The sequence below is a fragment of the Micromys minutus genome (assembly GCF_963924665.1).
Source record: "Micromys minutus genome assembly, chromosome: 8".
Taxonomy (NCBI): Eukaryota; Metazoa; Chordata; class Mammalia; order Rodentia; family Muridae; genus Micromys; species Micromys minutus.
The window spans coordinates 38,697,909-38,769,997 of record NC_137977.1 but is presented as its reverse complement, the minus strand read 5'-3'; the positions used below and the strand labels follow the sequence as shown (position 1 = coordinate 38,769,997).

The 72,089-nt window shown below is 40.8% G+C and overlaps 1 protein-coding gene across 1 annotated transcript; it reads right to left on the bottom strand.

Moving 5' to 3' along the window:
- Positions 1 to 16,815: 16,815 nt before the first annotated feature.
- Positions 16,816 to 43,055, bottom strand: LOC308423788 (zinc finger protein 474-like; the record flags this gene model as incomplete). The annotated part of the gene is made up of 3 exons (XM_080920554.1): positions 41,972 to 43,055; positions 19,925 to 20,105; positions 16,816 to 16,967 (listed from the first exon to the last, which is right to left on the bottom strand). Exons 1-3 carry the CDS (start codon positions 42,968 to 42,970, stop codon positions 16,816 to 16,818), a joined length of 1,332 nt encoding a protein of 443 aa, XP_080776680.1. The 5' UTR covers positions 42,971 to 43,055.
- Positions 43,056 to 72,089: the final 29,034 nt, after the last annotated feature.

The following is a 72,089-nucleotide window of genomic DNA, read 5'->3' as shown; positions in this document are numbered from 1 at the left end:
AAACTAATGAACATTCATATTTGCATGGTTAGAATTTTTTTATTACAGAATGATCAATGGGTAAATCATGTGCTCTCAAGTAAGGAGATCTGAGTGATCCAAGGGAACCACATGGTAAAGCCAGAACTAAGCCAGCTTGGACAAACTGTCCTCTCTCCTCTACTGGCTCACACAGAAGGAAAGACAGACAGAAAGACAGAGAGAAAAAGAATGAGTGAATGAAGGGGAGGAAAGGAGGAAAGAGGGGGAGGAATATAATAAAAAATAATTTAAATGACTGACTTGGACCCTGAAGTCTCTCAGACACTGAGCCACCAACCAGGCAGCACACACTAGCTGAGGCCCCGACACAGATACGTAGAGGACTGCCGGTTCTGGACTCAGTGGGAGAAGAAGCCCCAGGGAATGGGGAGGTCTGGTGAGGTGGGAGTTCGGGGGGGGGGGTTAGGGACATCCTCTTGGGGGAGGAGGTATGAGATAGCGAGTGGTTGGGTGGCAGAACAGGGGGAGGGATGAAGACTGGACTGTTAAAAAAAAGGATTAAGGAATTAAAAAACCGAAAAAATGAAAAAGCATATTTCATAACAGTAAAAAAGGAATTTAACTTTGTGTCAGAGCCATTTCACTAGCCTGTTCCCCACTTGCCTGGGTTGCTCTTGTTTTTTAATCTATTGAGATTCCCTTTCTTCCTCTCTCAGTTCCTGCGGACATCAGGGAGCACTCTGCATCTGAATATGCATAAATTCTCTTTCATAAATTAGCAATTAAATACAATATTTCTTGGTTGAAGCAGTAATGGGATTGATTTGCATACGTTACAGAGTGGATGAGGAAGGGACTGGAGGAATTATCTCTTTGTTTTGCCTTGAGGGCAAAGATCACATCTTTCTAGTCTACTTTGCAGTGTATGGAAAGGGCTGTGCATCTTCAAAATAGACGGAACTCTCAGAAAATGTGCTTAAGCATGTACTCTGTGCCAAAACTTGTTCTTGCTCCCAAGGTTTCCATGGCAAGACAAAGGCTCTGAAAGCATCCTCGTTTTGAGAGCGAGAAACTCTTCATCTTGTTGGCCATCACAGCAGCAAAACTCAGAAACTCAGATCCTCAGAGCCCATAATTTCCTTCATAGTTGTGATGTGGTGCGGGATAGGAAGGGGCCCATCATTTCAATGACTTTACACACCGTTCTCTCACCCTCTTCATGCCCGGCTGTGGGAAGGAGTTTAGCACAAACTGGTTCAGGTCCCAATTCAGTTCTCTACTATGTTTGTTATATGTTTGTGGCTAGGTCAGACACATGGGCCAATGTTAACTGTTAGGAATCCTGGGAACTATATGAAAATAAATAAATAAATAAATAAATAAATAAGCAGGAACATTAGTGTTCTTTTTTCAATAATACTTAATCTTAGTCAAGCATTTCTTTACAAGCATGTTCCGCGCACTGCGCACTGACTGCCTTGTGAGGCATGCGCCGCCACTCATTGACTTTATGGATCCAGAAAGTGAGCCACGGAAACGAATCATTTCTTAAAGAAACTACATATGATTCTAGACAAGGCTAGGGTTTTATTTTTTCTTTTAATCTCAGGCTTTACATGTCAAAGTTTCTTTTGTTTACAGCCACTGTCTATTAAAAATAATATGAAAAGAATACTAAAACCCCTAAATAGGACAAATGCCTGCCTCCTCTCAGGCCAAATCAAGAGAAACATCCTGTAGGGTAATCTTTTTCTTTATTCTGAATGACCCTGAAATAGCACTCCATCCTGTGGGGGCACTCCCTCCCTCCATATCTGTTTCCCAAGCAGCATCTCAGTCCTCCCTCACTCTGCTTTGAATAAAAACACTTGATATATATATATATATATATATATATTTAATATATATATATTAAATAATAAACATTAGTAGCTTAAACATTTCCATGAGCTCCCTTTGAAATAATAAGATGAACCTAACTAATAAAAAGAAAGGTACTTTTGATTAAAATTTTACTGTTCTGCTCAACCAAAATCATCTTTTCAATGACTATCCCGTACCGGTGGCGAAATAGTCACATTGCTCATGCAAAGGTGTTGAGACACTTGGGAAAGTTCAGCGCTCCCGGGCTTACATTATGTATCACATTCTTCCTATCCAAACGTGGCTCTTCTCACCTTTATGTCTATGAGAACCAGGGGACCACAGAAAATTCAAATTATGTTTGCCTTACTGATGGGGTAAGTGGCTGACCGACTGGGAAGTCTGGGCACAGCACGTGGCTGGAAGGAAAGAACCTCTGTTGCCACCTGCTGGACTCTACTGCCATCAGACCATCTGCAGAACCATCTCGGGTCCAAATTTATGCCTCGGGCTTCTTTTGTCAACTAACTTTAGCTTGCTGACGTTTGTCAACGATTCAGTTTCAATTTGGATGGAAAAACAAGGATGGGAAAGAAACAAAAGAGTTTAGCCTTCAGCATCCACTACCCTTTCAACTCACCCTACGTCATAAACAAGGATAATAGCTAACCACTTCTCCAGGATGCTTAGTGGGCCAAGTGTTTTTCATTAACGTTAAGTGAAAACACTTCCCAGGATGCAATTTTAAGGCAATGATGTATTATTAATCATATGCTATGATTAGTCTTGGACAGTGAATAAGTGAACTGACTAAAACATTTTTAAAGGGCTGTCTTTATTTTACAGAGAGATGTTGTTGAGGGTGTTAGTTTCCTTTTTATTTTATATATTTTTAGATGTGAGGTACATACGAACTACATACTGATTAACAATTATGTTTACTATTAATTTCATACGCCTTTTATTCCTTGATGTTCATATGAAGCAGATAGTGATGAGGCTACCTTCATGCTCTAAGGTAAAATTTCCAAGCATTTTCTGAAGCATCTAAAAGAATAAATATTTCAACAACATGCAACATAGGTTCGAAACATGAACATTAGGCTCTGAATATTTGGAAATTGTCTGAATGTGAAGTTTTTACTGTCTTCAAACTCCCACTCATGTACTCAACACCGCGGCTAAAACAAATTAGCATGTTTGTGTAGAGAGTGGTTAGGATTGAAACATGTATGATTTTAAACACAAATCCCATGCTGTGTCTCCAAGAGGAAGGGGTTCCTATTGTAAAAAAGCTGGAAACTTCTAGAGCAGTTGACCAGTTGGAGTCAACAGATGCCAACACCCCAGCAGAATTGTTTATATCATTTGACAAATTTGACTCTAAATTTTTCCTGGAAGAAGAAATGCCAACAAACACTCAGGAAAGCATTTAAAATAGAGCTCACCCTTTACCGCAAAGCATCAAGATACATTTTAAGGCCATGACCAGGTATGTGATGTGATGCCACAGATATAGACTAGAAGAGAGTAGAACATTCCAGATGGAGCCATTTACGGAGAGGGTAACTGAAATAGTAATTGTAACCTTTACTGGGTATTAAAATTCTAGTTCTACTGTGTGATCATTAAAAGCCTGTGTGAATTAAAAATTAAATTGTCAGAAGGAAACGTAAGCAACTCTACAGACTGAAGATAGAGGCCATGGAGCTCTTGCGACCAGTCAACACACTCCTGAGAAAGAAAGCAAGAATGTAGCATTTTACTCCCACTGAAATGTACACTGGCACATGACCTCTATGTAGGCAAGGTGTTTTCACACAGTGTGCCTACAGTGGGATTTAAGGAGGGTCCCGAAAGTTCCCTTTATTCCTCTTCCACACTTTCCACTAGAGTTTAGAAATAAAGCAACTGAGAGAAAACAGTCTGAGCCCAAGTGAGGGCCTCCATGCTGTCAGATGGGCCCCTTTGCTCTTCCCTCCTTCCTCATCCCATGTCCACAGAGCAGAACACCATCTCGAAACCCCTCCGTCTTGCCATAGAAGGACATTTTAATGGGAAATGCTAAACTATTGTTGACTAGCAGGCTGACAGTATGTCACTCTCCAAAAGTATACTTTAAGCATAACCAGAAATCCAACATTCTCAGAACAGCATGGTTACTCTCACCTACTCACAGATGTAAAAAAAACATCCCCTAGTTTTAGGTACCTCAAACTCAACATGCCCCAGCCTTGCTGCGTGTCTCTCCATTGTCCAGTCAACATTTTTCCTCAATAACCGTGCGTTGGGAACACTAACAACATGCTTATACTCAAGGAAACAAAGCAAGAGGTTGGGGGAGAATACTAATTCTCGTTTCCCAATGCCTAAAAGCAGGCACACTCAGAGAAAATACTTTTGCTTGAATTGCTGTGATCTTTCGGCTCAGAGTAACTAGACAGTCACAGTTTATGTTGTGTGTACATTTTGTTAGGAATCTGGCCAAAGCATTGCTTCTTATGAAGCCAAATTGAAATCTATACCCTAAATATTTATGGTTATTTATCCAGAAAGTTGGCAGGGAAGGAAGAGATGAGAGGGTCACATGTCATGACTTCAGGAGTAAATGCAAGTCTCTTTTATTGTTTGCTAGCACAAATTAAGTAAACAAATAAATAACAAAAGGAGAAAGAACCAATCTTGGCCTGGCACTGCTGTGCCCGAGCTACAGTGATTTATGCTCGTGCCTTGTAAATGCTGCCCAGTGATTTGTGTTGATTGCTTCCAAATGCTGCCCTCTTCTGGACAGAAGGTGCCAGAGGGCTTATGAGAAAGACTGTGTGGATACCTGCCTTTGAAAATAGAAAGGGAAATACAGGGACAAATAGAGGAGCAGAGACTGCATCACCTGGAGATCCATCCCACATGAAGCCACCAAACCCACGTACTATTGCAGATGCCAAGAAGTGCTTACTGGCAGGAGCCTGGTATAAATGACTTCCCAGAGGCTCTCCCAGAGCCATACTGATACAGAGAAGGATGCTTGCAGCTAACCATCTGACTGAGCACAGAGACCCCAATGGAGGAGATATAGAAAGGACTAAAGGCTCTGAAAGGGTTTGCAAACCTATGGTGAAAACAACAATATCGACCAACCAAATCCTTCAGAGCTTCCAGGGACTAAAACACCAACCTGTGAGCACACATGCAACCATGGCTCCAGTTGCATATGTAGTAGAGGACAGCATTGCTTGGCATCAATGGGAGGAGAGGCCTTTGGTCCAGTGAAGGCTCATTTTCCCCATGTAGGGAAATGCCAAGGCACTGAGGTGGGAGTGGGTAGTTGGGGTGGGAGCATCTTAATGGAAGCAAGAGGAGAGGGAGGGGATGGAATGGGGGAAAGGGATAACATTCGAAATGTAAATACAGAGAATATTCAATAAAAATGATAAAAAGGAATGGAAAATACCCAAAAATAAAAAAGAAACATTACAACAAAAAAAGAAAAAAAGAAAGAAAGAAAGAAAGAAAGAAAGAAAGAAAGAAAGAAAGAAAGAAAATAGAAAGGGGTAGGCATAATTTGTGAGGGGTTAAAAAATAAAAAAGACAGAAATAAAACCAGAAAGGGGAGCCTTTCTGTCCCTTCTCTTACACATTTTCTTCCGTAGCCATCCTGTTAAATACCATCCTGAAAGGAAAATGACAAGGCGTTGCCCTGGCCCGCAGGACAGTCAATGGGAACCCGGGATCACCTAGGAGAGAGTGGGGGAACAAGAGGCAGAAAGAAGGCCAGCAAGTCAAGTGGTCTGATCAAGCTGACAAATTTTTATTTTTTTATTTTTTACATGCTAGTTTTATACAGGTAGAAGAAGGAAATAAGGCATGGGAAAGTGGGGAATGGAACTAAGGGAACTTTCAAGCTAAAGGACTTTTCACAATACCCTTTGTGGAGAATTATATGGGGAGGAGGACGACCCAGGTGCAGGAGGGAATGTTCTGCCAAGCAGGATCTGTTGCCTGGGTGACCTTTCTACTCTGCAAGTTACCTGACCAAAGTGAGATCACCTCATTTCTGGATAAAGACCTTTACTGTGGGAAATAGAAACCTAGGCTGAGATCTATGTAAAATGGTGTTACTCAGGCTAAGGGAATATTTAATTCTGTCAGCTCCTGGCAAGGTATACCATCTGTCCAACTTGCATTTGAACCCACAGGAAGCTGAGTTCTTGAAAGACATGAAGCTACAACTAATATTCCCACTGCCAAGGTCACTCTACCTTGTACATGAGTTTCATAATCCTGGCCCCAGCTGTCCCAATGTACTGTTGGTCTCACCGACAACCACGATACTCAGCATGCCTACTGGTAGACTCCACAGAGCCTTTTCTGTCGCCCCGTTAGATAAGGATTTTCTTTCCTAGTTGCTAGGAGGGGTGTGGATTTTCTTTATCTCCTTCTGGATCTAAGTACTCCTACTATCTGAAAAGGCCCGATTTTGTACTAGTAGTTGGATAGAACTGAATTCAAAAGTGATTTCAACAAACATAGTAGACAGAGCAAATAAGTTTGGTTTAGTTTCCTCCTTGTTTCTGTGACAGAAACCATTTAAGGGGACAAATATATTTTGGTTCACAGTTTCTGGGAACATTAGTTCATTACAGCAGGGAAGGTGTGGTAGCTGGGTATCTCTGTCTGTAATAGAGATTTACACCATGGCTTGTTGTACCTTGCTGAACCATGAACTAGAAGCAGGTGTCACCTCCAGGTTCCAACCCCGAGACACATTTCAGTTAGCTAGGCCACAGTCCCAACTTGCCAATGCAGTGCCACTAGCTGGAGGCCAAGTGTTCAAACATTAGGTGATTTTCTGTCCTATTTCTCCTTTTTTGTCTTTCTTATACATTGGGTATATTTGTGCACTGTGCTTGCATGTGTACATGTATTCACATGTATGTCATCACATGTGTAGGTAAACGCGTATGCATACAGACATACATGTGGAGGCCTGAAAATAATGTCAGGTGTTTTTCTCACATCCTCTTCACTTTACTGAGGCAAGGTATCTCACCAGACTTGGAACTTGCTGATCTCTCCTAGGTTAGCTAGTGAGTTTGCCCCAGGGAGCTCCTGTCTCTGCCTCTTAAGGTTTGATATTACAGGTGGCCACTATGGTGCCTGCCTTTTATAAAGATCCTGGGGCTCCGCACTCTGATTCTCACACCTGAGCTGCAAATGACTTGTACACTGGGGCCATCTGCCCTGCCCCATTCACAGCTCTGCTAGGGGAAAATGACTCAAGATCTGAACCCTCGTGGTTGAGATCTGGATCCAAGCCCTCTCTCATGAGTGTGAAGACTGGCACAAACCCTTTACCCACCTTGGCTGTTGCTGCTTTTATGATGCCCACACATTGCTACTTCATGCAGCATGAACGTGTTGATGTTTCCAAGCCTGTTTGTCCTTGTGTTGACCTTGTCTTCTTTCTAGAAAGGGATGCTTTCTTCTTGTTCCTGAACCAATATGTCACAGATTGTGCTGTAAGCTTTTGCTACTATGGTGCACGTCAGTACCCTGGACCACCTTTTCACAAAACAGAGGAACATTTGCTGTGGACTTGAAGAATAGATGGAAGTCAGATCAGAATGCAGGAAAGCAAAGTCGAAAACGTGGCAACCGAATGGTCATCTTCTCTTATTACAATGAAAGTTTCTTACGCCTCAGTCTGTGCTGCTGACAAGAGCCTGTGGTCCCAGGGTCTTCTCATAGGACTACAGGTCCTGGAGAGTTAGCTTGGAGTAAAAACAATCCAGTTCACGTGTTGGCATCTATGTCTTGTCACGTGCTGGCCAAAGGATGAGAAATCCATTTGTTTCATGATAATTACTCAAAACTAGAGCTCTTCCTGCCGTAAATGTGAATATCTGCATCCGTTTTCAGAATGGCCTCTAGTTTTTGCCCAGTGAGAGGAAACTCGGAGTGAAACTTTGCATATTAAAACTACCTGTAAGTAAAATGTCTTTAAGCAAGTAACAAAAACGTTTCTTTCCTCTAAGAACTGACAGATGTTAGGATCCTTATGTATGAAAACAGCAGCCAACTTTAAGCCTTACCATTTTCTTACTAGTTATCTACCTCTCTGCCAAGAACAGTATCATGTTGCCGCCCTCCTCCTCCTCCACCTCCTCCTCCTCCTCCCCCTCCTCCTCCTCCTCCTCCTCCTCCTCCTCCTCCTCCTCCTCCCCCTCCTCTTTCTTCTCTTCCTCTTAAATAAATAGTGTTAATTTACATGTAAATACATGGAAGAGATGACTACCTGCTCCCCCAGATCTCTGTTCATCTTTTTCTACTGTTGTCTCAATTAGAACATGATTCCCTGTCTCCTTGCTCTTAAATGCAGTCGTTTGACTGAGGTTTTGTTGTTGTTGTATTGTGTTACTTGTCTGTTTGTTGGACAGTGAATAGAAAGGGTTAGTATTCTCTCAGACCTGGCTTGAAACATTTTTGACTTTTCTTTTTTGGATGAACTGAGGGAAGAGGTCTTTACCTCCAGCTAACTTCTGAGACCACCTAGTTGAAAACAACAAAAGATATTCCTCAGCCTGAAAGAGACACACCTCAATAAAATGCTTGCTTGCTCAGTGATCTGTTTAGAACAGGAAATAAGCCTGGGTCTTATTTTAAGCCATTAGTCTGTTTTGGGTTTGTTTGTTACACCAAATACCTTATAAAGATACAGGCTGTAAATGGATTTCCCAACAGTCAGACAAGCCTTGACTCTGGTGTCTGCAGAGGTCTGCGTTCTAGGAGAAAGGTAAACATTTGCATTGTTTAAAATCCTGACTTAATTACTTTAGATAAAGACCTCTTTCCTTCCTTCTTTCTTTCCTTTTGTTTTTTCTCCTCCTATATCTACCTATCTTAGTCGGGGTTTATATGCCTGCACAAAACATCATGACCAAGAAGCAAGTTGGAGAGGAAAAGGTTTATTTAGCTTACATTTCCTCATTGCTTGTCATCACCAAAGAAAGTCAGGATACGAACTCACACAAGATGGGAACTTGGAGGCAGGAGCTAATGCAGAGGCCATGGAGGGGTGCTGCTTACTGGATTGTTTCCTGTAGCTTGCTCAGCTTGCTTTCTTATAGAACCTAGGATTACCATCCCAGGGATGGTTTCACCCACAATGGCCTAGGCCCTCCCCATTGATTGATCACTAATTGAGAAAATCCCTTACAGTTGGATCTCATGGAGGCATTTCCTCAACAGAGGCTTCGTTTTCTTGTGATAATTCCAGCTTATGTCATGTTGACATACAAAACTATCCAGTACACAACCTCATCTCCTTCTTCATTTTTTTTTTTGGGGGGGGGGACAAGATCTCCCACTACAGCCTGGGAACTCACTATAAAGTTCAGGCTGGCCTCGATAACAATAGCTCTGCCTTTTCAGCATCCTGAATGCTAGCTGCAACTGCAAGAGCGCACCATGATGCCCAGCTCAACACCCAATACTACCATGAATGTTTCTTTAAAGTAACTCTATCACATTGATCAAATAATACACTCAACTGATTCTCTGAGAACTGCTTTGTGAAGGTGTTTCTTCAAATCAACACAAGCCGAGAACCAGGTAGTAAAGTGTGAAGAACTGAGTAGGGAAGATGGATGATTTTATGTCTTTTAGATAAACTATCCACCACCTCCACACTCCAGGGTTAAAGCTTAGATCTCCAGCAGGTGGCATTATTGTGGAAGGTTTTTTGGACTATTTGGAGTTTCTGGGAGTGGTAACTAGCTGGAGAACGTATGTTGGCAGGGGTAAACCTTGAGGGTACCCTATCCCTAGACCCCTTTTTTGCCATTTTCTCTGACTTCCGGATGCCTTGTTGTAGAGTATACTGCTCTACCATGCTTCCCTCTTCACAATGGACTGAAATCCCTGAAACTGTTAGTGGAAATAAATCCTTCCTCCTTTGTACTGTTGGGGGATATATGTCATAGCAATGAGAAATGTCGCTAGTATAAAAAACTGGCACCACAGAAGTGGGGTTATTGCTGCAGCCATCTGATAATGTGGCTTAAAGAAGCTTTTGAAACTCAATTTAGAAAGAAATTGGAAGCATTTGAAGAATGAGGATGGAGAAGACCAGGAGTTCCATAAACAGCACAATGGGCAATTCTGACAGGAACTTGAAGATCATACTGCTGATAAAAATATGGAATAAAGGCTTCTTCTGATATATATAGTGGCTGATAACAATGATCAATTTATCAAGATTTAAGAAACTCCATCATCTAGGAAACATACTAATAGGCAATTCTCTTCCTTGGGTGAGATATTCATTTAGTTCCTTGTTGCTTTGGCAAACACCATTACAAAAGACAACTTGAATAAGATAGGATGTATTTGGCTTAGAGATCTTAATTTCAGTCCATCCTTAAGAGCTGCTAGGGCAGGAACTCAAGCAAATACAGAGGCAGGAAATGTGGAGAGAAGCAGCTTCCTGAATTGTTTTCCCTTGCTTCTCAGTTTGCTTTCTTGTAACCCGGGGCAGCATACCCACAGCAAGTCCTGCCATGTCAATCACTAATCAAGAAAATGCCCCAGAGATTGATTTGACAGAAGCAATTCCTCAACTGAGTTTTTCTTCCTGCCAGATGACTCTAGTTTATGTCAAAATTACATAATTAACTAGCACAGGTTAAATTAGGTGCCAATCATAAAAATGATCAACACTATATTACAGACTTAGCTTCTAGATTACATCAAAAAGGAGAAAGCTAGTTGACTACAGGTACCTACTATTCTGTTTTCTCACTATGAAAGCAAGGTAACCATCTTCCTCAAGTTCCTTCCATCATGACTTTTTTGCCATAATGGACCATCCCTTCAAACTGTAAGCCAAGATAAGTCTGTCCTCTCCTAAGTTCCTTTTATTGAAGTATTTTATCACAGTAACAGGAAAAACTGTAGATAATACAACTTATATTTCCCTGTAACCTTGAATGAATCCAAATTTAATAGTAATAGGCTAACTGGGCAGAAGACATCTCAACACAGCTGAGCTTAGGAAGCAACATCTCAATGACTTCAGGAAGTCCCTGAAACTGATCACATCTTACACACACACACACACACACACACACACACACACACACACACACACATACACAGACACACACACACACACACAAACTCAAGTGCATACATACATAGGGAATACTTATTGCTGGGTGCTTTTAAGTTGGTTTATAGCAAGAATTGGGAGCAAAAAGCAGAGCAAAGACGTTTGAACAATATGAAGCATAGCCAGTAAAACAAACAAACAAAAACTTTTCTAAAGCTGTTGGGATGGTTGTGACTGTTAAAGAGATTAATATCATTAGAAGGAATGGTCCAGTAAAATAAATGGTCCATCTAGTAAAGGCATATATCACCAAACCTAATAATCTGGGTACAATCCCTGGGCACCATGTGGTAAAAACAGAAAATAATCCCCCTACAAGCTGTCCTGACCTCTACACATGTACCATGCAAGGCTGTCATGTGACTGTCTCATGGCTTTATTTTTGCAGTGGCATGCACAAATATCTATTTTTTTATTTTTCTATCATCCAAGATAAAAAAATTAAAAACAAATCTAATTATGGATGCCACTAAAATCCAGCTTGGTGAACCAATGAGGTTTACTGGGTTACTTACCATATTGTATGAGTTAATTCTGCAAGCAGAAATGGCCTCAGCTTCACTGCATCACCAAAATTCCACTCTAACATGGGTGGCAACTCATGAAAGTTGGAAACCTGTAAAGCCTGCAGGCAGCTCAACAGTCTCAAGAGTGTTCATCATATATATATGCTTCATGCTCTCATCTGTGTGTTTGTGTATGTGTGTGTGTGTGTGTGTGTGTGTGTGTGTGTGTGATATGCTGTAGTGAATTTGGTTAGTTTCAGGGACTTCCTGAGATCATTTCCTAAAGTTAACAAGTATTCTTACAAGATGGAATGTGTTACTTCCTCTTAGAATATCCTGTTGTTTTACCTCCCTGTAAACATCCTATCCTGTGTCTTAAGGAGCTTCCCTCTAAGATGGACAAATTTAGTCTAGGAGAAAATTGCTATACAATTTCTCTCTCTCTCTCTCTCTCTCTCTCTCTCTCTGTGTGTGTGTGTGTGTGTGTGTGTGTGTGTGTGTGTGTCTGTGTGTGTCTGTCTATCTCTCCACACATGCATGGTGGGGGAGGGGTAAAGGATATAGTTTTAAAAGGCAAGCACTTTGCACTGGAACAATAGAAAAGATGCCCTAAGAACATCTTAGGAATTGGTTAGAAAGCACTCGTCACAGGCTTCAGGAACAAAAGTAAAAATTTATTTGAAAGATATTTCCCTGAGAAGAGAGAGCTACTGTGTACCCTTTACACAGAGTCTATTACATCTCTCTCCCTCTCTCTCTCTCTCTCTCTCTCTCTGTGTGTGTGTGTGTGTGTGTGTGTGTGTGTGATGTGTCTGCTGTTGGCAGACTGTAAGATACTGGTTTTTCACCTGTGCAGAAGGCTGGAGTTATAGGGCCTTAGAAGTTTTGACACACGTTTTAAAAGGACTGACAACCCCAGTGTTGCAGTAAATATTAAAATAGAAATCTGGCTCATCTCTTTATCAGCCTTGCAGTTTTACTGTGGGGACACCACTTCTTGGATGGACTCTGTCACTCGGTCCAAGCTGCCCCTTCGGTCTCACTCCATCGCCATCACTGCCTCCGTCCTGGGTGGAATTACCGCTCTGCCCAGTACAAACAAAACTCTAAGGCCCGATAGCTTTTCATATAGGTTTATATACCAAACTCTCAATCCACAAACCCTCTACATAATAAGATTATATAAAATGGACAAAGATATAACTGTCCTTCTATATCAGATAAAAGACCTACAAAATCCTTAAAATGTTCATAGCTATCTGGATCCAGCTCATCCTTCCGGATGTCTGTCTTGATCCTTTTCTCCACCCCCCTTCTCTATTGCTCTCCTCTGACAGTCTCCACCTTCCCTTCCCCTGCCCAATCACCATGCCTCACCTTTATTTTATTAATTAAAATGAGAAGAGGCTTCTAATGAATTCACCTGAGTAGTGACTAGGCAGCCCTTCTTGGGGAAGCAGAATTATCAAAATACACACAGCTGCAGGACAATCTACAACACCCCAGCGATATGCTAGGGTGAGGATTCCTGTAGGCTGCCCCCCAAAAAGCTGTGAGGTTGAAATCTAACCTGTACTGGAGACCCCAGCTTGTTGCAGATGTCAGTAATGTGGACTATCCATTAGGGAAAGCCACAGGCAATGAGTGAGCTTCCTGGAGAAATAATGTGTGCTGAGCAAGTCAAGTCCATCAAACAAGGCTGTATAAGGTCTCTCGGAGTCCACTCGTGATACTGCCCGCCCCCAATGCCACACACAGAGCTCTAGGATTTGTTTGTCATGCTGGTTTTCAGCCCTGCTTTGGTTCCGCCTTCTTTGCCATGCCCCCCACTCCTTCCATTGGAAATGGAAATGTTTTCTCTGTGCCAAAGGTACTTTTTGTTTGGATTTTTAAATGGAGCTTACAGGTGACAGTTTGCCTTGAGACTCAGAAGGGACTTTGATTCTGGGATTTTGAATAACAGAGAAACCGTTAAGATGCTAGCTAATGAGATGATCATGAGAGCCTTTGGAGACAGAAGGGGAAGACTGTTGCAATTTGAATATAAAGTAGCCCCCATAGCCTTGTTAAAGTGTAGGCTCCCTGCTAGTGAAGCTATGCCTTAGTGTGATTGCAGAACCAAGTCTACCTGGATGTAGAGAAGGAGAGATTTAATTCTACTTTGGTCTTTGAGGGTATCTAGTTGAGTATCTTCCTAACACAATTTTAAAGAATAACCCAGTACCGTCCTATATCAGACTTTCCCCTAATTTTGCCTCTGCTAGAAGCCTGATTGCTTTTTATTTGTGATATTTCTTCCAAGTTCAGGAAAAACCTTATTTTTCATCTCTTGATAAGAAGAGAGAGTGGGGCCAACTATTTGTACAGGCCAGATATCGAATCTGTTTGTAAGATAAGTGATAAGGAAAGATGGCCTGCTGCCAGACTAGGGGAGGGACCTCTCAGAGCAGCGGAAGGAAAGGGCTGCGCTTCCTGCCTTGACACAATATGGGCTTCAAGCCATTCTAATTGGTGTTAGACGCAAGTGAAAGAGAAAAATTAATACCAGGAGGAGACAAGAACAGAAAGTCCAAGGCCTGCCTTCAGGAAGCAGAACAGATTGGAATTCTCTCTTCCTTACTCTTAGCTTCAAAGAAATTCGGAAAGCAGCTTCTTTTTTCTACAAAGAAACCCATGGTCCTCAAACTAAAAGAGATTCAACAGAGAGTCACTTTGAAACATCATCTGGAAATACTTGTTACAAAAAATACTGTGATGTAGCTGCCTAAAGAGCCCCCACAATGGATATAAAATGTTTAAGTGCTTATACATAGTAGCAATGCCCATTACTACAACACCCTTGCCATTCACTTGTCACTTTCATGTAGATTCAATGGGTAAAGGAGCATCCTCATAACCTCCCCGAGGATAATTCAAATAAAGTATGCATGGCCTCAGGTAACAGTGAACAGGCATTGCATTAGTGTTGGTGTTTTTAATGGCATTAGAGTCTATACCAACAGCTACTTGGGTTAATGGAGAGTTCTAGATAGCTTCATCTATTATTATCATGTAGGGGATTACTATGGAAGCTATAAGGTTCAAGTTTATGAGTTGTGGAAGTGGCAACTATTGTTCAACAATTTTCTTTTGAGAACTGTATAGATCTTCAACAGATGTGAACTGGCTGGGGTGAGAGCTGGTGAGCTCATGCCTACACGTGGCAAGGTTTTGATTACTCGCCTTCATAATGGACCAGAACTTGAGGGTGATGTCATTACAACCGAGCATTCTTTCTCCATGTTCAATTCCATGGAACATTCGAGGACCAGCTGGTGTGAAACCCCATGTGGAATTCGCACAGTAAATTCCCTGATCGATTTTTCCAGCCCAGTTTCAGTTCTGCTAGGATGCGATAATTCTTGGAAGATTCTCATTTCCAAACACTTCAGAAACCTGGAGGCTTGTTTCATATAGGTGCTGTTATTTGGCTGTGCCCACGAATCTCCTTGCTTTGCTTAGTTGCAAGTCCTTTCAAAGCAGGACCGGAATGTGTGCTCTAAGTCTCCACTGCACTTATTCTCAGAATATCAGCAAAATACTAAAGTATCTTCCAAAACTGTAACATGGCCTACTTCCAAATTTTGTTTTCACCCCAGCCTAAGATAAATCTAGATGAGCAGGAGAATGTCACGGGTGCCAGGATTCTTGTTTGCCTTAGTTACTAGATATTGTGGGAGGAAGGTTACCGTTGCCAGAGCACATATGTCTGAGGGCATAATCGTATTAATGCTGATATCTGTCATAAACAGCTACAGATTATAGCTAAGCCTGAACGCTCAACTAGTTCTAAGTTTGTTTCTTTATTTTGTTGCTTCCCTTAATCTTCATGTGACCCCAAGCTAGCTGTTTAGTCTAGGTTTGGGTTCTCTCATTTGCAAAATAAATACAACCCCACCTATTTATAGAGATGATATAAGATGTACATACGTTGCTGTATACAAAGCTCCTTAGTACAGCTTCTGGTCCTCCTTCCCCTGCCCCTCCATGCACTCAACTATGCTACACTTCCATGTTAACCATTTAGGTGAAATGAAAGGGTGGAGCTACCATTGAATGGGGTCACAAGATTCTTGTTTCAGAGTTATTTCCAGGCTTTAAAAAAAAAAAAACTCTTGGTTCCTTTGACAAACAGAAAAGAAAAAAGAGTGATTGGCACAATTGCCCAACCCCAAATATTAAGCAGAATGTGGGACCAAAATATAAGGTTGACTGACTTTGCTGTGATTTATGACTGGCTGCACGTTGTAAGCTGCTGGAGGCAAGGGCTGTAGGAACCCAGTGCATCTTCGTGGTCTTGGAACTCAGCCCAATCCTAAACAAAGATTCCAAGTAGAATGCTGAGCGCCTAGGCCAAGCCAATGCTGCCCAGGGGAGCAGAGTTTCCTTGGGCAGAGCACTTCTCTGGCCCCAGGCCTCCTTCCAGGAGAGCCCTTCCTGGATTAAAACACATTCAAAGTCTCAAAATTACAAAGCTCCTTCACAACCCACTTATAGTGCAAGGGCCTGGGCGGGGAGGCATAGAACTTCCTGGCAGGCTTTTAGAAAAAAAGAAAGAGTCTATGAAACCTAAAGAGGACATAAAGAGCCCTTGCTAGACCTGACAGGAGGAAGGAGCTAGCCTCGGCCCATTTTGATGAATTGTGTTACAGAGGTCTCCTGACGCGTGAGGCTGCTCGCTATTGGCCAGGCAACATCTCTGCAGCAATTCTAGCTGTTAGAAACTGCACTAAACACAGTTCTCAATACTATTCACATCTTCAGCCCGTTTAAGTTAATTCATCCTGTCAGATGATTCTGCAAGGAAACGAAACATCTCAGCCATTTTAAAAGCATCCATGGGTCAGAAAGGAAAGGATTAGGACAGAAGAAGTCTGTGCCCCCTACAACCTAGACTTGCCTCCAATGTCCTTTGTAAGCCTCTGCTCTCCAGGCAGAAGCCTCACCCTGAGACACAGAACCTCGTTGAGGAACCACCATGAGAGAAATCTGGCAACAATTGCCTGAGAAATGTCCTTTGGACGAAACGCCCAGGGCTGATAAGAAGCAGCCTCCTAGAAATTCTTCCCAACACAAAGTGTGACATGGTCTCCTAATAGCTGGAAAACCTGGCCACCTTCACACAAAGCTGGTCCCTCCGGGCTAGGCCAGTGCTCCTGAAACTCCAGTTTTCCTGGCTTCCCCTCCCTGCCATCTCTTCGCCCTCATTTTGGAAGGCATTCACTCCTTATAACACTCAAGGCTGAGGAAAGGGCTTTACTTGGCGGCTTTGGATTTACAAGATCGCTGGTGAACAATTAGTCTGTCTGGCAGGAAGGTCCGCCCGCAAGTGTTGCAGGGAACCAATTGGCTCTGGGCACTTGTCCAAGCAGCTTCATTTAAGGCGTCAAGATCGTAGAACCCTTTGGCTGCAAAGAGGAAGGAAAGAGGAAAGGGGAAGATACAGTATAGTATATTAATATACTATTAATATAATAAATATAAATATTATATGTATGTATGTAAAAAGGAAGGTAAAATGAATTAGTTTACGATCTTGGAAACCATATTCTACTATTTATGTAAAACAATCCCAGGAAATACCTTTTGACTGGTGTTTTCAAGCAAATCATGTGACTTTGCCAGAACTTAATAAATAAATAGTAAATGGTGTTGAGCATTCTTTCAGCTATGAACTGGAGGCTTTTTTTTTTTTTTTTTTTTGCTTTGAACATTAAAAATGGAAAGATATAGTTTCTTGTTGTGATATGCATTCCTCACTAATTATTAACATCTTTGCTTACACATTTTTATCTGACAAATATAACTTTTGGCCTCTGCCTGTTGGTTATAAGTATGAAGCTTACAGTGGGAAAAGAGCTTGTTTGTGTTTTCCTTTTATGCACTACTTCCCTGGAATGTTTTCAGAGACCCAAACTGACAACTGAGAGTGAATGTGAGATGAATTATACTCTAAAAAAAAAAATCATCTTCTCATGGCCATAACCACACTTCCTTAATTAAAGTGAAGAATGCAAACAAAATAAGCTGAGGGGAAGAAGCACCCTTAATCAAACAAAGAGAGGGCTGAGAGATGTGTAATCTTCTTTGGCGGTACACGGGAGAGAGGAAGCATATGGCTTTATTTAGAGGAACAATGTGGGGTTTAACTTTAATAAGCCTTATTTAAATAGAATGACTTTAGTACATTAAATTGACTACGTCCCAAAATCTCTGAAAATAGGTCTCTCAAACATGGCCAAGAACTCAGAACAGATCTGTTTTTATCATTGGCCAGTGTACGTTACTCCATTAAACACTAGGCTGTGTTCATGATGTTTGTCTTTATGGTTCACACAACCACAACAATCCTTTAGATTCTTAGTATGCCTGCTTTCAATGGAGATTTCAGCCTTGTGCAGCCTGGTATTTCTCCTAAATAAAGCAAGTCTCACTATTATACAGATTATGAAATGTGTTTAAAGATTTGCTTTTATTTTTAAGTGTGTGTGTGTGTGTGTGTGTGTGTGTGTGTGTGTGTGTATGTATGTGTATATGAATACATATGCCTTTTGGGGGCCAGAGATGTTGGATGTGTTATGGCTGGAGTTATAAGCAATTGTGAGCTGCCAGATGTGGGTGCAGGGAAATGAACTCAGGTCCCTCCCCTGCAGAAGCAATCTGTGTACTTAATGACTGAGCCATCTCTCCAGCACATGAATGTGCATTTTGAGTGCTTTGAAAAATAGAGATAAGAACAGCATTGGCCTTTTCATTGCAGTGCTTCCGCATAGGGCTTTGACTGTGGATGCAGGAAAAGGAGTATTATACTGAGTGTGGGGGAGGAGATGCCAGTTTTATTTACCTAGAGGAAAAAGGCACCTTCAGAGATAAAAGTAGCCCAATGCTAAGAGGAAAACTGCAGGCAAGAGACATGACAGGATCTACCCATTCGCTCAGCCAACAGTGGCAAACACTCCCTCCCCACACGCCCCAGGGATTGCCCATTATCCTTTCCCCTTCTTCACGCCATATGATGATAAAGATCAAACAGAAAAGATGGTACAGAGAATTAGGGAAGATCATTTTGTGTGCCAAGTCAGAAGAGTCAAATGCTATGGTTTCAATGGGTGGAGAGTTCAGTTTTATTTTATTTTATGTGTATGGGTGTTTTGCCTGCATATATGTATGTGTACCGCACGTGGGCATTATGCTAAAACAGGTCAGAAGAGGGTGTTGGATCTCCAAGAACTGAACTTATGGATGGTTGCGAGCTGCCATGTGGATGGTGCAAACAAAGCTCTGGTCCTCTGCCAGGATCAGTTCAGTGCTCTTTAGCTCTGAGTCATCTCTCCAGCCCCAGTATATCCTTTCTGGATTTACTTTTCAGCCTTCAAGCTCCTCCTTGCCAAAGACTATGAATAGCTGGCTTTCAATAGTACCTAGAACTGATAGCAACCTAAATTTCACTCAGTGGGTTGTCATGTCTTCTTAGATCATACTGGCCAATGACAACAGCCTGCACCATAGCTAGGACGACACAGGAAGAAGACATTGAAAAATACTTCTCTTAAAATCAATGTCCCTTAAAGAAAGAGGAAATCTAATGAAAAAAGTCATCAATGATAGATAGATAATTGGGACTGAGTTTGCATGATAATTATATAAATATATATCTACCTATATCATGCTACATGTATTTTTTTCTTTTCTTAACTCTCTTTGTACTCTGAGGAAACACAGTGCACTGTGAACACTCACAGGAGAAAGTACAGCTCCTCTTTCACTTGAAGTGAATAGCACCTTATAATACTTATTGCAAAAATAAAATAAATAAAATTTTAAAATGAAAATTTGAGCATTCCATCCAGATGTCTAACTTTCTGGTTCCCTTTGCATTCATTCAAAATTATAACTCTCTTGGGCTGAGTTTCTCAATGACAACAGCAGCTGGATGGGGGAATCTCCCCTCTTTGTTCAGACTAGAAACACTTTTTTCAGTTTTGTAACCTGACTAGTTGACCTGGTAGGCATTTTTTTTTTTTTTTTTTTTTTTTTTTTTTTTTGAAATTCGGTACTCAAGACACATTTATAAATGAAACAATTCTGTGAATATTCCCAAAAGTTTTAATGCTATCATGCATGGTGATATACAAATATCATTTAGGAAATAAAAAATTTCCATGGGTCTCTTACACTAGGTGTTGCCAGGACTTAACATCTCTGTGTCTCAGTATCTGAAGGCACCACTGAACAGATATCCCAGAATGTCTTTTAAAAATCAAACTTGACTTCATTTAAGATATTTGGTGCTGCTGATTTCAGGTGTTTGAATTAGTAAGGAAAAGAACTCTCTGAACTCACTCTCCCCGCCCCTTCTACTTACCAGTGATAGCTCTGACTTCTGGCTTTTTCGGTTCTGGTCTCCTTTGCTCCTTAGGCAACATGTTGTTCTCATTATGCCACTTTTTCAGACACTGTGGCTCATGGATGCTAATAGATCTGGTCCCATACTCACGGCCACAGATGTAACAAATGACTGTTGGTGGACGCCTTATCATCGTGGGCTGAAAACAATATAACTAATTAGATAAAGTGGAAGTATGGAAATCTCATTGGAAAGTTACAGTAAAATCAAGCTCTATGGACGGTTAACATTGTTAATTCCAATGATCAGGGTAAGAGAGACAGCTTAGTGGTTAAGAGTACTGCCCTTGCAGAGGACCTTAATTCAGTTCCCAGCAAGTCACAATTGCCTATAACTTCTTCTAAATTCCAAAGGCATGTGCAAGGCATACGGGGTGGGGGGGAGGAGAGAGAGAGAGAGAGGGAGGGAGGGAGGGATGGAGGGAGGGGGAGAGGGAGTGGAAGAGGGAGAGAGGAGAACAGAAGAGAACAGAAGAGAGAAGAGAAGGGAGAGGAGGAGAAAGAGGAGGAGGAGGAGAAGGAGAAGAAGAAGAAAACTCCAACTAGGTCTGGTGAGTTTAACTTTTTTGGCGATTAAGAGATCAAACTATGCTGTTACACGAGTGGATATGACGTGGGAGGGGAATAAAAAAGTATTGTCTGAAATGTATGTTCATTGTTTATAAGATTGATCTTCTAATCCTTACACCTGAGTGTAGTGCTGGGAAATGCAATAGGAAAGAAGGCTAGAATTCTCTCAGTAATGTCAAGCTCTAATGTGCCAATATGTCTGAAAATGAAGGTGCCATCAGAGAGCAGGAAACAGGCCTGTCCACACTCTCTCCTCAGCTTCTTTCTACTTCAAGTACCTGCACCTTCTTTCTGAGTCTAGAGTAAGATCCACCACTGGCAAAGACCACCAATCAAGTTGGTAGATCAATACCCAGAATTTTGTCTACAATCTTCATTGCCAATAGATTGGATTAAGAATCACCTGGGAGACACACCTCTCAGCAAGTGTTTGAGACAATTTTCAAAGAGGTGTGACCTATGTGGGAAGACAGCCTATAGTGGGTAGTATCTGGAATCCCATGTGACACCATAATGGGCCTCTGACTGGGAGATGAGAGGACTTGAGTAGAGGAGGCTTGATGGAAATGCCAGTGAACCTGAATTAGACCCCTGGAACCCATGCAAAAGAAGAATAAACTCCTGCAAGTTGTCTTCTGACCTCCGCATGCACACTGTGGTAGTCCATGAACATCTGAATGCACACACACACACACACACTCCAACAAAAAATGACTAAACAAAGAAACAAAGAAACATCTAGAAGATGAAACATAGAGCTGCAAGAATTGGTGTTTCCCCTGCTTATTTTACTGTTGCTTTGGCCCGGTCTTTGCTGCTATGTTACTTTCTTCCTTTTGGAATGGGAATGCGTGTTCTGTCTGTGTGTAGTAGAAATTTGTGGCATTTTTATTATATGGGAACTTACATTTAAGGGATTGTCTTGAGGCTCTGATGGACTTTGACCTTGGCTTTTGGATGGCAGGGAGACTGCTGTGATTCTTTATGAACTTTGTTATAGGAAAAGTAGGAACCTTTGAGACTGGGTGTGGAAGGATAAATCTTAAAAGTGACAGTGCCAAATTGGCAAAGGGTATGATGGTCAGTTGTCATTGTTAACTTGTTCAGATTAGAAATCACCTAGAAGATACACCCTGAGTGTGTCCTTGAAGAAGTTTCCAGTTGCTGCTGTGGTAAATGTGCCCTCAAACCTTAGCCAAAATCAACTCTCGATTAAATTGCTTCTTGTCAGGTATCTAATCAAAACAATAACAAGCGTAGCTAATGTAGATGAGGGTCGGTGGATAAATAAATCACCGAGGCTCATGTCATACAGTGTTTCAGAAGTCTCTAGTGAAACCGTTAATACAAGCTTCCTTCTTTTCCATATTCTCTTTCCACGGAACCTCTGCAGAAAGGAAAGGGGAGGCCACAAAATAACGACCTCACATTTTTTAATTTTAAAAACACAAAAATTAACCCACTATAAAACAATGTCAATTCAGAATTTTAATCCAGTAAAAATGGTCTTCAAAACTTAAGATTAAATAAAGATATTTTGGCCAGAAGAACAATTAATGGATCCACTGCTGATCGATATATTGAGCCAAAATTTTTAAGAGAAGTTTTAAATCATGAAAAGAAATATCAGCAAATAGCCTTGTTCTGTAAGAAGCAATGGGGGAATACTATAAAACACAAATAGGTCAGTCAGTAAAACAAGCTTTGAAGTAGTCACAGTTTGGCTATAAGGAATACTGTCTCTTGGATAATGGGCATTTTAAGTCAAAAGTATCCAAGGCAGAGTTTATAGTGTATCTCTACAGAACAAGTGATAGTTATCCACAACACAGTGAGCAAAACCAAAATAGATAATTATTAATTTGTTTATATTTTCTTGAAATAGTTTTAAAATATAAACATTGTAAGTCAAAGGCAATTATTTTAACTTATGCAGTAACCACTAGTGCATAGAGATATGCAAGAGGTAAAACTAAAGTTGACAGGTGAGATGGGCAACCAAACATCAAATAAACTGACCCCCAAAGAAGGAAGGACAATGAAGAGAAACAAAAACACCAACCAACCCAAACGTGGATATTGAGAGGATTAATAAAGGAAGGCAGCTAAAAATAAAGCCAGCTGTGCTGATGACTGGCCAGGGGCAGTGATTTTATTACCCAGTGCCTACCTGCTGCCTCTTGCAGTATACCTCAAACAACCCTGACTTTTAAAATCAATAATTGTAGTGAATACAAATTGTCTAAGCCACACAATGAAAAGACATGATGCTGGACACGATGGCTTATACCCAATCTTCGTAAACGTGAAACTGAAGTTGTGAGTTCAATGCTAGCCCAAGCTACATAATGTGTTCTAGTCCAGCCTGGGCTAAAGAGCTGAACTCCATCTCAAAAAACCAGAAGAATACAAATTAAAAGTAATATAAGTGAAAGAGAACACATTTCCACACTAGATTAAAAGGACAACATCCAACTTTGTGTTTTATGACAAGAAACACATTATATGAGCACCAATCATGCAAATACACTTCAAATAAAAGAATGGGACAAATATTCCATGTGTCTAGTTAGAGAAAATAAAAAGCTGGCATATCATAGGTTCAGTGTAGACAGCTTGAGTCATATAGTTAAGAGGCTGTGGGGACATGGGTAGCCATGACAGCCAAGCTGAGATTTGGATTTTACTGTGAGAGGTGCCAATAACTAAGCCATAACTGTGTGTCAAGGATGTTAACCTGGTGGTTTGTGGATAGCAGGCCAACAAGACTATGACATTCATACATGGCTATTCTGTAGATAGGGCATAATGGAACCAAATATGGCAATACTTTATTCTGGAAGATGGCATCCAGGGTCAGAATGGGAGAAATGAGAAAAAAAAAAAGGAAATAAAAGAAAGAGAAAAACATTGATTGTGTTCTAGACTCAAGGAGACTAATGTTGTTCTAGAATTTAACCTCAGCAAACCTAGGAAACATAGGCTTGCTATTGGATGTTAATGGTTTTTAGAACTTTTCATGCAGAAAAAAAGTTTCAATAGGAAAATGCCAGATAAAGGGATTAGAGTATGGAGAAGAAATGCAGGTAGAATGCCCATAATAAGAATATTGAAAATACAAAACGATAGGTTAAAAAAATGCAGAGAAAGTTCCAAAATTTTCAGTTTAAAGACTGAGGCATGGAGAGAAAAGTTCCATTTAGAATTTTGGAAACACTCCTTCCTAGTCCAGCAAGGTGGAGTCATCACTTTGTAAAAGGTGAAAAACAAAACCATAATTGGACAGGTGAACAAAGGACATCAGATTCACTACTAGGTCACATGTCAGTGACAGATAAGCATTCTGCCCCGATGGGACAGGAGAGGTAAAGAAAAGTCTAAAGTGTGTTGATTTCTACCACCCGCAAAGCACAGAAAGCTCAGCTGCTAGACGTTCACAATGGGAGCCAGGAGATGGGGGTGCTTTCAGAAAGGCTTGAAGGAAATGGAAGCTGAGTGGAGGCAGGAAAGTTTCCATGACAGGAAAAAGTGGGGTTATAAAGTGGGGTCTTCCTCCACCGTCAGTGAGAGGTAGACTGAGGGTGGATTGGAGATACTGAGTGCAGAGGAGAGAGAAAGAGGAGGAAGAGTATGTGGATCAAGTCAGAGGAAGGTAGTGGTAGGAAAATCGGGGCTCATAGAGCTCACAGAGAGGAACTCCATCTACTGAGCATCGTGATCTTCGGGGTGAAGAGATGCAGGTTTTTGACACAGCAAGGACTAAAATGATAGGACTGGGTATTGTGGAATGTAACTGTGATTTAGTTAGGAAAACTACTCACCAACTAAAGCAAAAATGACCCAATTAAACAGAGTTCCAACAGATTCCAGCGGCATTAAAGGCCCCTTTCCTCACATAGTCTTCAGGGGCTGGGAGACATGAAGACACACACACACACACACACACACACACACACACATACACACACACACACAAATGAATGGCATGTTATCCTTTGGGGGAAATAAAACACAATGATAAAATGTGCATGTTTTTGGAATCAGTCTGCTTTTAAGCACAGCTTTTGGGCAGTCTCTTAACAAAAAAGAAAATCACAATAAAAAAATAAAACAAAACAAAAGAAACCATTATAATTTCTGATTTCCAGGAGCAAAAATATATCCTAAAAGATGAAACAGCAAATTAAGAGGTCAATTAAAACAGCAACTGGAGTGAGTCCATTAGATTTTATCTGAGGTATAATATTTTTATTGAGTGCTAAACTAAACCAATAGACTACATTCACCACGGTGAGCAACTGCTTGTTTCTCGTGTTTTCCTGTATCATTGTATAGCCCATGCAAAGGGACTTGGAAAACCAGAAATTCATGACATAAAGGAAGTCTAGAACATAAGCCATAATTTCTGAGACACCTCGAGGTTTCCTACTCTCTCCTTTGGCATTTATTCACTTGGGAGGTTAATTAAATGCAGGGCATTCCATCCAAAACTAAGACGTGCATTTTACTTTGAGAAGAATGTAGTCATTAAGATTCCATATGGAATCTGGATTGCAAGCCAAGCCCAATACTGAACCAAGCAGAATGAGCAAAACAAATGGCTTAGTTCTGAAGTGTAGACGCTCACATCAAATTGTCATAGGCTTCTTTCGCAAGGGAGTGAGCAGGGTGGCCCAGAGGCCAGAAGACACCCTGAGAAGTACAAAGAATGTGGGAGAAATGACTACAGTAAATGGGAAGGAGTTCCCTGTAACTTTTTTGAGAGCTTCCCCTATGCTGTATATTTGGGATTGAACTTCAGCTGACCTGAGATATGCTTCATATTCTTAGGTTTAGCATCTTCATACTAAGGAATGCTCTAAGGAGGTGTAGGAAACCCATCTGTTGCTGAGGAGAGAATGCTCCCTAGTGGGTCTGAAGAGAGATAAGATGACTTGATTTATTTATTTTTTATTAACTTCACTATTGTCAGTCTAAAATTTCGTGGAACCATCTGTGGCTTATGGTCAAGGCCATTACCCTGATTACTAGGGATTTAGTAGTTGAGTTCTTTCTTCAGTGTTTGCAGGCAGAGATGGATTTGTGTGTGCACACTGTGTGTGTGTGTGTGTGTGTGTGTGTGTGGTGGGCTTTGGGTGATGGAGAACAAGAACAGAAAGAAAAGACTCTACCCTGATAGAGCCAACAAGTGCCCCCTCTTGCCCAGTGGGCAGCAAGCAGCATTGGATAACAGCATAACAGAGCAAGGCAGGGGCACTGAAGGTTGTCCTTAGAGGTCACAGGAGGACAGCAAGCCCTGTTCATGTGGAGCTGGCCGGGGCCAGTCAACCGCTGGATTGTGAAATCAAAGGAAGGCAAGGAAAAACCCAAGTCTGAACTCTGTACAGAACGAAGCACTGGAGTTAGTTTTCTCATCGAGATTTCAGATAATACTTGTGGAGCTGACATGTTAAAAGTGAATCTCTAGTTGGGCGTGAGCACTGTTCAGCTGTGAAGCACTTTATGAAAGTGAGAAATAGCACGTAGGCAAACTAGTCCATCAGAGCTTACCCCTCCTCTGCTCTAGTCCTTTCTGGTTGGTGGGGAAACCAATTCAGACAGAATACATAGATGCTTTAGGGAAAATGTGTGTGTGGGGGGGGTATGAGGGTGTGTGTGCGTGTTTTAACTTGAATCTGCTAACTTTTCATGAGTTTTAAATCATTTTTTTCTGGCTACTGGTAAAATTCTACTATCATTTTCCATGTAGTATCTTTCACTTTTTGGTCATTTTCCCCTCTGTTGGGAGCACCTGGCATTTGACAGTTTATGTTGGTCAAATGTGGTTAACACAAGAGGCAAGTGAACATTTAGAAATTTCTCTTACCAGTGTAGATATAGCTTGCCACCCATCCATTGCATTACTGTTTACATAAAACTTAATAGTTTTGACAGCACTATGAGGATGAGAGGGTAAAGGTTAGAATAGGGAGGGAGGTCTTGGTGGAAAAGCTTAAGAAAATTATTGACCAAAGTGGGATAAATAAGATAATTTCAGAGAAGCTATAAAGTATGATTTAACCAGTCTTGCTGCCTTGGCATAGCTCAGTCTAAAGGAGACCATGGTGAAATGTGTACCTTGATAAACAAGAGCTTCTGAAAGATGGTCTTGAAGGACACATTGGTCAGAAAGAAAGAAATGAGAGCAATGTTACGTGAGTGTCAATGGAAGAGACCCTGAAAGCCAAAATTGAAGTCACTAGGAGTAATTTTCAGTAAAGAATGAAATTATGCCACCAGTTAAATTCTTTTGTTGTTGGTGTTGTTATTGTTTGGTTTGTCTTCTTTTATTGGATATTCTCTGTATCTATGATTTAAGATGTTATTCCACTTCCCACCCTCATTCCCATCCCCATCCCCCTCCCCCTGAACTTGTTTCCATGAAGAGACTCCCTCTTCCAAACACTCTTTCCACCTCAGTGCCTTGGCATTCCCCTACACTGGGGAAACAAACCTTCACCGGACCAAAGGCCTCTTCTCTCACTGATGTCAGATAATGCTATCCTCTGCTACATATGCAACTGGAGCCATGGGTCTTTTTATGTGTATTCATTGGTTGGTATTTTAGTCCCTGGGAGCTCTGGAGGACCTGTTAAATTCTTACTCTAGCTTTATAGTAAACACTAAGTGTACTTTTACAGTGAGAAAGGATGGGGTACAGTATTACAGAATATTTAAGATTGCATGACTCAAGTATATGGCTTTAAAATTGTTTGTGTGGGCATATGCATGTGTGTGTGCATGTGTATGTTACCTCTGTGAGTCATGTGCTGCATGCATGTACCATACTAGTGTGTGTGGGAGTCAAACAACAGCTTATGGCCATTGATTCTCTCTTTCCATCAAGTGAGTCCCAAAGATTAAACTCAAGTTGTCAGGCTTGGTGGAAGCACCTTTTACCTGCTGAGCCCTGTCACCAGCCTAGATTTATTTCTTGTCATTGAAGCCTTTTGTCTGTTCTTTATAAGAAGGCCATCCCTTTGAGGCTATGCCAAGGAAACCACATCAGTGTGCAAATCACATTCTTATTACTAAATGCGTATTCAAATTAAATGTAATACCAGATTCCCCCCTCCAAATTAACAAGAATTTATATATTATTTGGAAATAGTCCTAAAAACATAGCTTTTCCATCCCCATCTAGGGGACTGTGTCATAGCATCCTGTATCAAAATAGCCCTATTGCTTGTGTTTGGGCTATTCACTAACTGAAAAATAAAACACAAACAAACCAAAACACCACAAAAAACAAAACAAACAAACAAAATACATCCAAGGGATTACAAAATGAGATATCTTAAAAGAGAAATAGAATGTTGATCTAAACCCAGCAATCTAACAGAAGACATGCCTGCTTTCTTCCAAGCATATGGCTGTAATCATTAATCTGTGGTGATACAAGTCAAAACATCAAAATTCAAAACAGGGGTGACTATGAGAGAGGTAGATATGTCTTACCCTGTCTCAAAACTGGCTTTTGAGCTGTCTTTTCTATCTCTGTGTATTTTGTCTCTCAGACGGAGCCTGACTAGTAATAGGCCCAGCTAGCCTATGACTATCTGGATTTAATCAACTATTTCCCAACTTCCCAAAAGTCAGCAAGACAATGGTATTCTAAATAGTGATGGTGCCAATATGATTTGAGCAGAAACAAAGAGGTGCCTTCTGGAGACACAGCAGCAACTGACTCAGATGAGGCTTGCTCCAAAGGCCATATAAGAAGGAGAGGTGGGCATCTCTTGAGATTGAAATGCAATGGAAATACTGTTGCTCTGAAGTTGCCGTTGCCATGTTCCAGGCTCTGTGTAGGGAACAGAACCAAGAACTGGTCCTAGGCAGTGGGAATAACCACAGCGAACCCACTTTTCTTAAGAAATATTCTTCAACACTATGAGTGAGTATCAGGCTGATGAACCCCCATTTGCCTGTGCATAACTCAACACATGAAACATTTCATGAAATACTTGAAGGAAAGGGCTTCTACTCAGTAGAGACAGTGTTTCCTTGACTTCTATGCCCATTAGTGTGTTTGAGCCTGGGATGATTATTTTGAGAACTGGTTTCCAGGCAAGGAAGAATTTTAGACAGCCAAATTTCTGTGACCCTTTAAACTTCATAAGAGATTGGTGTTTGTCCCATAAGATCAGCCTCATGATCTAAAACAGTGGTTCTTATTAACTCCCAGCCATAATGTTGCTACTGAGTATTCAGTGGCTCAGTTCCTAAGGCCATTAGAAATATGAGTTTTCCAATGATGGTGACCTACAGGCTGAAAATCACTGGTCTAGAAACTTGCAGAGGTCATCCAAGTGGTGACTGGAAGCAGATTGAGTGGAAAAATATGCGAGCCCTTCTTGCTGTGCATGGTCACAGGGACCCTTCAGCCTTCCCATCTAGTCTATCAGATCCCAGCCTGTCGCCTACAGGGACACCATAGACTGGCCTCCATCAGTATCCTTTAGATCTCAGATTGCAATCAGATAGACCATAATCCTTTCAGCTAGTAGTATGCTTCGCTTCCATGCATACCAACATGGGGATCAAATAACCCTTTCACAGGAGCATAAGACCATCAGAAAACACGAATATTTACATATGATTCTTTGCAGTAGAAAAATTACAGTTATGAAGTAGCAACAAAAATAATTTTATGGTTGAAGGTTACCACAACATGGGGAAAGGCATTAATGGGTCCCAGCATATTAGGAAGGTTAAAAGCCAATGCTTCAGTTGGTCAGCTTAATGTCCCCAAAAGTTTACAAATTACTATCCTAAGGGCCTCCTCTCTAGGATGCAACAAGCATTTACTTTTAGTGTACACTGTGCAACCTGGTCTACCCCTGAAAACATTTGAAGTGTGACTTTAAACAGCCCATTCTTCTAATCTTTTGACTATCCTCATAAACGTGTTTGCCTAATCTTTAATTTATATGACATAACTAATTGTGTCAATACATCAGTGGCCAAGAAAGCTTTGCTATAAACCAAGAGCTGGTTCTTTGAGAAAATTAACAATATTGATAAACCCTTAGCCAGACTAATGCGAGGGCAAAGAGAGATTATCCAAATTAACAAACTCAGAAAGTGGAGACATAACAACTGAAATTGAGGAAATTCAAGAAATCATCAGATCCTACTACAAAAGCCTATACCCAATGAAGCTGGAAAATCTGGAGAAAACGGAAGAATTACTAGACAGAACCAGATACTAAAGTTAAAACAGGACCAGGTAAATGGTCTAAATAATCTCATAACACCTAAAGAAATGCAAGCAGTCATCAAAAGCCGCCCAACTAAAGAAAAGCCCAGGTCCAAATGAGTTCAGTGCACAATTCTATCAGACATTTATTGATGACCTAATACCAATACTCTCCAAACTATTCTACAAAATAGTCAGATGGAACACTACATAACTCATTTTTCGAGGCCACAATAACCCTCGTTCCTAAACCACACAAAGACCCTACAAGGAAAGAAAACTTCTGAACATTGATGCAAAAATACTCAACAAAATCCTTGGAAACCGAATCCAAGAACACATCAAAATGATCATTCACCGTGATCAAGTAGGCTTCATCCCTTGGATGAAGGGATGGTTTAATATATGGAAATCCATAAATGTAATCCACCATATAAACAAAGAAAAAAAACCACATGGTCACCTCACTAGATGCTGAGAAAGCATTTGACAAAATTCAACACCCCTTCATGTTAAAAGTCTTGGAAAAAACAGGAATACAAGACTCTTACCTAAACATAATGAAAGCAATATATAGCAAACCAATAGCCAACATCAAACTTAACAGTGGTAAACTTGAAGCAATCCCACTAAAATCAGGGACTAGACAAGGCTGCCCATTCTCCCCCTACCTATTCAACATAGTACTGGAAGTCCTGGATGGAGCAATTAGATAGCAAAAGAAAATCAAAGGGATACAAATTAGAAATGAAAAAGTACAAATATCACTGTTTGCAGATGACATGATAGTGTACATAAGTGACCCCAAAAATTCCACCAGAGAACTTCTACAGCTGATAGACAAGTTCAGCAAAGTAGCTGGATATAAAATTAACTCATACAAATCAGTAGCCTTCCTCTACTCAAAGGACAATCATGTGGAGAAAGAAATTAGGTAAAAGATACCCTTCACAATAGTCACAAACAATATGAAATACCTTGGTGTGACCCTAACTAAGCAAGTGAAGGACTTCAAAACTCCGAAGAAGGAAATCGAGGAAGATTGCAGAAAATGGAAAAATCTCCCATGCTCATGGATTGGAAGGATCAATGTAAAAATGGCCATCTTACCAAAAGCAATCTACAGATTCAATGCAATCCCCATCAAAATTCCAACCCAATTCTTCATAGAGTTGGAAAGAGCAATGTGCAATTTCATCTGGAATAACAAAAAACCTAGAATAGCGAAATTCATCCTCAACAACAAGAAAACATCTGCAGGAATCACCATCCCTGACCTCAAGCTATATTACAAGGCAATTGTGTTAAAAACTGCATGGTACTGGTACAGAGATAGGCACTTGGATCAATGGAATAGAATAGAAGATCCAGAAATGAATCCTCCCATATATGTTCACTTGATTTTTGACAAAGGAGCTGTAAACATTCAATAGAAAAAGGACAGCCTCTTCAACAAATGATGTTGGTCCAACTGGCACTCAGCATACAGAAGAATGAAAATAGACCCTTTCTTATCTTCTTGTACAAAGCTCAAGTGCAAGTGGATCAAAGATCTCCACATTAAACCAGATACACTGAAACTATTAGAAGAGAAAGTAGGGAAAACTTTAGAACACATAGGCACAGGAGAAAATTTTCTGAACAAAAAACCAATGGCTCAAGCTCTAAGGTAAAAAAGGTCAACAAATGGGACTTAATGAGATTGCAAAGTTTCTATAAGGCTAAGGACACTGTCAAGAAAACAAAACGGCAGCCAACAGAGTGGGAAAAGATCTTTACCAACCCCACATCAGATAGAGGCCTAATATCCAAGGTATACAAAGAACTTAAGAAGTTAGTCACCAGAAAATCAAACAACCCTATTAAAAATGAGGTACAGAGCTAAACAAAAAGTTCTCAATTGAGGAATATCGAATGGCTGAGAAGCATTTAAGGAAGTGCTCTACATCCTTAGTCATCAGGAAAATGCAAATCAAAACAACCCTGAGATTCCAACTCATACCAGTCAGAATGGCTAAGATCAAAAATTTAGATGACAACAGATGCTGACGAGGATGTGGAGAAAGAGGAACACTTCTCCACTGTTGGTGGGGTTGTAAACTGGTACAACTACTCTGGAAATCAGTCTGGCAGTTCCTCAGATAATTGGACGTAGTACTACCTGGAGACCCAGTTATTTCACTTCTAGGCATATACCCCAGAGATACTCCAACATACAACAAAGACACATGCACCAAAATGTTCATAGAAGCCCTATTTATGATACCCAGAAGCTGGAAATAACCCAGATGTCTTTCAGTAGATGAATGGATACAAAAATTGTGGTACATTTACACAATGAAGTACTACTCAGCTATCAGAAACAATGACTTTATGAAATTTTTAAGGAAATAGATGCATCTAGAGAATATCATTCTGAGTGAGGTAACCCAGTCACAAAAGAACAGACATAATATGCAGTCACTGATAATTGAATACTAACCCCAGAAAGCTCTGAACACCCCAGAAACAACTCACAGACTATATGAAGCTCAAGAAAAACAAAGGCCAAAAAAAAGAAAGAAAGGAAGGAAGGAAGGAAGGAAGGAAGGAAGGAAGGAAGGAAGGAAGAAAGAAAGAAAGAAAGAAAGAAAGAAAGAAAGAAAGAAAGCCCCAGTCTTTCTTAGGGAAAAGAAATGTATAGCACCCTCTCAATGTATGGTATACCTGGACCTCAAATAATTAATAAGCCAAGAGCTAAGATAATAGCCTTGTGGCAATTTTTGGTACTCACAGATCATTATGCTTAATCTATACCCAACAAGAAATCTGTTTCCATGTTACGTTCTGTCCTACATGTACTTCATGCTTATGGTAACTAGTGGGATTTCCATGCATGCTATCAAACCTCTAAAAGAATTAAGTACTGACAAAATTATTCATATAATGTTATGCCAAAATGCCTTTAAAATTTGTAAATGTGTCCCTCTTTTTTTTAAATAAAGAGGTAAGAAATAAAAAGAAAGGTAAGAAATAAATAAATAAATAAGAAAGAAAGAAAGAAAGAAAGAAAGAAAGAAAGAAAGAAAGAAAGAAAGAAAGAAAGCTATGTTATCTCTCTAGGGAATTGGTTTTCTAACTGCAATCTCCTAAAAGTAGCAATCCAAAACGATGAATCTCTGGTGGTGAAGTTAGAAAAGCAAAACTGAATTCTCTAAAATTCCCTATAAATACAACAGTGGCACAAACATTATGGGGATGACCAAACTCTTCCTTGTTGAATTTAATTCTGCTCCACAAGAGGAAACTTTTGCCTAGTAGTGTTCATCTGCCAAGAATTCACAGTTGGGGAGCTCACAGTTCCCAAGAGTAAATTTATTATTATTATTTTTCTAAATAGGTTTACTGCCCTCTAAATACCTCTTTATACATACATTATATGTATACTATAATCAGTAGGTTGCCTATAGTGAATGTAACATAAAACTTGATCTCAAATTGCAACAAAGTGTTTATGTTGTGATCCATAACAGTAGCAAAATTAGTTATAAAGTAGCTACAAAAATAATGTTGTGGTTGGAGGTCACCACAACAGGGAAACTATTAAAGGGCCACAGCATTAGGAAGGTTGAGAATCAGTGCTTTAGTTTGAAGCATAGGAAGGTTTGAAGCTATCCTCAGGAAGAAGCTAGTATATTAAGGGATGAATTCAGTGACAAAAACCATGACTTTGTTGTACATCTGGAATCCTAAGCCAAATCCACCCTCTGTAGTCAATGGAGTACTGTGTCCTGCTTCTACTACAGACATTAGCCTTGAGAGAAACCAGCAAAGCTCCCATTGATGCTTCTGGTTTGTTCTCACAGCTGCCTTGAAAAGTCACAGTGCTTACAGCACTGTCAAGTTCTTGTCCCCTTGGACTCTCTCTCTCTCTCTCTCTCTCTCTCTCTCTCTCTCTCTCTCTCTCTCTCTCTCTCTCTCTCTGTGTGTGTGTGTGTGTGTGGTGCAGGAAATCTTGCCCCCTGATTACTGTAAGCTGGCAGTCCAACGACTGTCAGGGATTCACTTGTTTGACTCTGCCCAATATTGGGATTATAAGCCTTCCCTACCATATATGATGGGTTTTTTTAAATTCATTTTGGAGATTGAAATAGATCCTCATATTTGCAAGGCAACAGCTTTGCCACATGAGCAATCTCCCCATCCAAGGAACAGTATCTTGCTTTAACATTTTTTTTCCATTTTACCTTAATTGAGACTAAAACTAAAACAGGATATCAGTTTTCTGGACAAATTCTTGCCTTAAAAATTACTTTCTTAAAATAATATTGATATAGGATGTCTTGTTTTGTTTCGGAGCTCATCAGTTGGATGGCAGGCCTAACTCTCATGGGCAGGTGGCTTCTAGATGAGAGGAGGAATCACTGAGGGGAACCCTCAGGCAAGAAGGCAACTAACCTATCCAGTGACCATAGAGGGAGAGGAAGAATGGTTATATAGTGCCGCTTGGACTTAGAGCAGAAAGTTTTTTCCCGTGACTGATGTTTTTTATGGTTTAGATGTAAAGGTCTCCAGCTCAGAGAAATTGCTTAGAAGTAGGTTTCCATGTAAACAAAACACAGCAAAAACAAAAAGTCTATCATGTGAGAGAGGCCAGAAATAATTCTAATTTTAAGAGGCAAACTTCTTTTAAATGTTTCCCATCATAGTGGAGATTTGCTCTTGTTCCCCATAGTGCCCCTATTTTGCTTAATCTTAAAGTTGGGAGCAACACCTTTATGCTTTGGCATTCTCTGATTAAAGCTCTCTTAGAATGTGTATGTTCCTCGGGGATTTTAAAAATGGGATCACGGTATTAGAGGCAGATAACTGGACAAAAATATGAGAAATGTATTGAAATTCTATATTGGACATTTGTCAAGTTATATTTTATATATAAGACAACACAATTCTGAGAAAAGCCATAAAATCTGCAGTAACTGAGGAGCACTGTATAGATAAATGACAATCGGGATAAGAGGGCTCAAGTAAGTTTCCCTCGACATACTCTGTCCAATCATACAGCAGAATTTGTGCCACATGCTGATCACTGACGTGCCTGTTCATCAAGGACTCTGCCAGGACATGTTCGACTGTAGTTGATGTGACTCCAAAAACTCATGGAGAAGAATTTAGTGCTGATGCTAGAATTTAGATTGGTCATAATCATGTTCCAAACCACAGTCATTAATGCATAGTAGGAAATACAGATGTAAGCATTTGGGACTGGAAACAAGGAAATGGGGTAATAAAAAGAATCAGGCTTATGAAGACATGTGAGATAGATTAACATTTTATCATATTTTATTTATTAGGTGTGCACGCAGGTGCAGAAGTCAACTTGCAGGAGTTGGTTCTCTCTTTTTACCATGTGGGTCTCAGAGATAGAATTCATTGTGAGACTTGGCAGCAACTTTACTCTACGAACCATTTCACCAGCCCAAGATAGAGAAGCTCTTAAATAATGTAGCCATAGTGTAGTTTTATTGAGTTTATGGCTGAATATTTGGTGTGTGAGCATGTGGTCCTATCCTCTCACAGGAGTAACACATAATTGGCATTTATCCTTCTAAAAGAGCAGCAAGCAAAGTAGAGGTATCCTGGTGTAAATCCTAGGAGTAGTATCCATTTCTATCAGAGTCTTACTAACTTTTGATGCAGTCTGAGGCAGATTTCTTATGTTTAAGTTATATGTTATTACCATTTGTGTAGGTTTTATCCTTTAAATTTTTTTCATCAGAAACATAGATAGTAAATTTTCTGTTAAAAATTTAAAGCTCTTCCCACTACACACACTTCACACATTCCACATCTGTCCACAGGTTCTCCTGGCTTGGCTTTCAGGGCCAATAGTGTAAAAAAAAAAAAAAAAAAAAAAGAGCCAGGACTGTTACCTTATTGTTGCTCTTTGTACACCTGAGAGCCACGAGATCCTAGGATGCTGCCCTGATATTTGGGCATGGTTGGCCCCAAGGAAAGATAATCAAGTGTCATGTGGAGTTGGTCATTAAGTAGCCCAGCAGGCAGCATCATCAAAAGGTACTTTATGAGGTAAGGTTGGCTTTCATGACATCAGCACTGCTGAGCAGATGAGCTATGGCCACTGAAGATGACTGTGAGAACCTTAGGCCACTTAATCTGTTATCTGCCATTCCCAAGTCCCATGCCACTCTGGAATTTATGGATAATAGAAGCAAGCAGTCCTAAGAGCCTTGATCTTGACTTCAAGAACTCAGTTTAATAGAGCACACAAAGGGGACAAAAAAAAAAACCCCAAAACCCTCAGAGTTAGCCTTTCTCCTCATTCTTATGGGCTGAATACATGCTAGGCTTGCCTGCTGTTTAATTTAAAAAACACAGATTAAAGCCCCTCCATCTTCTCACTGCTAGTGGATACACCTGTTTAGTTTTTATTGTTTTCTGCATTCCACATCCTCCTGGAATAAAGAATCATCCATCCTACAAAGTACTCTTTTCATGCACTGACAATCCTAGGCCCTGGTGCCTGCTTCTCCTGAGGAGTCTTACCTCTTCTGGTAACCTCAATTTGTTTCTCCTCTCCACTGAATTATTATTTTAGTCATTCAATGTAGTCTCAATGCTTCTATTGTTTAATAAATCCCTACTTCTAAGTTATTCATTTATTTCCTCTTAGGCTAGAGAGATAAATGTCTCAAAACATACCCCCCACGTGCTACAGCTCCAACCAAATGGTTCATAGATAAATCTACATGGCCAAATCAACAGTTATTCTCAGTTCTGGTTCTGCTTTCTCTCTGAGCAAGCCCTCTGCTGTCCCTCATCCACTGACAGTTTCACAGCTACCACTTTCCAGAGCAGTCTCTCGCTCCAGGCCTTTCTAGTTGGTTGGTCCTAATTTTGGATATTAATTCTCCAACTCCTTCAGGGGTCAGCTTCATTCTTTCTTCCTTTTTCCTTTTAAGATTTATTTGCTTTTATTTTATTTGTATTGGTGTTTCACCTACATATATCTGTGTGTACTTGGTGCCTCTGATGACAACAGAGAGCACCAGATCCCCTGGAACTGGGATTGTAGATGGTTGTGAGATACCATGTGAATCTTAGACTCAGAACTCTGTTCCCTGTGCAAGAACAGTAAGTACCCTACACTGCTGAGCTAGTTCAGTCTCCCAGTCTGGTTTTCTAATCATACAAGCATTCAGATTTTTGTAATTACTAATATTAAACAAATGGACATTCCATCCATGTCCCCTCTTCTTAGTCCCAAACCCATACATCTCAACTCAGATTACTTAAATACCTCAGTACATTTTAATAATGAAACTACTCCCCACAGCCTCCCTTTCCTTCTTAGAAAGTGACACAAATAAACCTGCTGTTCCCACTAAATTAAACTAGTTCCCACTAGTCCTCCTAGGTCTCCTTCCTCACCCTTCCACATTTCAACTCTCACAAAGTATGGTCACCGTCCCTCATCTCCAAGTCTGTCACAAATCACTGGATTCATGGCACAGCTAAACAACTGGTGTGCTATTCTGCAGAGGGCAGCTTGAGGAAACACCACTGCCCTGATGCCACCCCTACAGCTTCTTCTTGTACAGCATCACCCCCCATTAGGTGCCAGCAGCATGTGACTCTTTAGTTGCACTGTAAGGTCAGACCCCGTACAGCCACCCCTCCCACCAACCTGCTTGGTTAATGCTGTCACTGCTCATGGGAATCAAATGAAGAATCTCCCCTGAGGTTTTCTCTAGACAAGTTTCAGAATGTTGTCTCTCATCACAACACACTGCGCTATCAAAATTTGATGCTATCTCATTTTCTGTTAGACTAAGACTAAGAGCTGAGTCTATAGGCTTTTGTTTGTTTGTTTTTGTGAGTGTATATTAGTGTTTAGGCCAATGCCTAATGATAAATATTCATAGGTCAGCTAACACAGTCCCACGTTGGACATAGAAAATCCCTCCCAGACAGCAGTGCTGCTGGTTCTTTCATCTTGTACTGCCTTGTCTCCAGAATATGAGAATCAGATCTCTATTCTTCAAAAATTACTCTCTCAGGCATTTTTCACAGTTTAATGGATGAATATATGAAGATACTCAATAAAAATAGTTCATATTTTTCCTTCTTGTCACTAAACTCCATGTTCTTTCTATTTAACAGAAATCCATGTACAACTATGGGTAGTATGAAATATGAAAATGGAGACATATCTGCTCTACCTTCCTTGTTGTGACAGTCCCATTAGCAATTTTGCCATTCAAGGAATGAGATTCTCCCCACAGAAGCAGCACCTCTAACTTTAAATTTGATATAATCATAGTCCGAAATAATTGGAGTTCCTGGTTGTACTATAAAGGAACCTTCTTAGATTTTGGAAGTAAAAATAAAGAGGTGGGACTGGAAGAGTCGGAGAGATGTTTCAGTGGTTAAGAGCATCTTTTGTTCTTGCAGAGGTCTGAGGTTTGACTCCCAGCTCTGCACAATGGCCTACGACCACCTATAACTACAACTCCCAGAAACTTGATACTCCCTTCTGACCTCTGAGGACACCAGGCATGCATGCATTGCACATACACGTGCACGAAAGAAAAAGATTTACACACATAAAAAAAAAAGAGGAATAGAGGCTGCATACGTCACTCAGCAGTTAACAGCATCCAGGCACCCAAGCACTCAGGTTCAGTTACGTACATCCCCATCAGATAGCTTGCAACCATCTATATAATTCAGCTGCAGAAGGTTTGGTCTCCTAGGACACCTCCAATGAGGTACAGAAACCTATACATAAGACACACACCTATCCACATAATTAAAAAGAATAAAATTACATCTTTTGAAGGAGAAAAGCAGTCACACAGTTGATAATGTAGAAGACATTAAAAGGAAACAGCAGGTGGCAGCACCAGATGCTAGTGATGTGTTCGGCTGCAACCTGAGCCCTGGGGAAGCCAATAGTACTCAGATGCAAGTTCAGAGAGACAGTCTTCTGCAAAATCAATAGAGTCACTTAATAAAAATAACTTCTGCTTTGCATTGTGAGGGCAGGGTTTTTAGGAACACTTCATGTGTTACCAACAAAATCCTAAGACAAGATATCCCTAGCCTTACTTAGAGAAGGTCATTGAGTAAAGACTGAATTTGGGTTTATAATTATGTGTTTATCATCCTGTGCTTCAAGCAACTGGAAAAGGTTTCTGGCTAAAGACTGTAACAATAAGCTTCCAGGAAAGAGCCAAATTGTTAACATTTCTACCTTTTATTTTAGAATAAGAAATGACAACATCCTCTATCACATTCTTCAGTGGATATCATGGAAAAATACTTACAAAATGAATGTTCGCTAAGCAAACACAATAGTAAAAATCAAAGAAGAATTTTGTATTTTTCCACACTCTGCATCCAAACTTCATATGAAGTTTTTAACTAGATGTAGCTCACACCCACGCTTTTCTCTTTCAGAGGAGGGAAATGCCACAGTGCTGGTCATTATGACATAGGGCCAGACAATGGCGGCCTCAGGACAATCAACTTGTACAGAATTTCACACTAGGGTTTTTATTTCCCTTAAACACTGCTGGGGCCCTTCACAACTTCTCTATGAGATCACAAAGAATAGATTTGGCTCTGTATTTCAGGTTATACATAGCAGGAGAGTTTGAGTTCATATAAGGCTATACAGTCAATAGCAGAGGGACATTGTTAGTGACACTGTAGTTGCCCATCAAACATCACTGTCACACCTGTTTCCCCAATGCTATGGCTCTTATTGTGAACATATTTTTTTTTCTTTCCTCTCTGGAATTCAAGTGGAGCCCCTTGAGACTATCAGGCAAGATAGCTGATGCTGATCCAAGACCAGATCAAGAATTCCAGAGTAAAACTGCTCTAATTGACAAGGGAATGAGATGAAGCAGGTGTGTCCAAATTGTAAAAAGCAATGCACTTCAGTCAGCCAAAAGTCAGCTGTCACAGGCAGACTCAACTCCAGAATCTGATGATGTATAGGTCAGCGCTCTTTATGAAAAACAAATGACTCATTGTATGAAGTGGTAAGTGGTGTGAGGAAGCTAAAATTTCAACAGATGGGATCCAGAAAGCAAAGTAAACTAGTCAGAAAAGGCGTTCTTCTGAATGCACCTTAAAAGCAATGTCTGAGGGTCTGAATAATGTCTGTTACTTCCAGACCATCTCATGCTTTAGGGAAGTCTAAAACCTGACCCACTTTAACTAACCCAAGCTTGACTTAGATGTGGCTATGACCTTGTGCTTAGATGACCTGTCAGTGTTTTCACTGCATCCTGTATGGTTCCCAAATCTGTCAGGATACAGGTAGCAAGGGCAGGCCGTGTCTTTGAAGGTTTGGGTATACACGGGCAACGCCCAGTCTTCTACGGGCCTGCCTTGACTCTCACATACTCACAGGCATCATGGAGATGCCACCACTGCTGACATTCTCTCCTCCAGACAACTGGGTGTGTGAGGGGGGAGGGGAGGTGGCTTTTTGTGACATCACAGCCGCTCTCTTTTAGCAGTTGTGACTGAGAGAACACGCCGTGCTTAGCCAGTTGGCTCCAGTCTTGGAGAACAAAGTATGTGTTACCACAGTAAGCACAAGAATCCTGACCATACTCCTTCCTAGCTCTAGATCTCTAGTGAGGACATTTAAAGTAAACGGAGAAACGGGGCCGGGGGTTAGAACACTGGGACGGTTGCTGATTGGTGGCCCTAAGACGGATCCTTGGTGGCTCTAAGACAGATCCTTGGTGGCCCTAAGACGGATCCTTGTTCTCTGTTTTCAGACCCCACACATCTTGGAAGATAAGCAACAGGCAGAGGATGGGAAAACCAGATCAGGCTTATGAGATGGAGAGTCTGTGCTACCCTTAAGCATTTGGATTTCCACAGGTCAAAGAATCTAGCCATTCTGATTTTTCTTCAATAGTTACTGGAAGAATTGTTCTGCCTGTTGTTCTGACTTCTCTGTTCATGGGAGTTTCAAAGCCAACTAGCAAGTCCATAGTTCTTAGTCATGGAAATTAGGAACAAGGAAGAGACAGTTCTCAGAGCAATAAAAAATGAAGACAAGAGAAATTAGATCACAATAAAAGATGTGTCCTTATCGTTCCAGCTTAATAATAGTTCAGATTATCTTTGTTTCCTTAAACAATGTACCAATAGTGTCTGGCTGAAGACTGTTGTCAGGAGGCCATGATTAGGAGTTTTGAACATGCTTGGAGTTCAAACAACCATGAGGAAAGACCACCTCCTATTTTTTATAACTGACACATGTGACAGTGCAGTGTCCTGATTTTATGTACATGTCCTGCTGTTGAACTGGCCACTTTCATAAGCGTCCTCACCCAATGCTGCTAATGGTGAGACCTCAAGTAAAAGGCTAATAACTTTAACTTTATAGGCTGACAATACAATACCTGGGTTCATTGTTTAGAATGAGGTTGGGGGACACCATCCTGTAAGCAATCTCCATAAAGGGCACAGAACACAGGACATAGAATTTCCCAGAACCATGCATACATATCTAATTGCTTCAGCATCCATCCATGAAAGGGTTAACCCTCCCCCTACACACACACACACACACACACTTATAATCACATATGCCTTGAACAAAATCATACTGCCTCTGCAGAGCACATAGACTTAGCAAGTGTTCCCGTGTCTAATTATTGCTAAAGTCATTTGGGGTTTTTGACACAGATTCTATTTTAGTAAGATAAACTCAGCCTAAACCCAGCACTGCCAAAACTGAATTCCTAAGGTAGATGACTAAAATAAACCAGCAATAAACATCGGCTGTTGGAATGGGAATCATATCTCTGTAATGTAGAGACAGCATTAATGACTCATTTTAAGTAACAGTCTCTCCCAGGGATTACTGGGATGAGGGATCAGAGAGAGAGAGGAAAAAAGTCCATCTCTTTTAGGATGCAGGACTGAAGAGGATTAGGAACCAACAAGACAAGCACTCTGTTAGGTCTACTTTGCAAGAGACACACACAGTCCCTGGAGTTCAAAAGAAGATCCACTTGACAGGCTGCTTTGAGACACAAGGAAGGCTTTGGAAGAAACCATCATTGGGGCAGAGGTGGCTGGCCCTGGGCATAGTTCTCTCATCCTTTTGGAGATGCAGTGTGTCCCCAGTCCACCTACTTCATCTTACATGACACCAGTTACCTTGTCCCTGTTGGGTGCTTCCATGTTCCTCTGTTGCTTGTAATTAGTGGGTGCATTTGGACCACCTTTCCTTTCTAGCTTCGAATTTGGAGTTTTCGGTCCACTAGGCTGAGATTTACAACTTCTCTGGTGTACAGGTAGGCGGTCTACAGCAAAGGTCCGGCCACAATTTGGGCAAGGTACAAGCGCGGCTTGACTTGCCCCTGTTTGGCTGGGCTGTCCAGTTGGAAGGGATTGAGGCTTCTGGGGCAGTGGCCGACGCAGCTCTCTAGGGAGCTGGTCATTCTCAATTTTCCACTTTTCCAAGCATTTGGGCTCATGGATAGGAAGGGACAGCGTGCCAAATTCCCTACCACAAATGTAACAGACGAGAGTCCTTGGTCGGGCTGGGATGCTGCTAGAAGCCTTCTTGAGACCAGGAGGAACATCAGGACTATCGATGTTTGGTGTTCCACCCTTTGGCTTGCAGCTTCTCTGGTGAACCAGGAGACGATCTGGCAAGAACGTGCGGCCGCAGCATTCACAGGGCAGTAGCTGAGCCTGCGCACTCTGAAATGCCTCCTCGTTGGCTGCCTGGAGGTTGTAGGAGGCACTGCCACCGATGGGCTGCGGTTTGGAGGGTTCTGGCCTCCTCAGGTGCTTAGGTAGTTTGCTGTTCTCAACGCGCCACTTCTCCAAACACTGGGGCTCATGAATGGCAAGTGATTGGGACCCAAATTCTCGGCCACAAATGTAGCATATCCGGAACCCCGGCCTGCGGGACGGGATCACAGGTGGTCTAGGCTGGCTTTCTGACATAATTCGACTTGAGCCTTTTGATAGAATCGCTGTTCCCGGTCTCCTTTTCTGAGTTTTGGGCTTTATGTTTTTGGTTAGACCGTCAGACTCCCGCGTTTCTTGCAGAAGGGTTGAATGGGAGTCACTAGGCAGGACAGCCTGCTGGATAAAGAAGGTGAGCTCTTGTGATTGGCTGGAAATCCTTTCATTTCCTCTTTCCATGAACAGAGGAGGCTTCCTTTAAGTGCTTGCTGGAGTTTCAGGCCACACTGGTTCTGGGCTGCTGCTTAGACAGAAGGCTGGTGACGCTGACCTGTTCTGGGTTTCCACATGTTACCAGTACTTGGATCAGTGACTCGGAGCTTCACTGAAGGGCAGCAGTCCGGAATGTGGGAAAGTCTCCATTAAGCATTGGATGGATCTAAGATCTGTAAAGAGCAGGAGACATAAATCAAGAAGTTACTACACACACAGACAGACAGACAGACAGACAGACGGAAACCTTAGATCATAAACTGATAAAAGACAGTAATAACTGATAAAAGACTTTTTTTTTAAATTGGCCGTGTAGTCTGTTTGACTAGCTTAGTAACCACCAGTACATTAGAAATATCCAAGAAACAGCAACCCAAATGTGAATAGTTCATTTACAAATTGCAGTGTATGAAGTTAGCAGAGCAAAATTATTCACTGAAGATGACACCTCATAGACACAGATGACAGCAACAGTGTGGGACCCAGAAGAGGACTGTCCACAGAAGAGAAAGACGGAGCTTCTTCTATCCACGGAAGAGATAACAAACAACTATAAAAATTAATGAGATCAACAGATCCTGTAAAAAATCCTTCGTCATCCTACAAACCCTTCTTCAGAGATTCTTAACCCTTCAGTGATCTACACTCCTTTAACAACTGAGAAAACATTAGGTTTCTCGGGATGTTTAAAATAAACAAACATTTTTTTAAAGATCATTTAAAGATGAAACAAATTTTGTTGAAATGTGTCACGTATTTGCGGTGACACTGTGCATTAGGACATGTAGTGTTAGAGTCGTCTTGAATATTCATGTACTGAAGACCCCGGATATCTGTGCACATCCTTGGGACTGCAGTGCTCACATGGGACTTGATGCTCTTTCATTGTATATATATTTTGTTTTGTTCCATGTGTTTGCCAACCAGTAAAGAAGTAAAGGAAAAATATGGACTCTGGTTTTCACAAACAAACTAGAAGGAAAAGCTAACAGGATAATGAGGTCTCACTGTGGGCAGAAGCAAAAGAAATCATGAGTACTGTGGGTTAACAACTGAAATCTATCAGAAACTTTGGGTCCTTTTTCATTTCCCGGGTCAGCAGGTCAGGGTTGGAGCCCAAAAGCATCCATTTCAGTTGCAGGGGTGGCATCAGATCTGAGGCTCAGCATACATCAGCAAACACATGAGCTTATGCTGGTAATATGAAAACCCCAGGTGTAAGGTTTATAAGGGACAAAAAGAACTGTGAGATCTGAGCCCAGTTCCTGTATTTTTGGGGCCAAGAAAAGCCTGAACCTTTGTAGTTTAGAGATCAACTCAGGTCTGGCACGGAGAAGAAAGTGATTCTTCATCCTGACAGCTCCTGGGGCAGTGATGCTAACACGTGGCAAACAAAGAATGTGTTGGCCCAAACAGCGGCCTGCACAGAGGATGAAACTCAGAGAAACCAATCATTTTCCCAGTTCCATTTGAAAAGACAGTCGACTCAGGAGCACGCGGAACACAGGCTAAGGGGTTAGGGAACACACAGAGCATTTATCAGCATTAAGAAAGCTACTCTGAGAAAATACTATTCTGACCTAATTATCCTTTTTCGCTGAAACCAGGAAGTTACAGTTGCATAATAAAATAGGCTCCCATGCCTTAAACTGCTTCTCCATCTGTCTCTCTGTCCCTCTCCCTCCCTCCCTCCCTACACACACACAAAGCACACAGAGCCAATTCTCAGTGCAATATTAAGAAAGCCCTGTGACCTTCACCAAAAAGTCCGCTATCTCCCTTCTCATGAAGTAAGAGACTAATATTTAGTGTAATATTTTGTGAGTGACAACCGTGGACCCAACAGTGCTCTCATTTTCATGTATGTTATTCAGATAATTCTGAGACAGTGATGAGGCAGATGTTATGACTCTATTTTATAAACAAACTGCCACTCAGAAAAGACAAATACATTGCCCAAGACAACTTCTAAATGACAGAACAGGGGTCTAATTCCAGTTCTTGCTGGCTCCAGGGTACAGCTCTTTCCATTCTCCATTCAACCTGTATTCCACGGAGCTTCTCCCCTAAAGTTTCCATCCATTTTAATGCACTAATCATATGGCTCCTGGGCAGGCTCCTGAGTTCTCTTCGGTCTCTATGCTTGCAAAGGGAGGTAGGAGGAGGATCAGCGATGGAAACAACAGAGCAGGAGGAAAAGTGCTCCCGAAAGCAAGGATGTTCTGCATGAGACAGTGTCGTTTTATTCTGCAGTAAATATAGTTTGCTAAAAGTTTCTTCTGGTTTAAGTGTGACACGTCCTTTGTTTGAACGTACCAGCCTCTTCAGACTCATCTCTGCAACTGGAATGGAAGGGGCAGGGAGTCGGGTAGAGGTGTGTGAGAAAATGGCCTGCTTGTCTTTACGGTGGACACAAGATGGTCATGAGGACCACTCAGTGAGGCCGAGCGGTGTTCCGCCTGCAGCTGTTCTCCAGTCTTCACTGCACGAGAATGAACTTCACTGTGGAAGATGGTCTCTGAAGCAAGCAGTGAAGCCCCTTCAGGTTCCCACTTCAATCATCAGCTTTGTCCCTCTCCTGCAGACAGATCTTATCGAAAGAGAAGGGATGAAAGTGAAAATAAGGAGGTACCTGGAAGTCAGCGAACTTGGGGGAAGACAAGGAATGACATATAATGTCCCCGCTGCTGTCTATGCCAAGGCAATGTGCCAGGATAAGGATTGTCGGTTGTTTACACTCTAAGTTGGTTATAAAGGCAAAAATGCTAGAAACACTCAATACTTACACTTAATTCATGTAAAGAAATCAGCCCGTCACCCAGACATGTCGTAAAATAACATTGCTAGTACACAAAGAGAAGCACTTTGAAAAGCCAGCCAGCAGCCTTACCCCAAGCACTCATGGAGAGGGGCCTGAATTAGGCATTTTCATCATATTTGCAAATTGGACATTTCAGAAATGTGTTGGAGGGTTCATATTTTATCAGGAGCATGCCCCTTTCCATTCCCTTTAGGGTTCATGAAAAGGGAGAAGCAGACACAAATTTGAACGCAATAGTAGTGAGAATCCAGAGCCTATTTTGGCTTTGGTCTGTGTTCTTTAAAAGGAAGACCATTGAATGTAAACAAAAGTGGGACCAAGTCTTTTTAAACTAATTTAACCCTTTAAAATAAATATAATTAACACACGAGATGGCTTCTTCCTATAAGTATAGAGCCCAAGTTCTCCAAATGGGACAAAAATGTTCTTAAGTTGCAGCACATCTTGAAAAGGCAGAGGTTTGATTGTTCTGTCTTCACACTGCTCAGCAGCCTCCGCTCTCTCTAGCATCTGCTGTGAGTACAGTTCCTTATGTATTCTCTGGTCTTCCTTGCCTGTGAAATTTTGCTTTAAAAAAAACAAAACAAAAACAAATATAGTCCCTTAGAGCGGGGCTTGTGGCAGGTAATATTCCTCCCAGACTCTGGTGGAGGCAGCTCATTACTTACCAAAAGCCATACTGCTCAACTCCCCCTGTTAATGCAGCCCTAATTTTTAGCTGGGCAGGTTTTTCAGCTAAAAATCTGAGTTCTTTTGTGGTTAGTGAACATATTGATGGATGGCTTTAAAACTATAGGAATGACATTGGAGACACTAGGGATGCTTTAAAGAAAGCCATGTAGCCAGAGGTGTGGCTTTGAGGGAATGTGAGCATCTCCAATTTGTATTTCAATTGCTAATTTAAAATAATCCCCTTCCTCATTTTTCTTCACTGTGAAAGACATCAAACCCCAAAGTTCTTTTACCTTCCTTCACTCTAAGTGCCCTGTGTGGACACAATAGTCTGTGGAATTAGAAAAGCACAGAGAAAGGAGAGAAATAGACATTTTAGGCTTCTAAGTAGAGCCTTCTGCATGGGCATTATATGTTGTTAAGACTCATAATATCACCTTATATAAGCTAGTATTAGACCAAACCTATACTTTTCACTCTATATAGAGTATCAAAATCACAGGGTATAAAATCACAAATGCCACAAATGTATGCCACAGAACTGTCACACAGATATGTGGTGAGGTAGAGAAGTAACTATGGAAACCACCAATATGATCATGTGAGAGCCCTGTAATGTATAGAAGAAAGACATCAAGGCATGGTAGGGAGATACATCAAGGAAAAGGGTGGAGTATGAGGGCTCAGAATAAGGATGATTCACAGGAGTATCGCTGTTCTAGTTTGCTTTCTATTGTGATAAAACACTGACCCAAAGCCCTTGGAAAGGAAAAACTTTACTTCACTTACAAGTTATAGTCTATCATCAAGGGAAATAAAGGCAGGAAGCTGGAGGCCAGAACTGAAAGACTGTCAGAGAAAAAGCTGCTTTGGGCATGCCTGCCATGGCTTGCTCAGCTTGTTTTCTTACCCAACCCCAGACCATGTGCCCAGGGGTGGCCCCTCCCACATCAATCATCAATCAAGAAAATGTTCCATGGAACAATCTGATAGAGGCACTTTCCAAATCAAGGGTTTCTTTTCCCAGATAACTACAGCTTGTGTCAAACTGACAATAATAACAACACCTCAACACCACAAACTAGCCAGCAGTTCACACACTGTGTTTACTCATATTCTAGATAATTTTTTCCCAAGTATTGGCCTGGAGGACAAATGTGCCCCACATGTTCACATTCTTTGTATTAGTCAAAGTGTTAAAAGTGAATTGCCACTACATTTAAATTTAGAGATGTCACATGATGGTTGTTTGCATTTACTTGACATAGGAGATCTGGCCGGAAGAGCTTACATTCCTGTCCCACAACCAGTCTGAGTCAAAGCACAGTGAAAGCCATAGGTCATTTGGGCAATCTAGACTTTTCCCAAGTTTCTCATCCAGTTCGCATTACTAATTTATAGGTCAACCTTTCCCCAGGTCTATTTTGAGTCTGTAAGGTTGCTTGTAAACTTCATTTGAAACTGGCCCTTCCCCACAGTTTTCTTTAATTGGTTATTTGAAAATAGCTTTAAAGATTTGTAAATCCTTGGCTCTCCAGAAGCTGGGATAGTTGAAGATATGTTATCTTTCTTAAAGAAATGACTGCTAAGTCACAGCATACTCATTGGTAAAAATTTAGGTTAAAAGTCTTGCAAATGAAAGTGGGCGGAATACATATACTTTATGGTTATGGTAACTAGTGGGATTTCAATGCATGCTATCAGAACTCTAAAAGAATTAGGTACTGACAAAAATATATTCATATAGTTTTATGCCAAAATGCCTTTGAAAGTCTGTATATGTATCCCTCTATTTTAAAAAATAAAGTTGTAAGAGAGAAAAGCAAAAAGAAAGTGGGCTGAAGAGGAAAGGCCTGGTTTGAGGGGTGAGGCAAGATCCAAGGAGAAAGGAATCAATGATGTAAGGAGAATTAAGTGGTCATCAATGTCACCTGTTAATTCCAATCAGACAGGACAAAGCAAAGGACCCTGTATTTAGAAAGCCCACAAGAAGGACAACAGAAGGGGGAACAATGGCAGGAAAAAAAGTGTTTCTTGGGATCATCTGAATATTTTGAAGTCATTTGCATATGGAACTATCAATCTGTGTTACTCAGGTCATTCTATAGAAGCCAATGGGTTGGTCTTGCTTTACCACTCATTGTCTTTCTGTGTTTGGGACGTTAGATGTCTTTTTTCTCTAAAGAACTAGATAGTAAAATACTCAAATAATCTACTACCAATAAAAGCAGTTGTTGGGTTTTTTAGGACTTGGTCTAGGAATCCCTCATTGGAAAGAATGGAAGAATTTGGTCTATCTCTGCCAAACTGTTTCATTAAGAATCGAGTATAAATTGGATTGAACTGAAAAATGTGGAAGAACAGAACTGTAATTCCTTCTCAGCCTAGAACGAGATCTCTTTATCAAGGATCTAAAGTGGATTACCAGAAATGAGGAGGCAGTACTCAGATTTTAGCATTCAAACTTTAAAAGAATTTAAAATCAGTGCATAGTTTACTCGCCTCATCATATGAGATGCCCAATAGACTTCTACTGTTGTAACTCTCCTGACTCATTATCAGTGTGATGGTTTTGGCACAGGCTACCAAGCCAAGGGTGACAGCATTTGAAGTGTTGTCACTGCACTAGTGTGTCCAGGTGGTAACAAACACAATGCATAGGGCTGCCCTTGGCTGGAATCGATTGGCACGAGACAGATGGCTGTCACTGTGTCCTAGCAGGACCTTTCTAGCCATACCCTCCACTGACCTAATAACAGACCCAGCATTGTGCCTTAGCTATTCTACCCCCAGGAGGTCAGAGTCTCCCAGAGCCTGGCTCACTCTTAAACTTATCATTAAGACCATTCATTTTTAACTTCAACACTGTTAATAATGCTCTCTTTACCCAAAGCTGTATCTGAAGAAAGTCCTTGGGCAGAAAGTCAAAAGCAGACCAGGACCCACGGACATGCTGGATTTCTCCTGTGTCAGTCGGTGAATGAGGCTCTATTTTCTGATTTCCTCACTGACAGGCAGTGACTGAGTCTGGAGACTTGGTGGTTTACTTACGCCCACAGGCTAAATGCTGTTTCTCACTGTGGGCTTTTATTGTTGACCTATGATCGTCCTATGCAGATTTGTCACCCAAAAGTTATTGTCATTCTGACTGAGGTTACCAAATGATGACACACATCTTTCACTGGCCTTATGGTTAGAACTCATTGATGGTCCAGAATTCTCTGTAACTCACCTTTTTCCTTCTCAGAAAAAAACTTACACAAGATACCCTTTGCTAGTGGAAACCATTAGAATTCATCTCCTGTGCTCTGCAAGGAACTTGCTCTGTGTCCCATCAGCCCAAGAAACACATGAAATGTGGTGAGAGCTCATTATTTCAAAACCTCATCGCTTAGAGCTTAGATCTCTTGTGGTTTACAGTGTACTGAAAGCTTCTGGTCACTCCGTGTCCAATTACTATCCAGTGCCATGGATGTCAGAGTATCTGCTCTTTTCCTTGTAGTGAAGAAAAGAAAGGTCCATGTGTATATTTTCAGTTAGACAGAAGATGGCAAAGGTCAAGTATTTGCCCTGTGATGTTTGTGTTTTCAACTGGCTTCCCCCTTTCTTTCATGACCTATGTCACCCACATCATTCTTAGTACCATCTTGATTTACATCTAGGACAGAATCAGGACATGAATAAAGAATGAAGCATCCCATGGTCAACTTTATGGACACAGAAATTTGGCTGGAATGGCAACAGTGTTAACAAGATCCCATGTAGAATATGGCAGGTACTTCAGTACTAACTCTAGGATGGGTTACAGAAAGTAGATCATTGTACATCACACGTGATGGGCTCTTACCAGTCACAAGCATGAAGAGCAACAAGCAGCAGAGAAAGAAGGAATTTGAAGCATGCAACGAGCTAAACAGATACTTGCTGACTCTAAGGACAGAGGAAGAACCAAACAAGTCAAGGTATGTGGGTTGCCCTGGGATCTGGAGAGAGAAGAAACAGTCTTTCTAAGGGGTTTTGAAAAGAATGTGACCTTTTATCATCTCGGCTTGTGCCTACTGAGGATCCTGCTGGACCTCTGACACAGAACTCTCTCATAACGATGTTGTAATTTTTTTAAAAGCCATTGATTTTATGGCAACTTACAACACATAATAAGAAATGATAATCATCTTGAAAGGATGAAATCAGCTTTGTGGATGCAGCAGCCCTTCTGCAAAAGGATTGTTCAGCCGGTCTTAGCCATGCTTGAACTTTAAGTCATGGCACAGTGTACTGCCTGGTTTTGTGTCAACTTGACACAAGCTGGTGTTATCACAGAGAAAGGAGTCTCCCTTGAGGAAACGCCTCCATGAGATCCAGCTGTAAGAAATTGTCTCTATTAGTGATTAATGGTGTGTTGGGGGGTACTTGTGGGTGGTTACATCCCTAGGCTGGTAGACCTGGGTTCTATAAGAAGGCAAGCTAAGGAAGCAAGCCAGTAAGTCACATCCCTCCATGGCCTCTGAATCAGCTCCTGCTTCCTGACCTGCTTGAGTTCCAGTCCTGACTTCCTTTGGTGATGAACAGTAATCTGGAGGTGTAAGCTGAATAAACCCTTTTCTCCCCAACTTGCTTCTTGGCTGTAATGTTTTGTGCAGGAATAGAAACCCTGACTAAGACACACAGTAAGAAAACTCATTTCCACTGGTAAACAGCTCAGGGCCCTGGTGAGTTGCCCCAGCTGCTTGTCTTGAATAAACTATAATGAAATTCACTATACGACAGCAGACGAACAAATACACAATGCTGTACACTGAGTCCTAGTGTCGCCGTAGAAATGTAGAAGAACACTGTATAAGAGATTGCTGCTTGTGTGACTCGGGGACAAAAATGCTTTGTTTTGATACGCAAGAGATTACTTGGTTCTTAGGTGGATCATATTTGAGGCTTCTCCCAAGCTAGAAAAAGCTCACACAGAGGAGGACGATTGCTGTTAACGTGATGGACCCACCCCAAGGATGGGAGTATCTTGCTATTTTCCTGCTGTGTACCCCCTCAGGAACAAAGATATGGACCGTTACTCAGTCACAGAGTTTGGTGCTTAAAGCCTGGTCTGTCTGTTTCTCATCATGTCTGCAGATCCCAGTTGTGGCCATATGGTTTTCTGTGTGCCAAGTTTCCCCTTGGTGTGGGGCAGAATTGACTGTTCTCATAGACTGAGGGAGTTTCCACTGGCCATGGTTCATGTTGTCCTTTTTCATAGCAAGTCCTTCAAAATGTATCTTCTTGCCCAGATACTAAACATTATGTTAATTTTAGGTATGATGATGGAATTATAATTATATTTTAATTGTAATCTTTTTTAAGTAATTATAGATTCAATATAGTTGAAAGAAATACTTTGAAGATCCCTTGTGCATTTGCCCACTGTCCTCCTGTTAGTGAAATTAAAGTATAATGTGTGACTAGAGAAACCGTTATGAAGAAAATCCAGAATACTCATTTCAGCTGTCTCTGTGTGTGAAGTTAGCTTTATAAAACATAACTGACATGTAAGTATCCACAGACAAGGTGCCAGAAGGCTCCAATACTATAAAGATCACATCTTGCTATTTTTAGCATTATACACCTTTCCATTATTTCTCTCAAATCCTCAACCTTTACCCCCACTAACCAGAAATCTGCCTTTCATTCTGAAAATGTTATGATTTCAAAATATTATATAAGTGAACGTAGATGGTATATAGACTTTTTTAAACTGAGTATAACTTCATGAAGATTCAACCACATTGTATATTTCAACAATCTACTACTTTTAATTGTTCTACACTATAGGATTTACAGTATGGAACTATAAATTGCTTCACTGCAAGATGCAGTTTAGACAGTTACAGTTTGGCTATTATGTTCATTCTTAATGACAAAATACATTGAATTGATTTTTGAAGGATGCATAGAAGTCAGGTAGGGGTGAAGGAAAGATAATATTAGTCAATGGGACACAGCGTGTGTAAAGATGCAAGTACCCAAATCATGACATTCTTACAAAATGGCAGGGTCTGGCTTACAGGGAGGGTCAGGTTTCTGTAGGATGTGCATAAGGTTTGGTCAGGAAGGAGCCTAAGTGTATGTATGCACAAAGGGAGCTAGGGTCATGAGTAGATGAATGCCTGAGTACAGAATTAAGTGTGAGTGGGCAAGTGTGTTCATGGATACAATTTATGGGAATATGTACATGAAATTATGACAGTGAGCATATGTATGCACAGATGAGTGTGTGTGTGTGTGTAAGGTTGGTATGGATAAAGGAGCCACAGAAGGTATAGAAATGTAGATAGAAGTGAACACTTAGCTGCTATGAATTGTTTGATGGGATGTGTGAGTGAATATTAGTGGAAACACACACATACGTTGAGAACTATAGATGAAATGAGAAGAAAAATGATGAAAAAATGAATTACTAGGATATATTGACACAAATGATGACCTGCCTTACAGTTAGTATCAGGAATTTTGTTGCTCCTATTGGGAATAAAAACATTCCACAGGTTTTCTCATAATATGTGCCTTATTTGATTGACAAAAGAGCACAGATTATGAAATCTCGAGAACTTTAGTTTCTAACTTGCAGGAACGAGGTAAAGCAAATTTTCAGTTTCTTAAAATGATGCATTGTAGTGGAAATGGCAAACACTCAGGGGTCTCAAAGCTGCAAAAGCAGCTCCTGCAGGAGGACCTAATTAAAGACTGAGAGAACGAAGATTGCTGAGGAAGCCAATGCCAGCCAATCAGGAACTGCTGTTTAGAAGAGATTCTTTCTTTGGACCAGTGGGCCCCAGGTGGAGGGTATTAAAGGAGCCTGCAGCAGCTGCCTTTTCTTACCTGCTCATGGAGTCTGTGTACTTACTTGATTCTGCGCCACCTCACCTCCAACCCCCAAGGGCAGGTAGGGTCAGGCAGGATGTAGTCAGGCAACAATGTATTACAGTTTTCTTTAAAAGAATTTTTTTAGCAGGAAAAGAGATTGGCATAGTTTACAAAACTACAAACTATACCCAACTAATAAGACTTCGACATTCCTTCCAATACCGATACCACATGTGATAGCCATTTCAGAGGTTCCAGCCATACCCCATCTGACGTCACTGATAACTGACTTATGCCGAAATACTTTTGCTAAGACACATTGACAAACATCTCTGAACTGTTCTGTTATATTGTTTTGACTCATTTGCACAGAGCTTAAATAATGAGAGAATTCATTTTCAACAATGTATTTTGTTAGGAAGCCAACATGGTTTCCCATTTGCTTTTCTGTCCTGTATCTTTCTCTATCACACTCTACCTTTTTTTTTTTTTTTTTTTTTTTTGAGTCAGGGCCCCTCACTGAACCTGGAGCTTTCTCTTTCTGATAAACTGACCTGTCAGCTCTTGAATCTCTTTCCAGTTTCTCCCAAATGCTGGGATTATAGGCAAGAGACTCCACAGATATTTTTAAATGGATACTGGAAATTCCCTTATTCTTGCACAGGAAACACTTTGCCCACTGACTCGTCTCTCCAGGCCCTCAGTCAGTTCATTTTCTCTCTCTCTCTCTCTCTCTCTCTCTCTCTCTCTCTCTCTCTCTCTCTCTCCCTCCCTCCCTCCCTCCCTCCCCCCCCCCCTCTCTCTCTCTCCCCCCTCTCTCTCTGTCTCTCTTTCACACTCAAGATTTTATTCTGCTCCTACTGTTCCACATCCCATACCTCCTCTCCACACCCCATCTCCATGAGGATGTTCCCACCCGCTCACCGTGCCAGACCTCTAAACTCCCTGGGGCCTCCAGTCTCTTAAAGGTTAACTGCATCTCCTCTGACTGAACCCAGACCCGAGAGTCCCCTGCTGTATATGCATTTGGGGCCACCTATCAGCTGGTGTATGCTGCCTGGTTGCTGATCCAGTGTCTGAGAGATCTAAGGTCCGTGTAAATTGAGACTGCTGGTCTGTTTTTAGGGTTGTCCTCCTCCTCAGCTTCGTCCAGTTTTTCCCTAATTTAATCACAGGGTCAGCAGCTTCTGTTGGTTGGTTGGGTGCAAATATCTACACCTGACTCTTTCAGCTGCTTGTTGGGTTTTTCACAGGGCTGTCATGATGGGCCCCTTTTTGTGAGTGCTCCATAGCCTCAGTAATGGTGTCAGGCCTTAGGGAATCCTTTTGAACTGGATCCCCTTTTGGGCATTGGGTTGTCACTATTAATAGGGGGAAAGTACAGAGCCAAGAAACTTGCTTAAATATATTGGTATGGTCTAATTTTCTAAGGAAAAGCAGAAAAATGTCACTTGCCAAAGTATCAGAATTGCTTGTCTAGTGTCCAAAGTTTCTACTGATGTTGTCTCTGTTTTGTTTTATTACCTCTGCATAAACTTGGACTTAGGTTTATAGCATACTTCCCAAAGTTCTATCAGCTGGAATTTTGAGTGAAGTTCTTAATATCTCTGGACCTGTTTCTTCCTGTTTTTCTGGATATAAAAGTCACCTGGCAGGGTTGTTATGAAGATAAGATAAAATTGCTGGCAGATGCCAGATAGGATATATACCACGATTGTTATTATAATGCTTTCAAATGCCATCTTTATACGTGATTATATCTTTGTGCATAATGAAGCAGACCAGAAAATGTAATTAGTAACATTTCTGAAAGTATTCCCCTTTTTATTGAAATACCCCAGAAAGTTCCCAGGTTTTCATTCCCTAGCTAATTCAAACCACATTTTATTTAGATTCAATTGAAAGACATTTCAGCCACAGTCCTGGAAATACTGAGAACTCTAGATAAACATAAGTGTGTTTTCTAACCTCTTCCAAATCATATAGAACATTGCAATCCTACTTGGCAGTGCTGCTCCCTTTGCTAAGGACACTTGCTCCATCTCCCAGTTAGCTGCCCCTAGGTGACCATGGTCCCTGGCACTGCAGCTGACTGGCACAGTGCTGGGCACTAGACACAGGCTGGCTCAAAGCACTTGGCTGGGAACTGGCCTTTTCCAAACCCTTCTTACAAGGCGGCTCAGGGTGGTCTCCAGAATTTTAAAATAGTCCAAGCAAGTGACTTTAACAAATATGGAGTGGAAAACCCATTGTGGGTAATACACAAGTAATAGATTGTCCAGCAACAGTGAGGCTTGCTTTTTAGTTTTCTCAAAGTCATGAACACCTTGATTCTAGATCCAAGAACAGAGTCTCCTATACTCAAGCTAAGAATTTCCCTGGAACAGGTATTCTCTGTGCTTTTGAACCAAGCATGGCACTAGAGTCTCCTGTGGCTTCCTATGCATGTACTCTGATGATATGTGTCCTATTATCCGAGGATACTTGGGGCAGGTAAGAAGTGTCTGGAGCTTGTCTTAAGAGAATAATTCATTTTAGCCAGGATCCTGCCTCGAGTAGTGGAGACCAGAGCAGGTATTTGTCACATAACTTCTGCATTCCTGTCACCATTACACTGAATTCACAACAAGTACTTCATAACAACCTAACCCTTCCACTCTTGAGTTCACAGGCTAATTGTTACAAAATGGTTACTTCGATTCTGTGATTTGGTTGTTTGCCACTGTAAGTAAAGAAAAATCCTACATCAGTCACTTAGGGAAATAGAAAAATGTCTTTTTCATCAAACAGAAAATCTGGAGGCAAGCAGAAGCCAGAAAGCACAAAGACCATGGTATTTTTATTCAGTTTCTTTTGTGTTGCTTAGATTGTTCCCTCTGCTCTCTTTGTGCACAGAAGATGGATCAAGCCTAGTGACTTCGGTTCAGCATCTAACCCAGCTCTTCACCCAAGTTCTGTGTGATGAGTGTGGCTGTCCTGCTCTTGGGTAAAATTTCAGGAATCTCATCAGTCAAGGTTCACCAAACAAACAAACACCCATAGACTCTAGCACCAAGAATGTCTTCCTTTCTTGTCCATGGATGCTCAGAAGACCATCAACAAGGTCACCCCCTTTAAATGACCAGCATGAAAAATCTATGCTCAACTGCAATGCATATGGAGTACAGCATACTCCACTGTACATATGTCCTTCAGACATAAAGCATGTAGCTCTATATATAGGACATACAGCAGAAGTGAGATAACAATGTCTTTTGGACATATAGAGAAGTTCTGGGCCATACAGTAGTTTTATTTTTTACTCCCACGGGAATATCCATTCGTTTTTCCATAATAGTGTGTGAATTTATATTCTTACTAACAGTGTGCCCCTGAGAGTCCACCTTCCACCCCACCTTTGCCATTTCCTCATTTTTAAAACTAATTTTTGGTAAATTGCTATTCTAATTTGTATGAGGCGTGTTTAACTCGCATTTCCTTGATGATTAGTGATGCTTAACTTTTTAATTATCATTATTTTCTTAAACTTGTCAGCCACTTGGGTTGATTGATGGTTGTTAGCAGCTGGAGCCTGCATGTAAATGGAATATACTGGGTAGCGGGTCCAAGTTGGGTTGTGAGCAATAAAGGGGGGATTTCCACCTGGAAGTACAGACTGCACATGGCTGACCAGGTCCCCCTTATACTCTGTGGGCTTTACAGTCTCATTCATTGTTTATGCTTGCTTTCATTTAAGGGTTGTCCACCACTTCTAATTTCCTTGTTCACAGCTCTGGGCTTCTTGTTTTCTAAGTTTTATAGCTCTGTGTGTGGTTAGAGTGCACATGTGTATGTGGATTTGCATGTGTGTAGGTACATACATGTTCATGCGTGGGGGGCCTTAAATGATGTTGGGTGTGTCTTCCTTGATGTGCTGAGCCTGGAACTTGCTTATCCAGCTAGTATAGGCTAGCCAACTTAGGGTGCCATGTCCTTACCTTCAGAGAGCTGAGATTTCCAGGGCTACCACAGCCTCCTACTGTTTTTGTTTTGTACATGGTTTCTGAGGATCTGAACTCTAGTCCTCATGCTGGTGTGGCAAGTATTTTCTCCACTGAGGCATCTTTCCTGCCCCAAACTCCAACACCTTTAAATTCCGTATCACTTGGAGGAAAATGCAGAGTCTGGAAAACATCTCAAGACATTGTGGAATCAGTGTTTGAGAAGAGACTCGATTTTGAAGGTTTATCCTGTAAATGCCCTGTGAAGGATGACACAATTTTGGGGGGCAAATCTTGATTCTTTTTAGTTAACTGTAAAGTTCTGGATACAAAATTAATAATAAAATTAATTTGGTCACATTAGAGGTAATGAAATTGTGAGTGTGCCACAGCACCACCTATGTTATTTTGGCAAAGGATGGATAGTATCCACTTAAGTCAGTTTAATTTAAAACAGTACTTGCTATTTATCATAAATTTCTCCCAGAGGACTCTGCAGAAAACTTTATTTGGGAATTTCTTATCACCCATTCATGCCCCAATAGTTAGGATAATTAAATTCCATTTGAGGTTGTGTTTTACATAGGAAAGACTGACTGATGAGGAAAATGTGGTTTCAATTTTGGTTTGTTCAATGTCATGTGTTTCATATATAAGATGGCTAGCTTGGGAATAAACAGATAATGCAATCCAAGATTTATCTGATTGTAACATTGCACAACCACCTAGTATTTTCGAGAGGGAAAAATGCCATAAACCAAGTCAAATAGTATATTAACATTTTATTATGTGTGTATGAGTGTTCTTTGACTATATTGTATTTAACGCTTTAATGAATATATATGACTAGTAATGAGCTCTTATTACTCATATTTATTATCATTTCATTTTGTGCTTTGCTTTTAATTGCCCTTCTCTGAATACAGATCTCCTCAGCTGATAACACATCACACACACACAAACACACACACACACACACACACACACACAAACACACACACACAAATACACACCTCCCTCTTCATATACTTTTTGGTAAGGTAATATATTAATAATAATCCTAAAACCTTTGCCTAGCAATTATTTAATCCAGGGTGGCTTCTTATCAAACCTGGGTTGTAACTAGGTCACATGGTACAAATAAGGACAGCAATGGCTGAAACCTGAAATATGACTTTTCCAATTTTTAAATTCCTTCTATCTCTAGATTGTTGCCTCTCTTGTGTGTTTGATTGATTGATTCTGTTGTTGTTGTTATTGTTTATGTCATAATCTGCTCTTTTGACAGTATTTAAACCTGGAATGAGATGCTCTCCCTTGCCCTAACTTTCTAGTTAGAGCCCCAATCTGACCACAGTTTGCATGTGGGATTCAGGGCCAATGTGACCAGCACAGGAAGAAAGGCAAAAAGCAGCAACACTTTAAAAACATTAGCAGTTTTTTTCCCTTTGGACCCATCTGTTAAAGTCATAGGAAAGAGAGTAACTCATTTTGTGTGGTCCATTTTTGTTCTTCCTGCTTCTGAGTTTGGGTGTGTCTCCTATGACTTGACTTCTGTGCTCCCACCTGATGTTGGATACCTTGTGATGCTGCATTAACTCACATGGGCCACTTCTACGTCTAACCCTCACACATCCAGCTATTATTCTTTTCCAATGCTTGCCTGTGCTCAGAACACCACTGCCAGGAAGGTTGCCTAACCATTCCCACCCCATGTCAGCTATGGCATAGAAGGACCACATTCACCTTGACTTTCCAAGTCATTTATTTTACAAGCAACTACATTTATCTTTGCAAATTACAACCAGGACCCAGTGTCTGGACCCAGACTAGATGCTTACAAATGCTCCACCCTCCTCAAAATAGATCTCAAACTCTTGACCATTGAGGTCCTCTGTAATCTAAGATTACTCTCTTCTAGGTCTCTATCTTGGTTCCCTTTTCTTTTCCTTTGTACAGTGCTACACTCATTTTACCCCAAGTTTCTAAACAAGCCAAAGTTCCCCCCACCAGTAGGCAGGGCGAAGGCATTCTTCTCATGTGGCATTCCTCCTGCCTAAAACCTTCCTTTAGTTCTTTGACTGGCTTTCTGATTTCTATCTTCTTGTCTCTCTGCAAATGTTATCAACCCAGATGGGCCTTTCCTCATTGGTCTTCTAGTAACTGCTGTCATTTCCTTCCAAACACACAACCACATGTACACACACCCACATGCATGTAGGTATGTGTTCTGCAGCCACTGCCAACAGTTCTGTTCAGTGACATCACAGCTTGTTTTCTGAACTGCATTTACAACATGTGGTTTTGTTTAGGCTTTTGGTTTGCATGTGTGGTATCCATTTCCTTCATATGGACATGAAGTCCGAGGCACTGGGGACTTATTTGCTCTACAGTAGGACTGACAGCACATGGCATGTTGCCAGACCCATGGTAGGTGCTAACAAAACACAGCTTATGCTGAATGAAATTAGCTTTGTTTTACATTACATTTTCAACAGAACTCAAGATTATTATTTAAATAGAAAAAAAAAGAAAATGGAAAAGGACTTTTAGTAAAGATTTTTGGGGCCTATTTTTTTAGGTCTTAGGAACAGTTCAACATATAAATCTTATTAATTCCTCTTCAGAAAGGGATTACTATTCTATTTAGCCTGAGATATGTAACTATAATTAGTCCAAGATAAATAAGACCCCAGGCAAAGACTATGCATTGAACCCAACAGTGTACCTCAGGGGATAGTCGTTCAGAAAGTAATGACTGACCAGAGGGTGCCACAGCCCCCAGGAATGCTGATGAGGGGGACACCAACGGTGTCCTTATGACTGTGATGACATGTGCCAGAAACACTGAAAGTTTAAGTAGAATCTGAAAGTGACTATTTGGGTTTCTTGACTAGAGATTACTTATTCATAATCCTTTTATACATAAGCACTAAGAGTACTTAGGAATTTCAAACTTAACTCTCCTCAAAAGTTATTTCTTCTCTGAAAATATTGCAAAGTCCTTGGTTCCACAGTGGAAGGACTGACTTTCTAAATTAATGTATGACTTGGAGAAGATAACTCACCAGAATTACTCAAACATTAGGTCAAGGGTACACAAACTCTATAGTGAACAAACACTATAGGGCAGATTTGGCCAGCTGCCCACCTCCTTTGATAAATATTTATTGGAGAATAGTCATGTTTATTCTTTCACATATTTGTCTTTGATTGTATTTGCCATATAATGGCAGAGTCTATGCCCTGTAAAGCTAAATTTTCTCCTATTCAGGCACACATGAGAAAAATGTGTTCCCTCTACATGAGAACATAAAAATGGGACATGATTTAAAATTAAAGTGTCTGGTGTGGAACGATGGCTCACTAGTTAAGAGCACTTGTTCTTCCAGAGGACCTGGGTTAGGTTCCCAGGCCACACCCACATGGTCACTACAACCATCTGTAATTCCAGTTCCAGAGAACATATCTCCCTCTTCTGGCCTCTATGGGCACTGCATGCACACAGCACACATGCTTGAAAAGAAGTTCAAGTGAAGCATCCAGTTATTAATCAGTGTAAATTTTAAAATGATGCTCAAAATACAATTAGATCCTTATCAACTTTTGCTTGTGCCCAACTGTATCCAAGATCATCTTGGTCCTTTCTCAAATTAATGTTTGGCTTCTTTGTCCTCTTTGCACAAAATCTATAGTTTTATCACCGTGTTTAAACCATTAGCAAATGACTTCTTTACATCCTCCCTCCCCCTGCTGCTGTATCGAGCTGCGTTGCTATTGCCCTGTGGAGAATAACTCCCCTTGCTTTTAATACGCCGTAGGAGTAATCACTGCTCCTTCAGGTGATGTGTTCAGAACTGAGAGTATTCTTCACCGTTTCAGATTTCTATCAGAGACAATTCTATGGGATTCGGGTTCTGAAATAAACAGGGAAGGGTAACTAACAGAAATTGCAGTTTTCATTTTCATGCGCAAGATGGATATAAAATGAATAAGGCTTCAATGTTGGGAATGTGTAAGTCATATTTTTGCTTTGAAAACATTTGTGTGTTGATAATTCTCTGTCATTCATGGGAAGATGTTAAAACTTTTAGTCCGATGTTACTATAGTAGGTTTGTTTTTCTCTGTCACTGTGACACACACACTGTTAAGTAGGCAAGATGGTGCTAGTATAAATAATGTCTGTGTGTAAATTCTGAACCAAGAAATATTTTCCTCTTTTTTTTCCTCTGTCTAGAATAGATCATGTAATGCAGTAGATAATAAGCTAGTGGAAATTTAATTAGTTAAAATTAAATAATTTTAAATAAAAAAATTCTGGTATTAAGTTTTGTGAATAAATATACCACATATATTTGGCTTCTGCCTGGGAAGTCATGTAAATGACACTCAAGGAAAGGATCCCAGTCTCACTCAAGTCTTATGAATGACCACTGGCAAGTGGTCCTGATACATGCTTCAAATACCTGTGTCCATATCTATGCATATATGGCCAACTGTTTTGGTTCATTTGTTAACAAAACTGCTGAGATAATTCAGTGGAGGGAAGGAAACCTCTCTAATACACAACAGTGAAAGGTTGTGGGTAGTCAGGGTAAAATCCGGTATCAATTCTCTGCTTTTAGTGCTCAGAAATAACTTCCAGAGCTAATCACAAGAGATAAAGCTAGAAGGTTCCTGGAAAAAAAACACGGAAATATTTTTGTGATGTGGATATTTGCAAAAATTCATACTTAATAAAAGGGCTGGAAATATAAATGTATAATAAATGATACTTTTGCATTTGAAACCATTGTTCTTCAAACCTGAGATAATTAAAAGACAAGTGTAAGGGTGGAAGATTATACTTAAGATTTATAGCTATAAAGAATTTGTTGCATGTGTTTGTATTTGTGCACAGAAAACAAGACAATCCAAAGTTTAAAGAGAAGAAATCTTTGATCTTTGCCTATAATGCTAATGACAAGAGTTATCTAGTCATAGGACCTGGGAAATAATGTACAATGTTACTGATTGTTTGGCATCAGAAAAATGCCAACATTTTTGTGGAGCTTGAGAGATGGCTCAGTGATTAAGACCACCTGGTTACTCTTGCAGAGGATCCATGTTTAGTTCATAGTACCACATGATCTCTAACAACTGTCTGTAACTACAGTCTCAGGATCCAATGTCCTCTTTTGACCTATTTTGACACATGGTATACAGACACACAACCAGGCAAAACACCCATGCACATATGAAAACTTTAAAAGAGAAAAATGCATACAAAAACCGCAGAGATCGTAGCCATACTTACTGCAATGCCTGAAGCTAAAAGCGTCAATAAGGATGTGGAAAATCTTCCTGGTAGGAAGGTGAAGTGTTACAACCTCTCTGAAGAACTGCTTGGCACTTAGCAACATGCATAGGTCACACATTATATAAAATATAAAATCACATATGCACAAAAACTCACATACAGACAGATGTCCATGGGAGCATCATTCGTAATAATGGAAGTCGAAAGCACATTTACACATCAGCATGTAAAATATAAAAATCATGGCGTCTTCTTACATAGAGGGTTGTCTCGTAATACAAACAGGCTACCAAGACAGGTGAGTCCTCTCAAAACACACGATGCTGAAAACACCAGATAGAGAAGAGTATGCATGCACTTAATTGGTGCATTATGTGACATGTGACATGATAGAGTAGACAGTCCTATTCTGTGGGACAAAGCACTGATTGGTGCTCGCATGGTGTGAAGATGAGAACATGCTGAAGCAACCAAAAAGATGCACGAACACACTGACATCTTTGGCAACATCATCTGTCCAGTGGCCACTCCAAAGGGGTGTGTCTGGTGGGTGGCTTATGGCTCATTGAAGGTAAGAAAAAAGTTTTAAATGGGCCATAGTGTGAATAGAAAATTAAAAAGAGACCTGTGAGGAAGCACTTCATTTTATTAGTCCATGGCAAATTCAAATTATTATTCTGCTAACATAGCATTTTATACTGAAGAAAAGTATTCTCCTTACACTTAACAGCTTCACTCCTAAGTGTGAACCAAAGATAAATAAAACCATAACTATCAAAAGGCTAGTGCATGTTTTGAGAGTCCACATGGAAGGGAATCAGGCAGCATTTGTCTTCCTGCACCTGGCTTATTCCTTTTAGCTCCGTGACTTCCATGTTCTACTTGCTGTGACACTCGACGATTTCTTTCTTTTTAAAAGTGAGTTTTGTTCTGTTGTATAAGCTCTATGCCACACCCGACATACCTCTTGTGACTCTTTGTCCATTCATCTGCTGATGGACTTTTAGATGTCCTATCTTGGTGCTTGAATAATGCTGTAATCTACCCGGAACAGAGCATACGGATTTCATTTCCTTTGGATAGAGCAGAAATGAGATTTCTGGCTCATATTGTAGTTTTATTTTTATTTCCAGAGGAATACTCATATGATGTTCCATAATAGTGGTATAAATTTACATTCTTACTAGCAGTGTGCCCCTAAGAATCCACCTTTCACCCCACCTTTGCCAGTCCCTCATTTTTAAAAAATAATTTTTGGTAAATGCCATTCTTATTCATATGAGGTGGCTTTGACTTGAATTTCCTTGATGAATAGTGATATGTAACATTTTAATTTTCTTCAACTTATCAATTCTTTAAATAGAATGGTGATTGACATCAGCTCAGGCCTGGGTGTAAAGGGAAGATAATGATTAAAGGCTCCAAGATGTTGAATTAATTACTGGGGACCCAACACAAACCATAGTGATGGTGTATATTCCTGTAATTTATCAAGCCAGAGAATCACAAGTGTTTATTCCAACAACAACAACAACAACAAAAATCAAATAAGGCCACCATGTGTAGTGATGGACACGTTAAACACTTCAATTCAGCCAACTCTGACAATCAATTCCTGCCACATACCTCACAAGAACCTCTAGTGTTAATTCCTAAATGTATGGATATTTTGTCAGATGCATCTCAATACAGCTGGAAGACTTAAAGAATGAAATTGGTGGAAAGAAGAGACTTGTTCAAGAGTGTTTACAGCTGCTTGGTTACAGCAGGTCCAAACTGGAAAGAAACCAAATACCAACGAATGGATTAGCTAAACAAATATGGGACAATTATAGAGTTGTGCTCACCCATTAAAGACGGAGCAGCGGTACACAGAGGAGCACAGAACAGCCTAGAGTCTCCACATCCATGGGAGTCAGAAATGGAAGTAGAAGTTGTATGACTAGAGTCAAACTGATTTCATCAGGGGCATAAACAGTCTTTGCAGACCAAAGCCAGCACAGTGGAGAGAAGGCAGACCGGAAGTTAAAAGAACAGTTTCCGGGGCGACGCAGGATTTCTGTGTGGCTATCTGTTAAATTGTTTGATTTTAGGAATATGAAACTTAGAGCTCAAGTTTGGTTGTATTTCACTCCATTAACCTTTTTAAACCTGAGTAACTGGAGACTCTATCACCGCGTCTTCTGTGGGCAAAGTGGCCAATAAATTTAATACAGTAGTAGGGTTAAAATATACTTCACGTGGAAGAAAATTCTTTAGGTTGTGTCTTTCAGTGTAATTCGATTCTCTTTTTAGTCATTACAGCATTTAAGCAACAGTTCATGCCTCGTTGTCGCCACTATCCAAGGAAGTAAAATATTACTTTGGAAAATATCATTACAATCCTTAGGACTAACTTCTATGGGAATCTCTTTCCTCTCTCAGAGACATAATTACTGCCCACAGGTAAGTAGGATGTGGAGGAAGTCAAGGTGGTAAGTGAAGGCTCCCTGAAAGCAAAGCTTCAGAAGGAGGAGCTATGAGACAAGAGAGAACAGTCTCACAGACGTACCTCGATGTGTCTTCTTCTTGGCGCTTGGTCTTTTCTGTGGTGTCCCAGCCCCGTGTGAGGATCCACGGAGAATGGCGCCGGAGCAGGGAACTCTAAGATTCACATTTCTCCTATGGGACTTGTAGTTAGTAGGTATGGCTGCTGTGTAAAAGGAACCCCAGCTTCTGTTGCCTGGATATATCCTGGCAACCTGGCAACAGAAGGGACAGGACTGGCTCTCTAGCAACTGCTCAGTAAACTTCAAAACAAGGGTCAAAGGAAGGAGACTGGAAAGTGGATGGGACCCGGGCTTTTGCTGAGAATTAAACCAAAGTTCTGAGCACCTAGGAAGCAGAAACAGATGAGCGCTCCACAGTTCTTCGTGTAGAAACACAACTTAGTCTTTTTGTAAGAAAGGGCTCCCAGCATTTTACCTGTTAGACCACTGATCTTTTCCTCTAGGGACAGGGGGAAGAGCTTTCTGTATAAAACAGCCCCCACTCCCAAAATACAATATTCTGCCTGTTTCTCTGCTTTAATCTCGGGTGCAAGGGACTGCCCACTGTAGAAGGGATGCCTAATTTATTTTTCTAGCACTCCGTAAAGCATATTTTTAAGACACTCTAAAAACCAAGTTCAACATTTGAAAATATATTTTACCTAAAGATCTAAACTTTTTCATATGTAACAGTACTTAGAGGGATTGAGGTGACCGAGGTACCATTCTGTAGTGGAATGCTCTGCAAAATATATATTATTAATATATTATTAATAATAAAAGATATATTATTAATGTTTCTTAGGGTTATGGTTGAGAGAATAAACATTTTATTATACTGTTCATTGCCACCTAGATAACTGTGGTATGTATGGGTCTTAATTTACTTTTAGTTACTAGAATAAAATTCTGACGAACACTAATTTGGGAAGAAAGGGAGTACAGTCCACCATGAAAAGCCTGGGCATAAACTTGAGGCAGGAACCTGGAGGCAGCTGCTGAAGCAAAGCCTTTGGAGGGATGCTGCTTACTGGCTTGAACAACCTCTTCTATAACCCAGGTCCACCAGCCTAAGAATGGGACCATTCACAGTGGGCTGAGCCCTCTCCATCAATCAGCAATTAGGATAATGCCTCACAGACATTGCCTTTACATTTGGCTTTTGGCTGACTCACAGATCTCTAGCTAACATATTCCCCACATTACATGGCATATGTATGTTGGCCCTATTATAAGCCAGAAGCTATCTCTAGAGAAATTTCATGATAAACAAGCACAACTTTCCGAATGCACACAGATAGTTCAATAACTGGCTGTTTGGCCCAGATGACAGAATGACAGGTAATGTGAAGCTAAGGCACTAGAACAGGCCACCAGAGCTTGCATTTGCAAGCTAAAGTAGGGCTGCTTCTGTGTCTGGGTCGGAGAGGACAGACTACTCTCAGGGTGCCAGGAATGGCAATCTGCAGCAGCTGTTAGCTGGGTGCTAAGGTTGCAGTCCTACACGTTCCCTCTCTTCAGAGTGTGTAGTTGTCAAGTTGTCAGCGGGGTGTGTGTGTGTGTGTGTATGTGTGTTCCCAAAGCTGCTTTTAACATGGTTGGAAAGGCACCTTTGTTCACACCCATATTCTGGACTCATTTGAAATTCTTGGGCTTGGTATTTCTGCCTAAATTGAACTCCGTGGTACTGAAGATTATTTCATCTTGGCAAAACAGGCCTCCCTGTGTTATTCCCACTGTCCGCCTCTTTCTCTCTCTTTCTCTTTGGCTTTTTAGAGGGACCAAACTGCTTGTGTGTCTGGGAGTGGGGGAGGGTTAGTGAGCTTAGACACAGCTTGGACAGCAAACAGCTCTTACAACACAGGACCTTTTGATTATTTAAGTGCAAATGAAGCAGAAACATATGGATTCTATTTCACATAAATCACAGACAGTTTTGGGGGGGAAAGCAAAGGAGAATGTGCTCGCACGATGTGTTCTGTTTGGGTGAACCCAAGACATCTGAAGAATACTTGGAGGCTGATGAATCCAAAATATTTACATATTAATATTTATAACACGAGGGTGGGGGTAGGGCTGTGATTTACAGCTAAGGCTAATGCTCACAGGTGTTGAGTGGATAACCAGTTAGAGCTTCAACATAAACCTGCTACTTCTGCCCCAGCCCCAAACATTAGACCCAAGTACTGTTCAGTGCCAAAGGAGAAAGTTGAAATGCCTTACTGTTACTTAACAATATCTCCCCAAAGCCTAGCTAGTCACCACAGACTATGTGATGCCTGAGCACGCTTATGTCAGTGTAGGATGATGCCAGCCCCCACCCATAATCCAGATATGACCCCCATGGCAATGACCCTGCCTGCCCGAAAGCAATTCTGGCTCATTCCCCCTCATAAACCACAGCTGGTGTGTCTTCCCAAGCCTTTTTCATTAAAAGAATAAATCATGATGATTTTTATAGAGCAGGAGAGATGCTTTCTTCTCTTTGCCGATATTTTTGACAACCTTCACGTCTCCTGTCTCCTTGCTGATGAAAGCCTGGATTTTACCCCCAAAGCTACGGATAGCTCTTTTACATTTATTTAAATCTGGCAGGAGCTTTATTTTGTGTGCAAGGATCCTCCCCACCCCATGAATGCAGCAAAGTGTAAATAGGGTGTTTCTGAGGTCTATGCAAATAAGCTCTGCTGGGTGCCTTGTACTGTATCAACCACTTATGTTTTACCTACCACCATCTTCCTCCTCCTCCTCCTCCTCCTCCTCCTCCTTCTCCACTTCCTCCTCCTTTTCCTTTCTGCCTTCTCTTCCCCTCCTCTACCTCCTTTTTTCCCCTTCCTCTTCTTCCTCTCCCACCCCCCAGCTTCCATTATATTTCCCCTCTTCCCCTCCTTCCTCTTTTCTCCTCCTCCTCCCCTCCTCCTTCTTTCTATTCTTCTGAGCTATGGTCTTGCTATGCAGCCTAGCCTGGCCTTGAATTCAGTTTGTCACTTAGGCTGGCCTCCAACTCACGGCAGTCCTCCAGTTTTAACATATCATTTACTTCATTTTTATTATCTACCTCGTAAATAGTGAATGCCAACCACCTTACGTCTGTCATTTCAAATTCCATGAAAACTCACACAGCCCAGCTATAGTATACTTCCATAGGCAAAGACACTGCGGCCCCAGAGCATCAAGGGGCTTGCCACTGAATACAAGGTTAATTCAAAGGAAATTTTGGTATGTTGTACTCCAACCCAATGATTTGATTTCCACTCTGCTCTTCGGAAGATCTTATTATCAGGTTACCATTTGAAAAGTCTGATCTAAAAAGAAAAGAAAAGAGTTTAAAAAAAAAGTCTTACTAACTATATGGAATTTGAAATATCTGAATTTTAAATGATTGCAGATAAACGTTCTATGATAGATTAGAAAGGAAAAGAGGTCAATGTTAAATATAAACCTCTAGAAGAGAAAGAGGAAGAGGAGGAGGAGGAGTAAGAAGAAGAAGAAGAAGAAGAAGAAGAAGAAGAAGAAGAAGAAGAAGAAGAAGAAGAAGAAGAAGAAGAAGAAGGGGAGGAGGAAGAGAAGGAAGAGGATGAGGATGATGAAGCATTTATCCAGTATTATCCAGCAGCTCAGGCCTCGAGAATTCAGTCTTTACCCTGGAGCAGAGTCTTGGAACTATGCTTTCCACAGCACCGCAACCCTTGTTAAGAATTCTAATCATATTTCAGCGTTACAGATAAACCTCATGCGTGCTTACGAACTGTGGCACTTTCATGGACCACAGGCCAATGGGATAGCCTCCCCCACCCCAAGACAGTCTTTGCAGCTCCCACAGAGCATTCATGCCAGATAACATACAGGCAACACACAGATGGCGATGACCTCGAGCTCAGGAGCAAAGTGATGTATGGAAGGATGATCAAGAGACAGCAGAAAGCAAGACAGTACAGAATGTTTTTCTTTGTCTATGTTCAAAAGTAGACTTATTTGAAAAGGAGAAATAAGTGTACTATGTTTTGTACATTTCTGTGTGGCTTTTCATAGAGAGATAGAATTTAAGCTAAAATGGCATCATGAGTGTTACCTAGTCTATACAGTACCTAGTCTATATATCATGCTGTCTTTGGACAAAAGGAAACTATTGGTTTGGCTTTTTAAATTAATGAGACATGTAAACAGATGATTTTAAGTTACTTGTTTAGGTAACTGAGACTGAAGTTCAGACTCTAACAACAATGAAAAAAGCAATCAGAGGATTCTCTTGCTTTATGTTTGGCACAATAAAATCATTGCTGAGGCAGAGAGAAGGATTTTGTTTATTCTTTTCTTTCTTTTAAAGATCCAGCACTTTACTAAGAGTATGTGATTATTCTTCAAATGTCTGCTTTTCTGGGCACTGGTGGCTCATGCCTTTAATCCTAGGACTTGGAAGGCAGAGGCAGGTGGATGTCTATGAGTTGTAGGCTGGCCTGGTTTGCAGAATGAGTTCCAGAAAAGTCAAGATTACACAGAGAAACCCTGTCTCAAAAAGATCAAATAAATGAATGAATAAACAAGTCTTTTAATTTTTTTATTGTTTTAGTTATTGCACACTTTTTATATACAACACACACACACACACACACACACACACACACACACACACACACACACGGAATTTGATTATAGTCCCTCATTACAGTAGGCTTAGAATTTACCCACTTTTAATAAGGGTTTTTAAATGCTTGGGCACTGCTTTTAGCTCACTTTCCAGTTTGATTGTAGTTTCCCATTATAGTAGGCTTAGATTTTTTTTTAAACCTACTTAAAAAAAAGATTTATTTATTTATTATATATGAGGACAGTGTTGCTGTCCTCAGACATACCAGAAGAGGGCATCAGCTCTCATTACAGATGGTTGTAAGCCACCATTTGTTTGCTGGGATTTGAACTCAGGACCTCTGGAAGAGCAGTTAGTGCTCTAAACAACTAATCCTTCTCTTCAGCCCCTAATCCCACTTTTAATAATGGTTCTTTAATGCTTGGACCCTCCTTTTAGACCACCATCTGATGGTAGGGGAGGAAAGATGGTAAATAGGACAAGGAGATGTGGACCTGTTTAGAAGTAGTTCCTTGAGGCAATTCCAACCTTTGTTTGTCAGGATGCCAGCAGTCCAGTTCCGTAGTGTCAGGAAACCATGAATCAGCAGCAGTGGCACAGTCCAGCAGAAACCACCAGGTCTCCACAGAATAGGCATGAATCAGCTAGAGCAACCAGGACCAGCCTTGACACCAAGAGAAGTTCTCTGCAATGCCTCTCGCACTGAAGCAAAAGGTTTGAGATCAATGAAGCATTGCGAATCTAGATAGGCAAGTTTACCTACACCGTCCATTGAGACCTATTTATACTCTCACCAAGTATCTTGTGTCCTCCCATGGGTCTTGTCTCATTAAAATACTCTCTCTATGCAAAGCACTTCGTGAGTCTACATTACTTTCCAGCTAGAAACTTTTACATCACATTACTCTTTTTACCTACTTCCCAGGCCATTAAACTGATTCTTTTCAACTAGTTGCCTTCTTTTTGTCATGTCTGTTTCTGAGTGTGTGTCCAATTACATTTAATTAGAATCACTCACACAAACATGGTGGGGTACTTAAACAAGAGGAATTAACCATTAACCACTATGATTTCTCCTCTTTCAACAATCACTAACTGTTTACACTTCCCCAGTGAAGTGCAGTTTCATGAGCCCATCTGTAACTGAATCTTGATTGATTCAGTCTTGCACAGGTAACTTGTGAGTTCATGGGTACAATAGCCATGTCATGGGACTCTGCCCCATCCTCCAGTTCTTGTGTGTAGTCTGCCCTTTCTTCTGTGATGCTACCCAAACCTTGAAAAGGGTGATATACTTGTTCTGTTTAGGAATGAGCACTCAGCTGTCACTTATTCTCAGCATTTTGATCAGTTATGTAATTGCAAGACATAGAAAAAGCAAACTGAAACTAAGCTTCCTTTCTGCTGGCTAGCTTTCCTAGTATCTAAAAATGCTATGCAGGCTGTATAATTATTAAACAGCCAACTGCCCTAGGCAGAAACTTCTCCAACCAGTATTGAGAATGGCACTAGTCTATGGGTGTGATCATAAATATTTTAAAAGAATTCTGATACCACATACATTTAGCAGAGCCACAGTAGCAAATTCTCCTCCAGGACCTATGAACTCCCTATCCACGTTTAACCAGGTTTTCCATACCCAACATCAATTCCCTCGTATGGACGAGACCTCAAATCTAGTAAGAATGTGTGTGGTTACCTCCAGCAGTCATGCCATTATTGCACCGGGCTATATCTTCCTTGTTAGCTGATGGTGTAGCTCAATTTCCCATCTGGAAAAGACTATTAATGGCTTTTGACTCCAGCACCTTTAGGCACTACAAAAGCTAGCAGGCAGGAAGGAGACATACTACTCAGTTTCAACTTGATTTTTCTATGTCTTGTAACAAAGCATGTGGTGTCTTCAGCAACAGGGTCTTATCTAGTTCTAGTGGATAATTCAGAGTAATGACAAAAGCCTGTATTGTTTTTGGAACTTCTGGGGTTCCCCAACCAACAACTCAAAAGGTAGTAACCCAGACTAGACCTTTTCACTTAAAATGTTCACCCATATGGGATGCTTCTCTTCACAATGCAGTTTTCCCCCAATCTACGTTTAAAAATATAGATCTTTATTAATTCTTGGAAAAATTCATACACTTTATCTGATCACATTAAACCCCTCCCTCAACTTCTCCAAAATGCCCCTATTCCATACCAGGCAACTTTATAATCAAGTACTATTTTTAATATATTTATAAATTCACTTATACAAAGTAGATTTGTTTCTGGCATTTTTATATATCCTTAGTTTGCGTTGAACTTCTAAGCCTGTCTTTCCTCCCTCAGCCAACACGTTCCGTTTACGC